Source organism: Choloepus didactylus, chromosome 3 (assembly GCF_015220235.1).
Source record: "Choloepus didactylus isolate mChoDid1 chromosome 3, mChoDid1.pri, whole genome shotgun sequence".
In the NCBI taxonomy this organism is placed as follows: Eukaryota; Metazoa; Chordata; class Mammalia; order Pilosa; family Megalonychidae; genus Choloepus; species Choloepus didactylus.
This window is the reverse complement of record NC_051309.1, coordinates 28,838,902-28,910,990: the sequence shown is the minus strand read 5'-3', so window position 1 is coordinate 28,910,990 and position 72,089 is coordinate 28,838,902. Positions and strand designations below refer to the sequence as shown.

The 72,089-nt window shown below is 35.9% G+C and overlaps 1 pseudogene; it reads right to left on the bottom strand.

Annotated features, from left to right (window-relative positions):
• Positions 1–16,502: 16,502 nt before the first annotated feature.
• LOC119530229 lies at positions 16,503–58,788 on the bottom strand (annotated as a pseudogene).
• Between the last annotated feature and the right edge of the window lie 13,301 nt (positions 58,789–72,089).

The following is a 72,089-nucleotide window of genomic DNA, read 5'->3' as shown; positions in this document are numbered from 1 at the left end:
ACAGCAATCTGCTGAGGGCAAGAAGGGAGGCTCAACCCAGCCTCAACTGCAGAATTAATTGACAAATTAATTAACTAACTTTGGGAGCTGGGATGCTAAAGAAGGTCTGGGCTCCGAGAAGTGGGGGCACGTAAAAGCGGGCACCCATTCCTAGACTCCAAAAAAGCCATTTTTTTTCCCCTGCATTTTGTCCCTCCTGGCTTCTCACTGATCCCTTATCTTTTTGCATTTCAATAGCCCCGCAGCAGGGGTGGAACTGAAGTGGTTGGAGAGTAATTATCAGACAATAGCCCAAAGCATATCTTTAAATGCTCTATTCTGACACTGACAAAACTTCCAGGCTGGGGAAAGACTTTTAAAAGAGACTCTTTTTTTTTTTTTCCTTCTTTCTTTTTCTTGAATTCTTTTCTATTTTTTTTTTTTTTAAATCTAAAAGTAATATATGTGGTTATTTTCTGTCGGAAGGCCCAGGTTGTGGGACTAGGCTGGGCTTGGGGGAGACAGAGTGCCCACAGTGTCTTTGACTTCCGTGTTCACTACTCAAGGCCTCCACCCTCGTCTTTAATTGGTAACTCAGGCTGACCAAGGAATCTACCTGGAGAGGCCCCAAAGAGGAGAGGGGAGAAGGGAATAGTGCCCCTGAGAGACAACTGGAGTTCTGAGGATTGGGAGAGTGGAGGGAGGTCCAGCTCAACTGGCAGTCCTCCTTCTGGGAATTCAGACCCCAGGGGATGGAATTCAGATTCCGGCTTCAGTCGGCCATGCCCCTGACAGGATCGGAGTCACCAGGAGAACTAAAGTCTCCACACCTCCTTACACTGGGGGGGAGCTGCGGGCTGGCCAGCGCCACCTGCTGGACAGGAGAGGAAAAGCACCAATTCTAAAGGCCTCATAGGAGGGTCTCATTTTCAGGAAAACTCCATACCCTCCCAATGAGACCTGGGCCTCACTAGACTGGGAAAATCTGACTAGGGTCGACCATATCTGAGGAGACCCACTCACAAAAAGGTTACATAGAGGCAGAGCAAGAAACAGAAAAAACAAGAGGGGAAAAATTCTGATCAACTAAATAGAACCTAAGTTAGAGGTCTAGAATAAGTTGAACTGAATAACAGAGGCCAGAGAACAAAGCCAACCAACATGAAAACCACTAGGTTAAAGACAGAAAACAAGCTCCAAAATAAACTAATCAAGAAAATCAGATGCCTAAACAACTTAAGATAACAAGCCATACCAGGAAACACGAAAACATGGACCAGCCAAAGGAACAAACTAATAGCTCAGCTGAGACACAGGAGTGGAGGCAACTAATGCTAAATAAATTTGATGAAATGAAGGAAGATATAGCAAAAGAGCTGAAGGATATAAAGAAGACACTGGCTGACCATAAAGAAGAAACCATAAACTTAAATAAACAAATGGCAGAACTCATGGGAATGAAGGCCACAATGGAGGAGATGAAAAACACAATGGAGGGACACAACAGTAGATTTGAACAGGCAGAAGAAAGGATCAGTGAACTGGAAGACAGGTCATTCGAATTCATACACACAAAAGAACAGATGGTGAAAAAAATGGAAAAATATGAGCAGGGTCTTAGGGAGCTGAGTAACAACATGAAACGCACAAATATACGTGTTTTGGGTATCCCAGAAGGAGAAGAGAGGGGAAAAGGGGCAGAAAGAGTAATAGAAGACATATTCACTGAAAATTTCCCAACTCTTATAAAAGACAGAAAATTAGAGATTCAAGAAGTACAACGTACCCCAAATAGAATAGATCCCAATAGACCTACTCCAAGACACTTACTGGTCAGACTGTCCAATGTCAAAGACAAAGAGAGGATTCTGAAAGCAGCAAGAGAAAAGCAATCCATCACATACAAGGGAAGGTCAATAAGACTATGTACAGATTTCTCTGCAGAAACCATGGAGTCAAGAAGACGGTGGCATGATATATTTAAGATACTGAAAGAGAAAAACTGCCAACCAAGAATTCTATATCCAGCAAAACTTTCCTTCAAAAATGAGGGACAGAGTAAAACATTTTCAGACATACAGACACTGAGAGAGTTTGTGAATAAGAGACCAGCACTACAAGAAATACTAAAGGGAGTGCTACAGGCTGATAGGAAAAGACAGGAGAGAGAGAGCTGGAGAAGGGTGCAGAAATGAAGATTATCAGGAAAGGTAAAGAGAGAGGAAAAAATAAGATATGACATATAAATTCCAAAAAACAAAATGGTAGTAGAAAGTACTGCCCTTACAGTAATAACACTAAATGTAAATGGATTAAACTCCCCAATAAAAAGACACAGACTGGCAGAACCCATCTATATGCTGTCTACAAGAAACTCACTTTAGACACAAGGACAAACATAGACTGAAAGTGAAAGGTTGGAAAAAGATATTTCATGCAAACAACAACCAGAAAAAAGCAGGAATAGCTATATTAATATCAGACAAATTAGACTTCAAAAGCAAAACAATTAAAAGAGACAAAGAAGGGCACTATATATTAATAAAAGGGTCAATTAATCAAGAAAACATAGCAGTCATAAACATTTATGCACCAAGTCAGAATGCCCCAAAATTCATGAGGCAAACACTGCAATCACTGAAAGGAGAAAGAGATACCTCTACAATAATAGTTGGAGGCTTCAATACACCACTCTCATCAATGGATAGAACATCTAGACAGAGGATCACTGAAGAAACAGAGATGTTGAATTGTATGATAAATGAACTAGACTTGACAGACATCTATAGAACACTACATCCAACAACAGCAGGATACACTTTTTTCTCAAGTGCTCATGGAACATTCTCTAGGATAGACCACATGTTGGGTCACAAAGCAAGTCTCAACAAATTTAAAAATATTGATATTATACAAAACACTTTCTCAGACCACAATGGAATGAAGTTGGAAATAAATAAAAGACAGAAGGTCATAAAATTCACAAACATATGGAGGCTAAACAACACCCTCTTAGAAAACCAGTGGGTAAAGGAAGAAATTACAAGAGAAATTAGTAAATACCTTGAGGCAAATGACAATGAAAACACAACTTATCAAAACTTATGGGATGCAGCAAAGGCGGTGCTGAGAGGGAAATTCATTGCCCTAAATGCCTATATTAAAAGAGAAGAGAGAACAAAAATTGAAGAGTTAACTGCGCACCTGGAGGAATTAGAGAATGAACAGCAAACAAACCCCAAAGCAAGCAGAAGGGAAGAAATAACAAAGATTAGAGCAGAAATAAATGCAATTGAGAACAGGAAAACAATAGAGAGAATCAACAAAACCAGAAGTTGGTTCTTTGAGAAAATCAATAAAATCGATGTACCACTGGCTAGGCTAACAAAAAAAAAGAGAGAGCAGATGCAAATAAATGCAATCAGAAATGGGAAAGGAAATATAACTACCGACCCTGCAGAAATTAAGGAGATAATGAGAAGATACTATGAGCAACTATATGCTAATAAACTAGACAACTTAGATGAAATGGGCAACTTCCTAGAAAAGCATAAACAACCAACATTAACTCAAGAAGAAATAGATGACCTCAACAAACCAATCACAAGTAAAGAGATTGAGTCAGTCATCAAAAAGCTACCAAAAAGGAAAAGCCCAGGACCAGTTGGTTTCAGATGTGAATTCTACCAAGAATTTAAGAATGAATTAGTACCAATCCTGCTCAATCTCTTCAAAAAAATTGAAGAAGAGGGAAAGCTACCTAACTCTTTCTATGAAGCCATCATCACCCTAATACCAAAACCAGGCAAAGACACTACAAAAAAAGAAAATTATAGACCAATTTCTTTAATGAATATAGATGCAAAAATCCTCAACAAAATACTTGCAAATCTAATCCAGCAGCACATTAAAATAATTATACACCACGACCAGGTGGGATTTATTCCAGGTATGCGAGGCTAGTTCAAAACAAGAAAATCAATTAATGTAATAAACCACATCAATAAATCAAAGCAGAAGAACCACATGATCATCTCGATTGATGCAGAAAAGGCATTTGACAAAATTCAACATCCTTTCCTGATGAAAACACTTCAAAGGATAGGAATAGAAGGGAACTTTTTCAATATGATAAAGGCAATATATGAAAAACCCACAGCTAACATCACACTCAATGGGGAGAGACTGAAAGCTTTTCCTCTAAGATCAGGAACAAGACAGGAATGCCCACTATCACCATTGTTATTCAACATTGTGCTGGAAGTTCTAGCTAGAGCAATTAGGCAAGAAAAAGACATAAAAGGCATCCAAATTGGAGAGGAAGAAGTAAAACTTTCACTATTTGCAGATGACATGAGTCTACATGTAGGAAATCCAGAAAAATCTACAGCAAAGCTACTAGAACTAGTCAATGAATACAGCAAAGTAGCAGGCTACAAGATCAACATGCAAAAATCTGTAGTGTTCCTATACACAAGTAATGTGCAACAAGAGGAGGAAATCAGGAAAAAAATCCCATTTACAATAGCAACCAACAGAATCAAGTATTTAGGAATAAACTTAACCAAGGACACAGAAGACCTTTGCATAGAAAACTATAAGAAACTGCTAAAAGAAATTGAACAAGACCTGAAAAAATGGAAGAACATACCATGTTCATGGATTGGAAGACTAAATATAGTTAAGATGGCAATTTTACCTAAACTGATTTACAGATTCAATGCAATACCAATTCAAATCCCAACAACTTACTTTACAGAAATAGAAAAACCAATAACTAAATTTATTTGGAAGGGTAAGGTGCCCCGAATAGCCAAAAATGTCTTGAGAAAGAGGAATGAAGTGGGAGGTCTCACACTACCTGACTTTGAAGCATATTACAAAGCTACAGTGTTCAAAACAGCATGGTACTGGCATAAGGACAGATATACTGATCAATGGAATCGAATTGAGTGTTCAGAAGTAGACCCTTACATCTATGGACAACTGATCTTTGATAAGGCAGTGAAGCTGAAGCAACTGGGAAAGAGCAGCCTGTTCAATAAATGGTGTTTGGAGAACTGGATATCCATTTCCAAAAGAATGAAAGAGGATGTCCATCTCACACCTTTTACCAAAATTAACTCAAAGTGGATCAAAGACCTAAACATTAGCACCAAGACCATAAAACTCTTAGAAGAAAATGTAGGGCAATATCTTAAAGATCTTGTGAAAGGAGGTGGTTTCTTAGACCTCACACCCAAGGCACGAGCAACCAAAGAATAAATAGACAAATGGGATCTCCTCAAAATTAAACACTTTTGTACATCAAAGGACTTTGTCAGAAAAGTAAAACGGCAACCTACACAATGGGAGATGATATTTGGAAACCACGTATCAGATAAGGGTTTAATATCCCGAATATATAAAGGAATCCTGCATCTCAACAACAGAAAGACAAACAATCCAATTAAAAAATGGGCAAAAGACATGAACAGACATTTTTCTGAAGAGGAAATACAAATGGCTCAAAAGCATATGAAAAAATGCTCAACTTCACTGGCTATTAAGGAAATGCAAATCAAAACCACAATGAGATATCATCTCACACCTACCAGAATGGCCATTATCCAAAAAACAGAAAATGACAAGTTCTGGAGAGGATGTGGAGAAAGAGACACACTTATTCATTGTTGGTGGGAATGTAGAATGGTGCAACCACTCTGGAAGACAGTATGGAGGTTCCTCAGGAAGCTAAATATAGATTTGCCATATGACCCAGCTATTCCATTGCTGGGTATATACTCAGAGGAACTGAAACTTAAGACACAAACAGACATTTGTAAACCAATGTTTATTGCAGCATTATTCACAATTGCCAAGAGATGGAAACAGCCCAAATGTCCATCAAAGGACGAGTGGATAAACAAACTGTGGTATATACACATGATGGAATATTATGCAGCTGTAAGACAGAACAAAGACATGGATCATGTAATAATGTGGATGAACCTTGAGGACATTCTGTTGAGTGAAGTTAGCCAGAAACAAAAGGACAGATTCTTTATGGTCTCACTAATATGAACAGACATTAATGAACAAACTTTGAGAGTTAAAAGCTGACAACACAGGTGACCAGGAGATAGAAAGAGGGCAGAGATCAGCCATTTGATGCTGAAGGACTACAGAATGTTTAGGATTGATTGCATAGATCCAGAAATAGATAGCATAATACTGTGTGATGGTAGCATGGTATTGTAAGTACACTGAACAAAGATGTCTGTGAGTAAAGCTGAAAGAGGTGGGATAGGAGAATGTATGACACCAGAGGTAAAGATAGATGATAAAGACTGGGACTGTATAACGTGGCAAAAACTGGAGTGGCCAATGACTGTTACTAAATATACAAATATAAAAATGTTTTTGCATGTGGGAAAGCAAATGAATGTCAACCATGTAGAAATTTGAACAAGGGATAGTATTCAGGAAAAAACATAATCAAAGCAAACTGGAGTCTATGGTCAACAGTAACATTGTAATATACCTCCATTAAATGTAACAAAGGCAATATGCCAATGCTAAATGTATATGAGAGGGGGATATAGGGGAGTCATATGGGATTCTTGGTAGTGGTGTTATTTGCTGTCCTTAGTAGTATATTGTATTGTATGATATGTTATTTTTCTTTTTATCGTTTTTTCTTATTGCTAAAAAAAAAACAAAACAATTTTTCTTGTAGTAATCAGTATGTTCAAGTGCTGATTGTGGTGATAAATGTACAACTTTATGATGATACCATGAGCAAATGATTGTACACTGTGGATAAATGTATGGTATGTGAATATAACTCTATAAAATTGTAGGAAAATATATATATAGGAGTAAAAGTGTTGGAGAAAACATGGCGAGAGGGATGATGCCTCACCAATATGGACTAACTACAATGTGTAAACTCAGAATTGAATCTTAGAACATAGCCTAACGTGGACACAATAATTGTAATAGTCCCTAGATTGTAAGCTCTTACAGCAGTTAACTCTATCCCTGAATTGTAAGTCCTATCTCTAAACTTTGAGATGCTGATCCCCTAGCGTATAACCTGATTGGTCTCTGGAACATTGCATATCTCTGAGACACCTGAAACTCAGAGCTAGAGCTCAGCAGATATGAATATCAGTATTAGTGCATACAGCCACTGTCAAAAAAAAAAAAAAAAAAAGCTGAAAAAGAGACCAGACTTCAATTAGTGATATGAATGAAGCAGGTCTGGTTAAGAGCAGAACAAGCCAGGCCAAAGGATAAAGGTTGAAACTGATTGTGTTTTAAAACTTCAACTTTCATAAGAGACCAAGGGAATAGATATCTATTTGGTACAGGATCTAAATTTTCTAAAAGGTACAACTCTACAGTCGATTTGTTCAAACACCACAATTGCATGGAACTTTGAATAGGAAGTGAGATACGGTAGGTTAGTATAGGCTAGAGTGAAATAGTGACACATCCTAGAGTAATTTGGGCAGATAATAAAAAATATATTTACAGCCTCCCCCTCCCCAGCCCCAAGGATCTGGGGGAACGTGCGGATGTGTTGGACATCCTCACCTGGACTGATGCTGATGTTGTCACAAACATTGGGACTGGCGGTTTGATGTGCTGAGCCCTTGAGCATGGGACTTGCCCTTATGAAGCTCATTAACACAAAGGAGAGTCTAAACTTGTATGTAATGGTGCCTAAAAGTCTCCCCCTGAGTACCTCTTTGTTGCTCAGATGTGGCCCTCTCTCTCTCTAACTGAGCCATCTCGACAGGTGAACTCGCTGCCCTCCCCGCTATGTGGAACCCAACTCCCAGGGATGTAAATCTCCCTGGCAACACAGAGTATGACTCCTGGGGATGAATGTGGACCCAGCATCGTGGGACTGAGAGTATCTTCTTGACCAAAAGGGGGATGCAAAATGAGATGAAATAGTTTCAGTGGCTGAGAGATTCCAAATGGAGTCGAGAGGTCACTCTGGTGGACATTCTTATGCACTATATAGATAACACCTCTTAGGCTTTAATGTATTGGAATAGCTAGAAGTAAATACCTGAAACTACCAAACTCCAACCCAGCAGTCTGGACTCCTGAAGACAATTATATAATAATGTAGATTACAAGGGGTGACAGTGTGATTGTGAAGACCTTGTGGATCACACCCCCTTTATCTAGTGGATGGATGAGTGGAGGAAGAGGGATAAAAACTAAAGGACAAATGGGGTGGGATGGGGGGATGATTTGGGTGTTCTTTTTTCACTTTTATTTTTTATTCTTGTTCTGGTTCTTTCTGATGTAAGGAAAATGTTCAGAGATAGATTGTGGTGATGAATGCATAACTATGTTATCATACTGTGGACAGTGGATTGTATATCATGCATGATTGTATGGTGTGTGAATGTATTTCAATAAAACTGAATTTAATAATAAAAAAAAATGCAGCATTCATCAACATAAAAGGAAAAAAAAAAAACAGCAAAAAATGCCCATTTTCCAAACTGAATAGACATGCTAAGAAAAAGAAAAATGAAACCAAAAATTAAGGAAAAAAAAAAATGCTGACTGACTCACAAGTGACATATAATATGGAATTAGAAAACAAAGATATTATAAGAGCTTTAATAGCTATGTTCAGGTATTTGAAAAAAAGGCAATATGAGTAGTGAAATGAAGTATATATACAAGAAAAAAAATATTTTTTCTAGAGCTGTGAAATTCAATGTTTAAAAATTTAGAAAAAATGCAAGATAAGATAACAGCAGATTAGATACTGCAGTAATAAACAATGAATTTGAGGGCATAAATGGTAACTATCCAAACTGAATTATATATATATAATTTTATATGTATATGTATGACCAACAAAAAAGAACAGTGCTTTAGTGATCTGAGAATCATAATCAAGAGTTCCACATACATGTAATTTGAGTCAGAAGGGAGAATGTACTAAAAATGTATTAAAAAATAATGGCAAAAATTTCAAAATTTGATGAAAGCTCTAAACTCACAGTCCAAGAGATTTGAAGAATCCAAGGTAGGAAAAACATAAAGAAATCCACAGCAAAATACATTATAGACAAATTTCAGAAAGTATATGTGCTGGCTTGAAACTGTTATGTACCCCAGAAGAGTGATGATCTTTTAACCCAATCTTGTTGGCTGGAATCTTTTGATTGATTGTTTCCATGAAGATGTGACTCACCCAACTGTGGGTAAGATCTTTGATTAAATTTTTTCTATGGAAAGGTGAACTGTGCCCATTCAGGTGGGTCTTGATTAGTTCACTGGATTCTTTAAGAGACCTCAAGAGCCAACACAGATGCTGATGCTTGGAGATGCAGACAGAAGGACGTTTGGACATGTTTAAGCTAAGAGATGAAGCCCAGAGTTTGTCCTGGAGAAGCTAAGAAAGGACTTCTAGATGCTTAGAGAGAAACACCCCTGAAGAACGAAGCAGAGAGCTGAAAGAAGCTAAGAGAGACAGAAGGCCAGAGACATTTTGGCAAAAGCCATTTTGAAATGCAACCTGGGAGCAACAGACCAGCAGATGCCAGCCATGTGCCTTCCCAGCTGACAGAGGTGTTCCGGACACCATTGGTCATTCTTCACTGAAAGTATCCTCTTGTTGATGCCTTAGTTTGAACACTTTTATAGCCTTAGAACTGCCAATTTGTAACCTAATAAATCCCCTTTATAAAAGCCAATCCATTTCTGGTGTTTTGCATAACAGCAGCTTTAGGAAACTGGAATAGCATAGAAAAAAGGAAAACTTTTTAAAATGACCAGAGAACAATGATAGATTACGTGAAGACAAAAACAGATAAGAAGGGTTGTAGGCTTCTTATCAGTAACTATGCATGCCAGAATTGGTAATTGCTGTAACAAGTATACAAAATATATAGAAAATTTGAATAGCACCATCAACCAATTTAATTTCACTTATCTTTACAGAACATTGCATCCAAAAACTGAAGAAAGTATTTTTCTGTTTTTTTCAAGTGAATGTAAAACATTGACCAAGGTAAACCATAATTGGGACATTAAAACATATTCCTATAAAATAAGAAGCACAACAGAATTATTAGATATCAGTAACACTAAGGAATTTGGAAAATCCTCCAATATTTGAAAATTTAAAAATACATTTCTGAATAACCCAGGGGTAAAAGAAGACTCCACAACTGAAAATAGAAAATATTTTGACTGAATGAAAATATAAATGAAAATAACAACACAATATCAAAATTTGTGGAATGTAGCTAAAGTACTACATAGAGGTAACTTTATAGTTTTAAATGCTTTCATTAGAACAGGCATTTAAAATCAATGATCTAAGTTTCCAGTTTAAGAAATTATAAAAAAATTAAGCCTAACATGTGGAACAAATGAAGTATAAAACAAAAGTGGAAGTTAATGAAATAGGAAATAAATAACAGAAATAAATGAAATCAAATTATGGTTCATAAAATAAGTAAAATTAAAAACTAGTTAAACTGACGCAGATGAAAAGAGAAATTCACACACTACCAAAATGAGAATGATAAAGGCACTTACCTCCAGATAACACAGATATTAAAAGGTTAAAAAGTGACATTATCAGTTTATCTAATACATTCAGCAAAGTACATAAAATGTAAAAATTTGCTGAAAAATAAAAATTACCAAAACTGATTCAAAAATAAAGATTAAATCTGAATAGCTCTATATGTATAAAGACATTTAATTTCTCTATTCAAAACCTTCCCACAAAACAACTGATGCCCAAATAGGCTCACTGGTGAATTCGATCAAATTGTTAATGGAGAAATACTACTACTACTGTATTAAAAAGAGATCACTCTCCAATTCATTTTATGAGGCCAGAATTACTTAGATCATACTCTGGTTGTCATCCCTACCTCTGCTCTTTTATAATTCATTTAGGAATGGCTTCTGATCATTTTACTTCTTAAATACAAACTTAGCCACCATAAATAGACAAAATATATGACTACTCCATATGTCTTTTTGTGTGGTAGTTTCCAAGCACTTTCTTATTGATATTTGCAAGATATCTCCATATGCATTGATTTCCCTTTTATTTCTTCTTCATATTAAAGATAGGGCATTATATTCAGGTTTTGGAACATATGTGTGCACATATGCTTTATGTGATGCATATTTCAGATAAGTAAAAAGAAGTTTTATATACATATATAACAGTGGGATGTTTGTGTGATAAGTTTATGAACCACTGTTGTATATAATTATATCTGAATTATATCTGACTCTCCTTTTTGGATCATTTATTTCCTCAAATCAATGAAAAGTTCCTAAATGTGTAATGTTGCTTTTGTCAAAGTTAGTTTAGAACTGGTATTCCTTTTGTCAGGAACACAGCTTATTATTATCTTTCTCTTTCTCCTTCTTTATGTTACTTGAACCCACTTTTCATTTATAATTCAATTTACTCTTCCAAGCACTCATATTTCACCTCAACTGAAAGGCGGACAAAGATGTTCTCTATATCTATATTCTATATCTATATCAATAATATATTCTTATTGCTCCCATGCATATATCAACTTTGATGTTTGGTACACTGTGCTGAAATTATTGACTGATATTGCCCCCTAAAGGATAATCTCTTTTGAATTAGAGAAACATTACTTTCTCTTTGCACCTCTACTACTTACCACATGATCACCACAAAATAATTGAACATTGTTCAATTGAATGTGTTGTCTTTTCCTTTTTCTTCTTTTCTCAATTATTTATATATTTATATATTTGTATCACTGCTCTGCAATAGATCACTCCTATTCCCCCACTGGAGTTTTTAGTTACTCTGTAAATTTTAGTTTATAATTCGGAAAATGTCATTGTAAATTCCTTTAGTTCTCAAAATTTTTCTTTTTTCTTCCAAGCAATTTCACTTAGCTGTTCATTTTCTCTGTAAAATGTTTCAGATTGACTCAGTACCAATGTGAGCCATCAAATTGCTCATTATTTAAGACTTAGTTCTTTCACTGAAGTGGAAGTATTATATTAAACGACTCTAAAATAATGACTCCTTTAGTCATGATCTACTGTGCAGCAAGGTAAAATTCACTGACTTTTTAGAAGCTAAACAAGAAATGATGGCATATGAAAAGAATCTTCTGTGGCTTTTATTTTTAGGAATCAGACTGTTTTTTGTAAAAGGAGGTTTACTTGGTTACACAGTTACAGTCTTAAGGCCATGAAGTATCCATGGTAATGCATCAACAATCAGGTACCTTCACTAGAGGATGGCCAGTGGTGTCCAGAAAACCTCTGTTAGCTGGGAAGGCATGTGGCTGGCGTCTGCTCCGGAGTTCTGGTTTCAAAACGGCTTTCTCCAGGACATTCCTCTCTAGGCTGCAGTTCCTTAAAAATGTCACTCTTAGTTGCTCCTGGGGTATTTGTCCTCTCTTAGCTTCTCTGGAGCAAGAGTCTGCTCTCAACAGCCATCTTCAAACTCTCTCATCTGCAGCTTCTCTCTCAGCTTCTGTGCATTCTTCAAAGTGTTCCTCTTGTCTGTTGCAAGCTTGCTCCTTCTGTCTGAGCTTATATAGTGCTCCAGTAATTTAATTCAGACCCACCCTGAATGGGTGGTGCAACAACTCCATGGAAATTATCCAACCAAAGATCTTGTCCACAGTTGGTTGAATCACATCTCCATGAAAACACACAAAGGATTCCAGAATCTAATTAACACTAATATGTCTGCCCACACAAGATTGCATCAAAGATAATGACATTTTGGGGAACATCGAACTGGCACATTCCACCCCCTGCACCCCAAAATGACATTATCTTTCCATATGCAAATTACATTCATCCCACAACAATGTCACAGAAACTTAAATCATTTCAGTAACGATAGGTAAGTACAAGATCCCATCAAAATCAGTTATAGGCATGGTTAGTCCTAAGGCATAATTCTCCCCTTTAGCTGTGGATCTGTGAACTTAGAACAAGTTATGTGCTTCCAATATACAAAGGAGGGACAGTCATAGGAGAAACATTACCATTGCCATAAAGAGAAACAGTAAGGAAAACGGGGTTAACAGGACCAAAACAGTTCCTGAAACCTGCAGGACAAACATCAAACTGTCACAATCAGTTTTGGTAGAATTGATATCTTAATGACATTTAGTTTTCCTGTCCATGAGCATGGAATATTTTCCACCTATTTAGGTCCTTTTAAATTTCTTTTAGTTAAGTTTTGCAATTTTCTGGGTAGAGGCCTTTTACATCCCTTGTTTAAGTATATTCCTAGGTGCTTTATTTTTTTTTAGTTGCTATTGTGAATGGAATATTTTTTTTTTTTTTTGATTGCCTCTTCAGTTAGGTCATTTCTAATGTATAGAATGTTACTGACTTATGTGCATTAATCTTATATCCCACCACTCTGCTATATTTGTTTATTAGCTCAAGTAGCTTTGTAGTCAAATTCTCAGGATTTTCCAAATAAGAGATCATATCATCTGCAAATAATGACAGTTTTACTTCTTCTTTTCCAATTTGGATACCTTTTATTTCTTTCTCGTGGTGAATTGCTCTGGCTAGCACTTCTAGCACAATGTGAATAACAGAGGTGACAGTGGGCATCCTTGTCTCATTCACAGTCTTAGTGGGAAGGTTTTCAGACTCTCACCGTTGAGTATTATGCTGGCTGTGGGTTTTTCATATACGCCTTTTATCATATTGAGCAACATTCCCTCAATTCCTATCTTTTGAAATGTTTTTATCGAAAAAGGATGTTGAATTTTGTCAAATGTTTTTTCAGAGCCTATCAAGATGGTCATTTGGTTTTTCCCTTTCAATTTGTTAATATGTTGTATTACATTAATTGATTTTCTTATGTTGAAACACCCTTGCGTGACAGGAATGAACCCCTCTTGGTATTGGTGTATAATTCTTTTAAATTGCCTTTGGATTCAAGTTGCAAGTATTTTGTTTAGGATTTTTGCATCTATATTCATTACAGAGATTGGCTTATAATTTTCCTTTTTTATGGTATCTTTATCTGGTTTTGGTATCAGAGTGATATTAGCTTCATAAAATAAATTAGGTATTTTTCTTTTTCCTTCAATTTTTTGAAAGAGTTTAAGCAAGAATGTTGTCAATTCCTTTTTGAAAATTTGGTAAAATTCCCCTGTGAAGCCATCTGGTCCTGGGCTTCTATTTGCAGGTAGATTTTTTTTTTTTAATAAATTATGAAATTATTTATATTTCACCTTTTAAAAGCCAGAACATAACAAATTTCACTTTCTGCAAAGTCTTCTTATTACAAGTACATGAAGTACACTTAATACAAGAAAATAAGTTAAGTTCTCTGTACCATGCTGGACATAGTCTAATCAGTTCCCTCATATGAAGGTTTTGTGAAATCGCCCGCCAAACTTCTACAAAGATAATTTCAACTCAAGGAGTTTTGAGTGAACTTTTTCCAGCAATTACAGTGAAGAAGCTGACCTTAATATTTGGGTTCTCCAAGCAACAGCACATTAGAAAAAATTATAGCCCCAAACAGGCCCACTCTTCACTGATGACTGGGCACCCACTGCTCTTTACTGGCCAGCAGGAGACAGCCCACAGCAGCAGTGCATGGGCCCAAAGCACTGCTGCACTTGCAACCTCAGCCACTGACCAGAAAAAATTCCATATTCAACAATGTTGGACCTGGAAAAAACAGAACTAATTCTCAAGTAACTTCTGGTTTATTAGCGATTCTGCTCCTACAGTTAGGCTGACAGCTTTTTAGCCTTATATTTATTAATATTTGTAAAATATCTTTAACTTTAAGTAAGTTTCTAGGAGACCTCTTTTGTTAATAATTGCTCATCAGGAGATGTGTTCTGCCTTTAGAACAGTCTGTCTTATGTGAGACAACCAGAGATTTCCTATAACTTCTGTTTGCATTTAGAAAGCAGGTTTCAAACCCAGTTCCAGGTTGGTATCGGGTTCATAAAGAAACTGTTTGCAACAGAAAACAATGCTAAATTTAATCTAAGTTACCAAATAGAAGACAGAAGATCCAGCATCCACTGGAGTCTCCAAGTTTCTTCCTTCTTATTCATTTGAGGACTCCTTTTTATAATTCAAGGACAAGAATGTAAGCAAGCACCAAATAAAGAGGTGTAATGGACAGTAAAAAGTACCTCACCAGCTTGAGAATCAGAGCCATAAAGTTATGGCCCTCCCACCGCTTAGCTGAACCTTTTCCCTACTTATGGATATATGAGTTTTTAATTTCCTAACCTAGAAACACCTACTTTCACTAAAAATATATGGTTATACCTTATCCCAAAAAGGTACCATGCAGGCATTTAAGATGAAGCCAGTTAATTTCAAGGGTGTGCAGGGGTAGTAGTAAAATATCACTAATCAAAACTTCCAGCAACAGACCATGCTAAACCCAGAACATTCACCCCAACAAACTTCTGAAGTGCTCTGTAGATTGGGAGCTGCTGCCAATGACCAACCGGCAAGAAGTACCATGGCACACCAGGAGCTTCATCATATATCAATGCACCACTGCCAAAGCTCACACATCTCAGAGACTAGAGAAGGAGACACATGTCTCATTTGTGCTATTCATGACCCAGAAAAGATCCCAGCTGAACTTGAGAGATGAACACTGGATGGGAGGAAAAAGTACAGGACAAGAACAGATGGAGAAGCTGGATTCTCTTCCAGAAGTAGCTCTAGGTAGCAGCTGAGGACCAAAAAGACTAGACCATGTGACAAGCAAGGTTAACAGTAGGGGAAGACAGCTGTGCTGGTTTGGATGTATTATGCCCCCCAAAATGCCATGTTCTTTAATGCAATCTTGTGGGGACAGATGTATTAGTGTTAATTAGATTGGAATCTTTGGGTTAAGTTGTTTCCATGGAGATGTGACCCACCCAAATGTGGGTAATACCTTTGATTAGATTATTTCCATGGAGGTGTGGCCCCACCCATTCAGTGTGGGTCTTGATTAGTTTACTAGAGCCCTATAAGAGCTTAGACAGAAGGAGCTCACTGCTGCAGCTTAGAGAGACATTTAGAAGATGGCCATTGAAAGCTGATGCTGACATTTTGGAGAATGGCATTTTGAAACACAACCTGGGAGCAAGCAGACACCAGCCACATGCCTTCTGAACTAACAGAGGTTTTCCAGATGCCAATTGCATTTCTCCAGTAAAGGCACACTCATGTTTGTGCCTTAATTTGGACACTTTTATGGCTGTAGAACTATAAATTTGTAACTTAAATCCCCTTTATAAAAGCCAATCTATTTCTGATATTTTGCATTATGGCAGCATTAACAAACCAAAACAACAGCTTTGGCAAGATCCCAAAGAAAAATGAGGGCTCTGATCTGGGGACCTTATTCCTCTATCCTTAATGCCATGGCTCAATCCCACTTCTGTTGTATATTTAAAGTATGTGAGTCAAATGTTTCATGCTTAACATGTAATGGAAGCTCTGGAACATGAGACTGACAGCAGAAACTCAGCTCACTGATCAATGATGGAGTGCTGCAGCACCTGATTCATCATATCCTCTTCATCCACATAGTAATCCACAAAAGTGTTGTAAGAAAATAGGTGCCAGTGCTGAATGTGCTCTATGAAGTTGGTGATATAGTAGTTGGGGTCTCCCCAGAGCATCGAGATATATATGGGACAAACCAAATTTGGTATCAGTGCTATGGGATAACTTGCAGTGTGCCACAAGTCCTCCTGGATCAATATTCTTCTTGGGACAATAAGGGCAAGGCAAGGTAAAATGATTTGGGATATTCCTTGGCTGAAGCGAAGCAACCTTCATGGTGGCCTTCATACCTCCTATGATGTAATTCTGGTATTTGGAACAGATAGCCACATGGGCTCAGATCATGGATAGAAAAAAAATTTTATTGCAGCCATGGCAAGAAGTCTCTGTGCTCTCAGTATGCTGCTTGAGCTCCACAGCTTGGATGCCAAGTGCCAGAGCACTGCAACACACCCCGCAGACAGGTTCCTTTGGCTTCAGGCATTCCTGCAGGCATGCAGAGCAAAATGTGTCCACAGAGCTCCTGCTTTGGCTTCTTGTACACCTCCAAGCTCACAGGGCATGTGAAGTGACACGGGGTCATCCTCTGCAGTGCTGTGGCCCTGCCAGCTGCACACCACCCTTACAGTCCTGCTGCTGTGCCTCTGTCTTGCCACAGGTAGATTTTTGATGACTGATTGGATCTTTTTGCTTGTGATTGGTATGTTGAGGTCTTCTGTTTCTTCTTGGGTCAGTTTAGGGTGTTCATATGTTTCCAGGAAATTGGCTGTTTCCTCAAAATTGTCTACTTTGTTGGCATACAGTTTTTCATAGTATTCTCTTATGATTTTCTTTTTATATTTCTTCGGGATCCATAGTAATTATCCCCTTTTCATTACTGATTCTGTTTATTTGGGTCTTCTCCCTTTTTGAATTTGTCAGTCTAGCTAAGGCTCTGTCACTCTTGTTGATCTTATCAAAGAATCAACTTTTAGTTTTATTTATTCTGTCTTCTTTTTTGTTTGTTTTTGTCTGTTTTTGTTGTTGTTGTTGCTTTTCTCCAGCTCATTTATTTCTGCTTTAATCTTTGTTATTTATTTTATTTATTTCTTTGCTTTAGGGCTAGTTTGCTGATCATTCTCTAGTCTCTTCAGTTGTTCAGTTAGGTCTTTGGTTTTAGCTCTTTCTTGCTTTTTGATATATGCATTTGGATCAATAAATTTCCCTCTCAGCACTACCTTTGCTGCATCCCACAGGTTTTGATATGTTATGTTCTCATTTTCATTCATCTCTAGATATTTACCTATTTCTCTTGCAATTTCTTCTTTGACCCACTGGTTGTTTAGGAATGTGTTGTTTAACCTCCATATATTTGTGAAAGATCTGGTTCTTTGGTGGTTACTGATTTCTAGTTGCTTTCCTTTATGGTCAGAGAATATGCTTTGAATAATTTCAATATTTTTAACATGTATTAAGACATGTTTTGTGCCCCAGCAAATGATCTATCCTGAAGAATGTTCCATGGGCACTACAGAAGAATATATATCGTGGTACTTTGGGATGTAACAATCTATATATGTCTGTTAAGTCTAATTCATTTATCAATTTCCTTATTGTGTTCTCAATTTCCTTATTGTGTTCCCCCGAACAATAATAATAATAGAAGACAGTAGTGTATTGAAATCTCCCATTATTATTGTAGGCATGTCTATTGCTTCCTTCAGTTTAGCCAATGTTTGTTTCATGTTTTTTTAGAGCTCTTTGTTTGGGTGCATAAACATTTATGATTGTTATTTCTTCTTGGTGAATTGTCCCTTTTATTAATATATAGTGTCCTTCCTTGTCTGTTATGACATCTTTGCATTTAGGGTCTATTTTTTCTGATATTAGTGTAGCTACCCCAGCTTTCTTTTGGTTGCAGCTTCCATAGAATATTTTTTTCCCATCCTTTCACTTTCAGTCTCTTTGTGTCACAGAGTCTAAGATGAGTCTTTTGTAAACAGCATATTGTGGGTCATACTTTTTAATCCATTCTACAAGTCTATATATTTTAATTAGAGAGTTTAATCCATTCACATTCAAAGTTATTACTGTGAAGTAATATTATTACTTAAACTAGCCAACATATCCTTTGTTTTTTAGTTGTTAGATCTATTTTTCCTCTCTCTCTCTTTTTTCCTTTAAGTTACCCTTACTAATACCCTTATAAATATTCTTCAGTTCTGTGCCCTCCTCCAGATCTCTCTGTCCTTTCTTTTTTTCTCAGCTGTTAGAGCTCCCTTTAGTATTTCTTGCAAGGCAGGTCTCTTGTTAACAAATTCTCTCAGAATTTGTTTGTGTGTAAAAATTCTAAATGCTCTAATTTTGAAAGAGAGCTTTGCTGGATAAAGAATTCCTGACTGGCAATTTTTCTCTTTCAGAATCTTAAATATGTCATACCACTGGCTTCTTGCCTATATGGTGCACTCTGAGTAGTCAGTACTTAGTCTTATGTTTCCCTTGTATGTGATGAACAATTTTTCTCTTGCTGCTTTCAGAACTTCCTCCTTCTCTTTAACATTTGACAATCTATTAACTATACATCTCAGAGTGGATTTATTTGGATTTATTCTTTTTGGAGTTCATTGGACATCTTTGATTTGCATATTTATGTCATTTAGAGGGTTGGGACATTTTCACCAACTATGTCTTAAAAGCACTCTTCCTAGCCCTATTAACTTCTCTCCTTCTTCTGGTACAACAATGATTCTTATATTTGTTTGCTTCATGTTGTCCATCATTTCCCTGAGATCCATTTCAATTTTTTTTCATTTGTTCTTTTGTGCATTTGCATTCGATTTCCCTGTCTTCTAGTTCACCTAAATTTTCTTCTGTCATTTCAAATTTGCTATTGTGTGTCTCTAGTAAATTTTTAATTTAATTCACAGTGTCTGTTACTTCCATAAGGTACTGTTATTTTTTAATTTACTTTTTCATATTCTTCTTTATGCTCTTCTAGATTCTTCTTGATTCATAAACATATTTTTATTTATAAATATATTTATATTTCTATATGTATTCATATATATATATGATTTTCTCTTATATGTAATGACTGAGATGTGAAATACATTCTCTGTGATCACACTTTGTGCTCTCCCTTGATGCCTATTTTCAATTAGGATTGACAGAATTTTGTGTGAATATGTGTCATATCAAGGCTTTGCTCTTGGAGGAAGCAAGCACACAGACCATAGCTCTGTATTTAATGATATCTATTAGAGGACACTGGAGGCCACCAAACATCTCCAATCTCCCCTTCCAGCAGTCAATATCTTCAAATGTTTCTCTTTATCTCCCTACCAGAATTCATCTACATATTGTTCTCATTCTAAATTGTCAATGTATTGGTGACCCAACATAATTGTAAATATTTGCTCATGTCACTATTTTTCCTTTTCTTAATGCCCTTCCATAGCTACATCCTGCATGAAGCCTTCCTCTTGTATTAGATCTTATGAGCAGTCCTTTCTCTGTAGCAACCTCTCATAAGTTTATGGGACATAGCCATATGCTACGTGGTTCCACTTTTCATTTTGCATCTGATCAATGTCAACATGTAGACTCTTGATAATAATAATAATTAAACTCCCATTCACTGAGCCTCTGGCATATAATAAAAACTCTATAAATACCATATGATGGCTGAATATATACTAAGTACATTATTTTGCTTAATTCAAGAAGGATTAAATTATTTCCAGTTTAAAGATGAGGAAACAGGATCTCAGAGAGTTTAAATAACTTGTCCCAAATCACACAGATGGTCAGCAATTTTGTGGATATTAAAACCAAAATTATTTAATTTCAAAGCCTGTTTTTTTTCTAGGTTTCTTACTGTACTTTCTCAAATGTACAGAGAATGCTTTATACTTCTTTAAGTACTCACAGGTTGGCATAGCAATCCATGCACAGTGAATGTTCAACTAACTAATGATATAAATTTTGAATATGCGTTCACTGATATTTTGTTTATTCCACTGGAAAAAATAAAGTTTCATTGTGTCCAATATCTTACTTCTCCAACCTGGATATTTAAAAGAGCAGAATGTTGTACTAGGAAAAGTGAATAACTGTATAAGCATATCCAATAATTTTACCTTTGCATATATATTCCAAGGAACTAACCCTAATTAAGAAAAAGTGTTGTGTAAGGAAACAGAAATGCTCATCTTATAAATATTGAATTATAAATTTGTGAAATATCCCTTTCAATATAATATTTTGCAAGCATCAAAATGTCATTTACAAAGTGGATGAAACAGCATGAAAAACCAATAATTCTTTTGTCCTTAACACTGAGTGAATATGTTTTGAAGATTCATAAATATAGTAAGATAAAATCTGAGGTCTTCCAAGTCTGTCACCAATTTCCAACACAAATTTATTGTCATATGCCCCAGCACCATTCAGGTTTGCACCTCAAATTTTGTATTCATCAACCAGCAAGGACTCAACCCTATGCCTTCTCTAGTTTAGGCTATGTGCATCAGCAACAATAAGCTTCTTACTCTACAAATTAAAAACTAAATGTTAGTCCTCACCTTGGTAATAGCATTTATTTGGCAGTGTTATATATTACCTCATTGATTCCTCTCAGTGACTGTGCAAGGTATGTATCTGTGAAACAGAAAATTTCATTCTCCTTCTAGGGCCACAGGAAAACTAGATTTCTAAGCTGCTCTTGAAACAATGTGATTGAGTTGTGACCAGTGAAATATAGTGGCAAATATCTACATGACTGTGTGGCTTGGCCATAAAACAATTTCCACAGTCCTCTGTGCTCTCTTGCCTATACCCATGGAAGCTGGAAGCAAAGGACTCCAAGAAGTGCAGACACAAAAAGGAAGAAGAATCCCTGATTCTATCACTTAAAAGAGAGCTACCTCAAATTGCTGTCCTATGAAGGATAGCTTCATCAAATTTTGTGTGAAATGAAATATTCATCCAAGGTATTGAGATATTCATCATATCATGATCTGGCCTTCCATAACCAATGCATTATCATTACCTGAATGCTTCACATTGGGTGTAGAAAGGTGAAGAATGTGTGCAAGTTCATATAGACAGAAATGTTAAAGCTAAGGTCACTCTAACTTGTATCTATTTCATTATTTCTTTATAATAATCAATACTACACTTTAGTTTAGTTTGGCTGTCATACAGGCAATCAGGGTATTTACCTGAAGAATTATCCTTCATGCAATTGCTTCTTGGGACTCTCCTTACAAAACTATCAAACCATGATGAGATATTTGTCATACAGTTCTGGCAAACTAAGACACAGGATATACGACTCTGCTCTTGTCTCCACTCCAACTACCCTTGCCCCACTCCAAGTTGAGAATTATGGCTTTAGAGAAATTGGTGTGGCATATTTCTTGGTTTATATTCACATGGAATAGCAAGATCACTGTTATCAGGACACTCAAAAGATTTTCTTTCACTTTTAATGGGATTGGTGATGAGTTTTTAGATACACCATCAAAAGCATGAGAAATAGCTTATTCTATTGTTGGAAGAGAAAATATGCATGGTGAGCCTGGGACACCTTAAAGTGCTGGAAAATATGGAAGTGCTAAAACAAAACAAAACAAAAAATCAAAAACCATGCCAATGAGGGCATGTCAAAGGGTGCCAAGAGCTGCGGTCGCGGTTACTGCTTCTAGGGGGAGGGGCGGCCGGTAGCTGAGCCCTCAGCTCTCGGGGCTGCTTAAAGGGTACCGGCGGCGGGGGCTCTTTCCCGGAGGCGAGGGCGAGGCGGAGGACTTGGCCGGGTCCTCGGCGAGAGGCGTGCAAGGTATGGAGGGCGGCGATAAGGACAAGACACTCTTCATCCAGTAGGAGTATGCGCCAAAGAGATTTATTCAGGGGTGATTACAGGTTATATAGGCTGGTAAGAAGGGCAGGGCTGGAAAGGAGGTGAAGCAGCCTTAAATGGCAATACTGAAGGGATAGGGGCTAGGATTGGTTCTGAGAGAACGCCGGAGCCGTTGCAGCGGGGCGGGGGTTGTTTTGGCCACGGGCATGCGCGCTGGCAGTGGCAGGAGTGGCCTTGGCACCAGGGAGTGAGTGGGTAAGATAAGGAAGTGGGGAAAGGGCAGTTGGGAGAAAGGCGGTTTCCTCCGGCAAGCCTCCCCTGCCAGTGGCATTTTGGGTGAGGAAAAGGGAGCTGCCTTGACCTCGCTCCCCAGGCTCGGGGGGGCTGCAGAGGGCACTCACGCCCGTACCTACTACCCTCCCCAGGGGGTGATATCAAGTCCCCTGGCCCAGGCCTGGTAAGTCGAGGTACAAGCTCAGTCACCCGCAAAGAGCCAACTGAAAGAATACTCAATGGTCAATGCTAGAACAATGAAAGCACCAAAACAAAGAAGTATTAGATTATAACCTGGAGTATAAAACTGATATCTGTGAGAACATACTGATATAAATAAATAATTGAATAACTAAATAAATGGGGAAGAAGAAAAAAATCTACTATGCAGAAGAATTCCAAACAAACCTATATAGATCCACCACACTAAGGAAGGAGGGGACATAACTCCCCATCCCTAAGTGTGGACTATGCATAGTAGCTTCCTTCCAAAAAGTAAAGCATGGAAAGTGGAAGGGAGTAAGAGTAACTTTACATTGGAGGAACCTGACAAACACCACTTTAGCCAGGCAATTAAAATCAATACCAACAATCTTAAATTATGTTGATAGTGTACACCATTGAAATGATATGATGAAAATGGCATTTTACCTCTGTGATCTCCTTACCTTTACCCATAAAGGTAGTCTAATCATGAGCAAAAAAAAGACAAATTTGAATAGACAGCATCTTACAATATACTAACCAATATTTCTCAAAATTGTTAAGGATATCAAAACTAGTAAAAGTCTTGCCATGGCCAAGAGTAGCCTAAAGAGATATAACAACTAAATGCAGTCTGCTTTCTCAGAACGGATCTGGAATGGAAAAAAGACTTTAGGTAAAAACCAAGTAAAATTGAATGAACTATTGACTTTTGCTAATAATAATGTCACTCCTAATATAAGATGTTAATAATATGAGAAACTGTGTTGGGGGAGCATATGAGGATTCTACTATTGTCTAAATTTTTCTGTAAATCTAAAATTGTTCTAAAAATAGTCTATAATAAAAATAAATAATGTATCAATGAAAATTGTAGGAAGGATTTTTATTTTGTTATAAAATTGTTTAGTTAACATTGTCAGTGTTACTGTATAAGTTCTTTAATTTATTGGGGAGCAAAATTAGAGTTTTAAAATTTGTGTATTTTGCATATCAGTATTCCTTATGCAGATTTCCTTGTATATTTAATTTTAATGTGTTTCAGATTTGTAACATTGTATGATTCATATACCATTTTATTAAGACATATGTACACATGTCCACTGTGTCCTTCCAAACATAAATAAAGCATGATAAAGACTATTCTTTAAAATATACTTGTATTTGTACCTCAGATATTATTTTGAGACTTTGAGCCCCCCTTTTTTTTTTCTATTGTGAATATGCTTCACATGAATAAGCTCTAATTTAAAAAAGAAAAGAAGATGCTTATAGTTTGCTATATATTTTTACAGAATATAATCTGTAAGGACAAACACTAGTAAATGTTTAAAATAATGGAAAAGTCTGGCATGAGTCCCTTTGTATTTTATCTTACTCTCACCCTTAAAACCACAGGTTACAAAGGTCATCATTGTAGTATCAAGTAAAATCCTGAAGGAAAAAATGACTTTTAGATCATTCCAAGGCCAAACTGCAACTGAGCAACTTACTAACAAGCAGGAAATATGGGTCAAGGTTAAGGAAACATGGAGAATGTCTCAACCAAAGTCTTATTAGAAAACAGTGCTGAGAAAGTGACAAGCATAAAGCAAGAGCAACAAGATGATCGTAAGCAAAGCCAGATTCACCAAATAAATCCACAAAAGGTCTTTTTACCACTCTGGATTTCTGAGAGTATTCCTTACATGAAGATTTCAAAGGATTTAAACATTTTTTAAAAACTCTGGTTAAGTCACATGCAGAGTATTGCCACAATTTCCTCATGTGACCAATTGCGTTGATTGTAAGCTCTTTGAGGGTTAGGCTCACCCACTCCCCAACACACTTAATCCTTGTTGTCTTAGCTTTGCATCAGCAGCAGCTTTATCTCTTTTTGCTGATCCTCTTTTTGTCCTGCTCTTTTCTGGACACTAAGGGACCAAAATTCTCAGGGGTAAGCTATAGACTGTGGAAGGGGACTTTTTTTTTTAAGTTCACTAAATAGAAATTCTGTACAAATGAAGCATTAACTTCCCATTTCCTACCCCAACCCAGCCCCTGGCAACCTAGATTCTAGATTTTAACTTTATGAGTTTGCTTATTCTAATTATTTCATATCAACAAGGTCATAGAATATTTGTTCTTTTGTGTCTGGTTATTTCACTCAACACGATGTCTTCAAGGTTTGTCCATGTTGTCACATGAACCAGAACTTTATTCCTTTTTAATGCTGACTAATATTCCATTGTATGTATATACCAAATTTTGTTTATCTACCCATTGGTTGATGGACACTTGGGTTGCCTCTATCTTTTGGCAATTGAGAAGAATGCTACTAGGAACACTGGCGTGCCAATATCTGTTTGAGTCCCTGCTTTCTTTTCTTTTACCTAGTGGAGGGATTGCTGGGTCATATTGTAATTCTATACTTAGCTTTCTGAGGAACTGCCAAACTGCCTTCCACAGTGGTTGCAAGGGGGGCCTTTTTTGTGTGGAACCTGGCATGAGCACTCCCCCTGAAGAGCCAAGAGTCATGGAGACAGGAAGTACAGAAACCTCCAGTGGGTCATTGGAATGTGGAATGGTAAGGGGGGCTATTCCTGAGTCCAACCCCTGGTTTCGGAACCTATGTCTTCCACTTGAGGACTGTGATGGTTAGATTCATGTGTCAACTTGACCAGCTGATGGTGTCCAGTTGTCTGGTCAGGCAAACACTGGCCTAACCATTACTGCAAGGACATTTCATGGCTGGTTAATAAACCAGAAGGCTGGTTTATTAAATTATCAGTCAATTGATTGCATCTGTGGCTGATTGCATCTACGATCAACTAAGGGATTGTCTTCTGCAATGAGAGAATCTAATCAGTTGGATTTAATACAATCTGTTGAAGACTTTTAAAGGAGAAGAGAGAACTTTCATTCTTCTCTTCAGCCAGCCAACCTCTCCTGGCGAGTTATTCAAAAACCTTCATAGGAGTTGCCAGCTCATAGTCTGCCCTACAGAATTTATTTGTAAAATCCTGCCCTATGGAATTTGGACATGTGCATTCCCACAGTTGCATGAGACATCTTTATAAAATCTCATATTTACAGATATCTGCTGTTGGTTCTGTTTTCCTAGAGAACCCTGAGTAATACAGGGACTGAACACCATTTAGAGTTTTCTAAATTAATGTGTATACTGCATCTTATTCAGAATTTTGTCTCTCTCTAAGCTGGTGCTTGCCTTTAGCAAGCCATCCCAACATCCCAACACTTCTTGATAGTGCAGTATGTGATACAACTGGAGGATTCTAATGTATGGACCCACTCCCATACTGCCTTCACATGTGGCTGGATGCTATATATCAATATCGGCAACTTGTAATATAAATTTTCTTCCAGCAATCCCAGGATAAAATCCATGGGGCAATTAAAATGTTAGGCCTTGGGGACATCAGTCATCAGTCAGAAGACATCTCCAAACCCAGATATTGTGGAATGACTGATTCCTGGGAAAAGGAGAGGGGTGTCTTCATGAGGCTAGGAGCTGGGATGAAATGTTGTTAGTTAGGTACCAGTGTTTGATTGGAAGATGATTGCCTTCATAATGCTATTTGCTACAACATGAATAATATTGTGACATTAGGGGCAAAAAGTACTAAATGTCAGTTGCTAACATTTTAAGAAGGTGATACTGCCTTAAAATGATAATGAATTCCCATTTTCTGAAGAAAAAATGTAATAATCTGAACTCATGAATTAGCTGCATTTCCCAGTTTCCTTATCACCGTTATCATAGAACAGATTCACTTTTGCCTGCAAGAGAGGTTTTCTTTTTTGCTCTTAGAACAGCAAACTCACACTGACCAGACTGTAAAAAAGCATAAAAAGTTTAAATATGATACCACAAATATCTATTAAATAACTAAACTATATGTAGTGGAGTCCATTTAGGTCATTAAAGCAAATTGGTCAGGTCATTTAAAAGCCATTGATGGTTTCAGTTCAATGAGAAAAATCAGAGCAGGCAGGTCCTTTTGTTTTTTTGTTTTTTTTTTTCCTAGATGGTTTGTATAGACCAAAAACCATTTTGCACATAGAATTAACAAAATAAAATATAATCCACTCATAATTTTGCATAAAATTACTGAATTTTCAGTAATTACATTTACAACTTATATTGCAATATTCTTATCAATATCTGTTATTCTTTACACTGATATGATTGTCAAGGGACAAAATTTCTCTCCTTTAGAAGCTATACGTGTAATTTTAATGGAGAAGCCAGAGGCGAATTTGAAAGAGGATTTTTTTTTTTTAATCTTCTCATTGCAGTGTGAACTGCCAAGTCTTAGGGGATAGATCTATGTTAACCAAACTTGAGGTTAGTAGTAACGTAAAACACTCATAATGGTGCTTATGAGAAGAATATAGAATATATTCTAGACTATCCCCAAGAATACGAACACAGAGAATTTGTAACCTTTTCTTTCAATGTATTTAATTAGTTACCTGCACAATTTTCTGAACTTTTCAATTTGCAAGAAAACTCTAATTGTATATTTCAGAGTTTAACAGTCTCAAGTTAATCATCATGAAAATTGTTAAAGGTAAGTATAACTATAGGTGTTTTCATGGCTATGGTTAATTTTGTTGTTAGTAATGTAAAATGATTCTCAACTCTATACAAAACTTTGTGTGTGTGTGTGTGTGTGTGTGTGTGTGTGTGTGTGTCTTAATTGCTATCTCTCCCTTCTTGGAAATTATCAGGTCAGAAAAAAATTCTTATTTCCGTTATGTTTTTTAAAAAAATGTTTGTAAATGGAAGTTATGTGGCAATGATATGCACAAACACAAATATAAAAATTACTGTAAAGCTATGCAGTTAGTTACAGATTTTTAAATTTTCAAAGCATTTTTCATTATATCAGAATAACCATATATAATAGATTATTACCATCATTATTTTATCATTGATAAAGCCTTCCCAGAGAGGGAAAATTACAACAAACTTCCCAACTAATATTTTATAAAGCAAAATGTAGTACTAGTTTTCTAGCTTCAAAATCCACAACATATTATCCTGCAAAATAAATGAAAAAATATATGAATAATCATCTTTACTGTCTGTACCATAACACCATATTTTTAGGGCTTTTTGCATGTATTCATTTGTTTGTTCATTTATGCATTTGTTTTGGTGGAAGAAAGTTAGGGAGAAGCATAGTCAATTTTACAACAAATTTACTGAAAGTTGTTAATGCTGGATGCTACATTAGAAGAGGCTATTAAATCTTTGAGGTCTGAAAATCTTGGCATGCAAGTTATGTTTAAAGAAATTGAATGAGGTTGGCTTAGAGAAGACTAGGGTGGATATTGCAACTGCAGATAGTTGATAGACTGTCAAAGCAAAGAGTTATTATACTTCTCCTCAAGGAAGCAAAACTTGATCAAATAGGTAGAAATTACCTAGTAGGCTGTGTCTCCAAATGAGAGACTCTCATAATTAGAAAAACTGACACTGGAGTTGTCTTCCCCAAGAGGAATTCTACAACAGAAAATTTTTCTAGCTAAAACTACATGACTCTCTGGTAGAGACTTTGTTAAAACAAAACAAAACAAAAAAAGATTCCTGTAGTAACTGGAAAATTAGATTTGGGAGCTACTATAGGTTTTCCCACTGAAATTGTTAGAATCACAGAATTTTAGGGTTGAGAAAAGCCTTGGATAATTCACTTGGGCTCCTCTCATTTAAAGATGACAAACTAGGATGACAGAAGTTAATTCACCTGTTTAATATCATGAAGCAGAATCATCATTGGCATAATAATAAATAAATGAACTGAAAAAAAGATACAGATTTCTGAAATAATTTAATAAACAATCCAATGATTGCATGGTTACTCTTTGATAGTCTTCCAGAAAACAAGCCTTTTTACTGCAGTAGTTTCTGTCAATGCTATGTTGTTTTTACTGATAAACTGATGCAACTAAGAAGCAATTGCCTCAATTTATACTATCTCCTTGGCAAAGATTTATTTTATATTTGCTATGGCTCATTTAGTTGAATCTGTAACACTCACCACACCTAATAGTTAAGAGTAGGGCTGCCAGTATGACTTAAAATCTAATAAACACAGAAGACATAACGGCGACCATGCAGAGACCAACTCATCAGTTCTTGAAGATTCCTTGGTAGAAAATACCCATGGGATGTAGCTATGAAGAGGACATAAATATATTCATTCATCCATCCTGTCACTAATTAATTTGCTTATCAAATATTTATTGGCCTCCTACTATGTGCCAGACAAGATATTTTTTCTTCCTATTTTTGCATATTTATATTAATTTAGTGAGATTTAGGTCTTTTCTTGATCTCTAATCAGCATTTATTTCAAAGGCAAGATAAGGAGAAACACATTTTCCCTACTCTTAAATTTCAGAGGGAAACCCCAACAAAACAGTAAATTTTTGATAGTCCTAATCTACCTTCTAAATATTTTCATACCAGTCATGTTAGCAGCAGTTTCCAATGTCTCAGCATAGTCTGGGTGTTTCAGTTTCACCATATGTATTTATAGAGGCATAAAATAGTAAAAAGCATACGATTTAAAATGAGGGGAAAATTAATAAATCAACATTTACTAAGCCTTCATTCCATTTGAAATCCTGTACTGGACAATACCATACACAATTTTACATTTATTTCTCACTACAACAAGAGATAGTATTGATATACCTATTTTACAGATAAGAAAGCTGATGCTTAGACAGATTATATGACTGGCACATATGGAATCCAGCAATGTCTTCTAAATACAAGTCCATTTTTTTTCCGATTAAATAAATCAAGCACTGGTAAAAAAAAAAATAAGAAAATTATAATGATATTGAGAAGAAAATACATTTGAATAATTAAAACCTGGTACATCTTACGTAATCTCATACAAATAGAAACAGGTAAAAATTAAAGAAGAAATTTTATCCTCATACACAGGCATGAAAAATGAAGTTTAAAGAGATTATCTCATGATACAATGGCCAAACCTAATTTCCAACCTAGGTAATCATGACATCTAAGTCAGGGACCATTAACTGTTATTCTGTGCTTCATGCTTTTCTCAGGGATTCTGGCTTTTCTGGTTCTGGCTTTGGCAAAGACTGAAGGTTCCCTGGACCTATAGCCATACTATATGTTCTTCCTCAGTGACAGCACCTTCCATTTTTAGCCCAGAAGGGCTACCTGGAATAATACTACCTTTTCCAGTCTCCCTTGGAGCTAGGTATGACCTTGTAAATAAGCTTTTACCAGAGAGATATAAGTGGAATTGCTTTGTGGCCTTTTCTGACTAATCTCTAAAGGGTTTGCATATACCCCGTGTCTGTTTCTTCTTTGTATCTTTCTCTCTCCATGTTGGTACCTGGAATGCAGATGACACTCTACCAACCATCTTAGACCACAAGACAAGAGTCATGCTGTAAGGATGTGGTGGTTTGGAGCTTTATGTACCCCAGAAAGTCATGCTCTTTAATCTTTTCTTGTGGGTGTAAATCTATTGCAAGTAGCCCAGGGTGGGTCTAAATCCTCTTACTGGAGTCCTTTATAAGAAAATGAAATTCTGACAAAGAGAGAGACAGCACAGAAGCAAGAAGCTGATGTCAACAGAACTCAGAAGAGAAGGGAAAGACTAATAGAAACTATGTGACAGAGGAGTCCAGGATCACTGGCAGCTGGTCTTCAGGAAGAAGCTTCATCTGAAAGATACCTTGATTTGGACATTTTCACAGCCTCAAAACTTCAAGCTTATAAGCTAATAAATTCCCGTTGTTAAAAGCCAACCCATTTCATGGCATATTGTTTTCAGCAGCCTAGCAAACTAAAGCAAAGGATGATTGAGCAGAAAGGAGAAAACGGCTTAAGACTTGGAAAAAAATTGTAGTACTGTCAAAGCAATCCTGGACTGCCTATCTGTGCTGTATTTTACAAGAGAGAATTTGGTGTGTTCAAACCATTGTTATTTTTTTCCTTTACTCACATGACACTGAACTTATTTTAAATCACAATGCTATTACAAACTGGTGAATACATAAATAACCCCGAGTTTGCAGCCATTTCAAGTCAATGGACACTTGCCAAAGAACCACTGGGTGATCAACTATGTGGTAAACACTATGGGAAACAGAGAAAACCATAAGCTCATTGTAGGAATGAACAATTCTTTGAGTGAAAAATAATTAATATTTAAAATATAACACTATTGAAGAAAACCAATGATAATGAAGTCCTCATGAACAAAGCCAGTGAAAATCATGGAAACTAACTCTTTGAAAACTCCTCTTTTAAATAAATTGCGTGAACATTGACTATTAGTGATTAAAACATCGTTAATAAATTAGAAAATTTTGTCAGGAGAGCTATCATCTATAATGTGCTACAATAATTAAGGTAAAGAGTTGAGGAGTAGGGTTTAATTTTTATAGGTTGCTAATAAAGAAAATTATTCAGAAGAATGCTTCTCATTAATTTGGGACAAGTTTACATTGACTTCCTCTCAATGAGATTTAGGAGCAAATAAGTAGCTAGAAAATTCCTTGATTTCATTTACATCAGGGAATTCTGAACATAAATGGGTGTTGCTATGGAGAAACACTAAAGTCAAAATAATGTCATTTAAAATTAAGATACATCTATCATGTTGCTGACTACCTGACCTCAATATGTGTGTATACTTATATATACATTTATTTATATAACATTTGTTATATATTCTATGTTGTGTAATATGTATTACAGGTTGTGATACGTATGTGTGTGAATGTGCATATAAAATACATATATGAATAAGTGAGCCAAATATTTTTAGAAATGAGAAATAATGAGTGAGTAAATTACTTCTTAATATTTCCCAACTGTGTGGAGGTATAACATACAGGATATGTTCATGCTTTCATGTCCAGTCATTCAACTTATGCTTATGGCATTTTGACAAGCTGCTATGTGTCAGAGATTGTTATTGATCACCAAATATGCATGTGTCATAAGCTTCTCAGCCTGTAGTTAGGTTGAAACCACATGACTACGTCTGGAAAATAGGGTTTAGATGAAAGTGATGTATGCCACTTCCATAAAAAGCCCTAAAAATTCTCACATGCACCTCTAGCTCTTTCTTCTCTTGGTGGTGACCATAGGGCCATATGTACAGATGGCAGGGAGCCAAGATGGAGAGCCAACCATCTTGCAACAGACTGAGATGTGAGCCAGAAGAAAACCATTGTTATGTTAATTCATTAAGACTTCAGTATTCATTTACTTCAGTAACAAAAGCTAGTTTGCTGTCAAATACTAAAATTGGTCCTTGAAATGTGGGGCTGTCTGAAATACTAAAATATGTAATGTTGACTTAATGGTCAGGCTCTGGATAGTGAGGAAACTGATACTGGTGCCAGGGAAAAGCTCATCTGTGGTAAGCTGTGGATAAATATTTGGAAAACTCATTGCTTGTCCTAAATTGGAGATCAACCATTTTCTCTCTGAGATAGCAGATCTAGGAAAAAAAATGTGAGAAAACAAACTATTGTAATGTGTTTTGGATACTCTTGGCAAGATATTGAAGAAAACATATAAGATTAGGAAATTATTGAGTGCAAACAGAATTAAAAGAAAACAGATTATTAAACACAGATATTCAAGGCCTTGATGCAAGCAGAACTCACAAACAATGCTAGAAGAAGTATAAATTGGGCAACCACCTTTGGAAAATACCTGGCAATAATTTCTAAATGTGAACATTTATATATCTATGACTCTGTATTTCCATTCCGAGATACTTACCCAACAGAAATACGTATATATGCTCACCAAAATATATGTAAAAGAATGTTCCTAGAAGCCCTTTTCCATAATAGCCAAAAACTAGCAACTACCCAAATGTCCATCAAACATCGAAATAGAATGGATAAATACATTGGAATATTCACAAAATGGAACACTGTAAAGTAATGAACCAATTACTATATGCAAAAAGATCGTTGAATTTCAAAAACATAAATTGAACCAAAAAATCCTGACACACAAGAATACATAGAGTTGAATTCCATTGGAACAAAGTTCAAAATTCATCAACACTGATCTATGGTGTTATAAGTGAGCATAGTGACTACCCTTAGGGATGGGGGTGGAGGTGGGATAATGCCCAGAAGAAGGTATGAGGAGGGTTGTTTAGGAAGCTGGTAATGTTCTATTCCTTGATGTGGCTGCTGGTTACACAGGAATGTTCAATTTGCAAAAATGTATTGATCTGTTATTTATGATCTGTGTGGTTTTCTTCATGTTTATCATAATTCAATTAAAATTTAAAATCAAAATAGACAGATATATGATTGATTAGATAGATTAATCAATAGATAAAAAGAAAGAAATATATATAGGTAATTCAGAAGTTTTCAAATTTGGAAAATCTTACTGCTTCTAGAAATAATATTAAGACACAGTTGAGTAAAAATGCCCAGGAAATTCTTTCATTTGGATAAAGTGAAGCAGGACAAAAATGAGATTATAGATGTGACCTTCACATTTAAACCAGATAGCCTAAGGGAAGCCACCATTATTTTTGGAGAGATGTTTGTGCCAGTAAAGCAAACAAAATAATGGAGACTTAAGTATGTCTTGGGATTTTGGTTACAATTACTGATACATGGAATTCATTAAAGATAAGTATATAAGAAGCTTACTACGCTATCAAGGTAAACATGTTGCAAAAAGAAACCATAACAATGAGCAAACCTAGAAACCAGGTCTTAGTTTCTAAATACAATTCTCCATCAAAAAGAATGAGGGTTCTTTGGAAAAATGGCTAATTTCAAGTCTGGGGCAGCAAGAATACAGCATAAGCATGAAACATCCTCCACCGTAAATTTCCACTCCCAATCTACATGTGGTCAAAAAAATAGTAACAAAGAAAGAATTTGAAGATAATAGCCAAGTACTGCTGAAAATAAACAAACAAAAAAAAGGAAAAACAAAAACAAAAGTTCCAGAGAAAATGAGCAGACTCATTCTCATTTGTTTCCCATGATTTCATTTCCAAATGGGAGGGTTTATTATGGTTATCATGAGCCTTCTCCATGAGGATATATTGGTTCTGTATATTGGGGTTAGAAAAAGAGAGATATTGTGTCCTTCTTTTAGTTGGTAGGTCATTGGGTTAAGGGGTAATTCATTTTCACAAATTGAACATGCCATTGGAGAGGAATATGAATCACCCAGATGGCCTCAATAGACACAGTGACTGTGTAGAAAGAAGAGAATATGGATATATATATAGCAAAGGAAAGGCTGTAACACTGTAACAGATACCTATAACAGATACTGCTAGTTCAAATATTTGTGTACTCTGGTATTTCCCAGCCTCCTTTCACTTAGCTTGAGACCATGTGACTATATTTTGACCAATAGAGGGTAAAAGTGATGTAGACTACTTCTACACAAAATACCCCACACCATCCTCCATCTCTCTCCTTTCCTGCTGTGGTTAAGAGAGGTCACGTGCTCTAGATGGCCTCACTACAAGATGGGAACAGCCCAGATCTTTGGGTCACTGCTCAGAGGACAGCCAAGAGAAGTCACTCACAACCAGCACCGGGACATGATGTAAATGAAAATTTAATATATTTTTTATGTTAAGTCACTGAGAATGTGAAGTTTGTGTGGCAGTTCACATTAATTTCTGTGTTATAAGGTTAGTTATTGTGGCAACCCATGGCCTGGGCAAAACAGGCCCGCAGATCTTTGGTGCACAGTGGTCTGCATGACCTAGGCAACTGAATGTTTAACCTATTATCTTTCTAAGCCAGGAAAGAAAAAAAAGGGTAAATTGACCTTAAAATGTAACTTTATGCAAGCAGGCAGGAAGTGAGAGGCTCTTAGTCTCACAAAAAGAGCAAAATGTAATTGTTCAAGTGTTATTCTAGTCCTTCCTGCACCACCCCCCAGGTCATAATGACCTATTCCTGCATCTATGCTCCCCCCACTCTTAGGAAGGCCCTTGTCTTAAACCCTTATAAAAGGCTTTCAGCCCTTTTTGCATTGCTCGGCTATCTTCCCTGTGAACGCAATGCCTGCCTGGCCTGAGAGAGCCGTCATGATCTCTCCATGACTTCTCACCCTGTAGGTAAGCCCTTACAGTAAGCCCTGAATAAAAGTTCATGTGTCAGAAAATGCTCATTGTCTTCTTTGGCCTTTGGACTGGCATGGCCCTCTTGGGCTGTGACAGTCATATAAACCCTGCTCCCAAAGATATCTTATCTATTGGGAAAGACAAAATACGCACAATGGTGCTTTATGGATGGCCAAAAGTTATTTGGTATCTCTATTATTAAGAGGTAAAATCTAGTTCCAGTCACTCTGAATATGGGCCAGTCTTCCTGATTTGCCTCAACAATAGAACGTGGAAGAAATGGCTTTTGATGCTAGGTCACTAGAAAGCTTCTGGTTCTACTTGGGCCTTTTGGAACCCACATCCTTGGAGCCCTGAGCTGCTACTTAAGAATGACAGCTTCCCTGAGGCTACCATGCTATCAGGAAGCCTAACCTAGCCATGTGGAGAGGCGGTGTGCAGAGAGATGGAGAAAAATATGCTTTGCTAGTCCCTGGAATCTCTAGTTCCTATGCTTTTGCTAAATCTTAGCCTAGTTACCAGATATCATAATGAGAGACAAGACATCGCTTCTCTGCACTAAAATTCCTGTCTCACAAAATCATGAGACATAAAATGATTGATGTCTAAGACACCCCACATTGGGATAGTCATTAGACAGCAATAGATGACTGGAAAATATGCATTAAAATATGAATATAAATATTAATTTTGTATAAATCTATGTATATGTGTGTTTATGTGTGTTAGACACAAGTACACACAAGATAGAAAGAAAAATGGACTATAGGTAGAATATAAGAAAATTTCATAAAAATACAAATGCAGTGCTCAAAAAGAATACAAAGAAAGAAGAAATTACTTTCAGTGGTAGAACTGCTACAGGAGAAATCTTGCTAGACTGTAATCACCATGTGAACAAAGGCTGAGTCCATGTGATCCATCACTCTATCCATATGCCTAGTACATATGCCCATCACAAGACAGGTGCTTACAATGTTAGTTAAATTAATAGACAGAATAAATAATCAAATATTATTTTATTTTAGAAGATTCTTGAAGGAAAGGCTGGATTTTCTCACATGATGAGTAATGGTAGTGAACAGGAGTAGAAAATTCTAGGCCAGTGATACGACATGATTATCACAAAGCAGAGAGGGAAATATATATGGAGACTCCAAAGAGAAAAAGGAGGAATCTGAGTTGATTACACACCAGGGTGTAAGAATAGTGAGAAAGAATACAGAAAGATCCACTGTGGTTTGAAAGCAGACCCAAATAGTTTATATTTCATTTGGCAATCATCGAGATCCTACAGTTGCTTTTTTGGTAAAATGCTATATCATGATAAGAATTGTTCAGTAGGAAGGTAGCAGAGGAATCTTGGAATCTGAGACAGAATTGGTACATCATTTTTATTCACTGTAAGTTGAGAAATAAGTTTTAAGCAGCAACGTGAGGAATTTCTGTTATAAACGAGAAAGGTGATTAGCAACTGGAACGAATTGTTGGGGAGATATTCACTGTCATCTTCCTTCAGTAACGTAGAAATAAGAGAGATTTGATAACATCTCTTGTCCTTTGCAAATATACAGCTCTGGAGTGTAGTGATAATTCTGAGAGAAATAGTTAACATGGATACATTTTTACTTATTATGCACATAGTTAAAATATCAGAGAAATGTGTGGACATTCCCTCAGGACATCACACGCCTTGGTAAAAATGGCAGTATAGTACCTGAATATCACTTTTCTTCTTTCAGGTAATGTGGGCATTTCTGCAGCAACAACAATAAATTGAGAGCTTTATTTATCTCTGAGTATGCTGCAGATTTCAACAGTAGGACGGTGACTTTCTCTGCTGTCACCTTGGCTGCTCTGTAGGCTATATTAAGCCACATATGTAATGAGGAGTGGAGCAATAATTAAATCACTGGAGTGTCACTTTTCTCTCAGCATCATTGCTTCTGTGAACAGACCAGCAAGAAAAGTCAGTTTTGAGGCTGCAGGTAGCTTAATTATTGTTTTTCCCTTCTGAGATTGTTATTTAGAGCATCCAAGACTATCATTTACCCGCTTCATATTTTTCTTAATAAATGAAATATACTTCCAAGAAATTTTAGGGTCTAAGACTAGAGAATGTACAAACTGAACTAGCATAGTTCTCTGAGTTTTAAAATGGCATTGGTGACTGGCAACTTGTTTTTCCTCAACAGACATACTATCTGTTGATGAAGAAAAAGAGGGTGGTGATTTTAGATTAAATATGGGAATCTTATTTTGTTTTAACTACTTTAATATGATTGTGTTCTTTTTAAAAACTAGATTCTGGAAAATGTATACAAAAGCCATAATGACAATTGCAGGATATCTTATAAAAACAAAAAAACAAAAACAAAAACGGAAAGGTGCAGAGTGTAACAAATATCCCAGTGTGATTGTTTATATTTTAAATGAATATCACAATTTCAGGCTAAGTCATCTTCACATAGTAAAGGCCTCTAGGAAAATGTATAGAATTAAACATCCTCAGTTATTAAACTAACACACACACATATCCACACACAGAAATATATAAGCATATTCTGAGGGGAAAAATAATACGTGCCAGCAAAGAATATATAACTAATGGATCATTAATAGGGAATAGTTAAAAGGATTAACTTTTTTTTACTTTTTGTTCTAAATCAGTTACTTGGTTGCTGTTTTCTTTTTTATAGTCTTGCTTTGGAATCTGTATTTTAGAGTGACTGCACTTGACAGTCTGTAGCACACAAATGAGCTGTAGTACAAAAACTCCTACATGCATAATCTATTTTTATGGCCATAGCTGTTTCCTTACAAAGATATGCAATATCCACATGGCCCCAGACACAAATACCTGCACATATATAATACATGAAAAATAAGATAAATTATCTTCTCTTTTCACTTTTTTTTTTTTTTTTACAGCTCCAGGAGTTTGACCTCTTACTTCATTTATCTTTTCCTCCATTCCTCTTTTGCTTTGCTGTGTTGTCATGTTTTTCCTTTTTAGTAGAAGGAAAAAGAATATTCCACAGCTGTCCTAGAGGCACTTTTCATTCTTGTTTTTTTTGAAAAATCTTTTCTTTCCTGCAGTGACAGCAGCACTTATTATTCTTTCCCTCCCCTTAATCTCAGTGGTTCTCTTTCTCTTCCGATCTTCCCATTGGAAACCTGTAGGTGGTAAAAATTATTTCTTTCTTCCAGGTGTCTGTGCTCCATTGGGAATTAGCAAAAGTGCTTGGTTTTATGCTGATCTCCCCTGTGCAAAAAGCAAAAACACATCAGCAAAACCAAGTTTGCTCTGAAGAGCCTATATGTGTTGAAGCATCTTTCAAATTCTAGGTCAGCAGTGAAGCGTAAAGAAAGCTTTCTTTATAAAGAAACCTCATGTTCTGTCTAATTATTCTGAGTTCCAAGAAGGAGCTGCTGTCAACCTTCTTGGTTAAAGTAATTAGGTTTAATGAGGTTCATTCCTGCAGTTGTATCTGGGTTTCTAATGTTTTTCAAGCCTGCAGCAACTGCCCAGGTGGTTGTCGCTTTTGAATAATGTCCATTTGGTAAAAGCTGGGCACAGGGGAAAGCCTTACATATTCTGAGAGTTTCCCTGATTCTGATTATAGTGACAGTCCTCACATTCCAGGGTTAATGGAGCCTTAGTGGACTTATTTTTTCCTTGCTAAATTTCAAAAAAGACTGTAACTTATTTTTTATTGATGTTTGTAACAAGAGAAAAGTGGAGTGCATGCTACTGTGAGGACCATAAAGAGAGAGGAGCAAAGACTCTTTGAGAGCAGAAATTGGTTTGAGCCCCAGCTCTGGCACAAATCTGTTAAATTATTCATGTGTTTTCAAATTGCTTCCTTATCTGTGAAATGGGAAAACTAACAATATTTCTGTCTTGAGATTTTTATACAGGTTAAATGTTGTAATACATGCAAAATACTTGTAATTTTGGCACATTGTAAATGCTCAATATATACTAGTTGTCATTATAATCTTTCTCATAATCTTCATCATGTACAGAATCTTTAGAGTATTAAAATATATATTAAAAAACCACTGGGGTCACCTTATCACATGTTGAAATTTAATTTTTGATAAAATTGAAAACCTGCAGAGATAAATGATTAATAAAGATAACACAATTAGTTGGGAAAAAAGTTAGAAGCGAATCTCAGAGCTCCAATTTACTTCTCTGATAATCTTTTTGGAGAATTTTAATAAAAGATTGGTATCCCATGTACAATATTGAGTTTCAATCAATTGATTGGTAAATATGTGTTATTAAATTGAGTCACCCAGAAAAAAAAAAAAATGACTACTAAACATGTCACTAATCATTTTGTTGCAATAAGTTCATTAATTAATAGGAAAGCTAAAGATGGTCCAAATTCACAGAGCAAAGTAATCAAGTAGCCAATTCAGTCAAGTTTGACTATGAACTTTGCACTCTATTTTTGTTCTTAACACATAAATCAGCATGTTAATAATACTTTTTTTTTAAACTTTTACTTTGATGATCATCAGTTAAACACATGGAAATGACTGGTGAATTGCTAATTGGTAATCCATTGATTCCTAAATAACCAGTTGGTTAAAACACCTCATTAATTTACTTCTAATTTATTATTGTGTGTGTGTAATGTCTGTGTGCAAAAGGAAACATGACCTCTCTTTTCTGACATGAGTGTGTATCTATATAAGTTTTTCATAGTCTTCTAAAAATAACAAGTATTTTATCTGACGTATCTGGAGAATGCCATTGCTAGTTGAGGCCTGGTTATATATAATCAGTGTATATTTTCTCTTTGACAGCGAGCTTACGAAACAAATATTTAGGAGTAAATACCAAATGCTAATATGCTCTAAATTGTTCTTTTCCAGAGGGTGAATAGGTAGATAAGTCAATAGACTTCAGTACCATCATACTGGCAGACTGTACAGAGCCAATTTGCAGATAACCCTTAAGTCAGACATACATTTCTTTTAATATTTTTAAAGTATATAAACAAACATAACATATTGATGACTTCATGGGTATTATTGCTTAAGAAAAGGTTAGTTATGACCTTGATCATATTTCAATTAAAAATAAAATAATTAGGCATTTCTTTATCTGTTCATCATCCCAATTGCCTTCCTTTCAGCATGTAGTTCTATATCTCAGGCTTTGCTTTGGCTCCTATGCAAGAAATGCCCCATTTCCTATCAAAATCAACCCTACCTACTGTATCCCATTCAATTTAACTATCTAAAGGCCCCACTTCTGAAGTTTTTCTACTCTTTCATCATTTTCCCTATCTATAAGCTCTTCCAATCCCAATACACAGTTTGCTGCTCATTATCTTGGAAGAAATGCCTTTAATACAGTGTTGCCTGAACTAGCAAATAAAAATGGAGCAAAAAGTATAGGATATACTTATTCAAAAAAAGAATCTTTATTTGAAATTCAAATTCAACTCGGTATTGTATATTTTATCTGGCAACCTTATTTACTCACGTTCTCAGTGAAACATCTTTTATTGCTGTCTCTACTCCTTTACCTCACATTTTCTCTGCATACCTCTCCAAACAGACTTCATTCTAAGACAATCAAAAATATCAATGTGGCCAAACCCAATTGTCACTGTTCTGTTCAAATTTAATTGACCTCTGTGCAGCATTCAATACATGGTGCCACATTCTCCTTGAAATGTTTTCTTGTTTGAACATTGTGGCACTATACTCTTCAGTTTTTTGTTTGTATTGCCCATTTTATTGGCTGTGGTTTTCCAGTTTCCTTTGCAGTTACCTTTTTGCTGCTTAGCCTCCATTTTGGAGAATAACAAGATACAAGATAAGACATTCTACTGTCATCCTTTATCTTTTCAATCAATAAAGTTTCTTCAATGAATCATCAGTCTAGTGGTACTATATATCATCTAGATGCCAATGACTCAAAGCTGAATTTCAAGCCTTATGTGTTGCTTGTAATCCACAGTCTAACATACTCATCCATTTACTTGATACATCAACATGGGTGTTTGAAATTTAAAACTAACACCAAGAAGAACTTTTGATTCACCTTCCTCCACTCCAAATGCTTCTTTTCTTCTCTTTCCTAGATCACTAAAAGACACAAAATCTCACCAAGTTGTTCAAACAAAATACATAGAAAAATCCTGGATTTCTTCGTTTCCTTATCTCAAATCAAATTTATCAGAAAATATCTAAGGACTTGAAATCAAAAACTTATCCTGTTTTGGTCCATTCCATCTTCACTTCTAAAACCCTAGTCCAAGCTATGATATCTCATTGCATTTCCATTCTAATGGCACTCCTTTTTATAGCGTAATGGTTAAGAGAAGAGCCAAAAATTAAATGTAATTAAATTAATGTCCTTTTTTTTATTTGAAGGTTTTGCTAAAAATTAGAAAATGTAAAATTATGCAAACCATGTTTTATATTTCAAATCAATGTGGAATTTATTTTCAAGGTTTAGATGTCCTTATTTGGAAACGTACTTAGTCATTTACATTTCTCAAATACCTTTTAAATTTTAAGTTATGAGTAAATACCAAAGTATAAGATGGCATCATCCTGGGCTCAAGTAGTTTATAAATTAACTAACAGATATAAAATTTCATTTAAATTAAATAAATATCTATAAGCAGTAATTCTGCAAAAATATATATATATATATAAAGGGAAGTAAAAATAAGTCAAGTTGAGATCTAACAAAAGGACTCAGAGCTGAATGCCCAATACTGAGTGTATAACTTGGAATAGGAGTCATTACATAGTCGGGCCAAATCATAATGTAGACACAAACTGGGTTCTGGAAAGAGGGTCATTATTTGTTTTCTATTTCTTTTCTAATTATAAGAAGCCCCAATAAAACATTCAGATAGTGTCTCCATTTTTACAGTATATGTAAAACTATTTTTAAAATCATGGGTCTTCACAGGTACAAAACCAGGGTTAACTGGGAGTAACTAAGTTCACAACAGGTATGAGGTAGCATTTATTGAATGTTTACAATGTGCTATGTAGACAACCTGCTAAGTAGTTTTACATGGATCACCTTTCTGAATCCTTATAATATTTTCAGACAGGAACAATTGTTAACATCTTTTTAAAGATAAGAAAAGTGAAATTCAGAAAAGATAAGCAACTTGCTAAAGCTCACACAGACACGAGGTGGTGGAGTCAGGATTTGAACCTAGGTAGCCCAACTCTTGGGCTTTGTAACCATAACACTTTAAAGGGTTGCTTTACAGTATAAGCACAGATATATTACAGCAAAGTGAAAATAACATACAAACTTTTTCTCATGTCAAGTCTGTATCTCTAGTGTGGCTTTAGGCAATGTTCCCAAACTATGTTCCCTTGAGAGTTTAATAAGTGTTTCATGCAAAAAGTTCCTGTGTTCAAATACATTTTTATTGTATCCTACCAATTTGCTGCTCTTGGGTTCTCATATTACATTTTTCAAGTTTTGAAAAGTTCTTTTTAAAAGTTATTAAATAAATAAAAATGATTAATATTCTTGAGACAGCAATATTAACCAGCAGAGTTTTTTCTTTTAAAATGTTAATACAGAATTAGAAACAGGCTCAAAAGAATAGGGATGGCATTCCAAAATAAATCAATGCAGAGGAAGCCATAATTTCCTTTTAGGTATTAAGAACAATACTTATAATGAAATAATAATAATAATAATAATGATAACTAAAATACTGTGATTACTTAACCTGGCTAATTCAGAGTTCTAAGACCTTGCTTCTCAATTTGTTCTTGGACCAGTAGCATCATTATTACCAGGAAGCCTGATAGAAATGCATGCTATCAGGCTTCACCCAGACCTATGGAATCTGAATCTGCATTTTAACTGGAGAGTCAGGCAATTTGTATGCTCATTAATAATTGAGAAGCACTGGCTAAAAGTTGATATTTCTTAGATTTAGAATAAATAGAATCACCTGGAGAGTTGGTTGAAAATGCATGTTCTTTGGTCCAACCTCCAGAAGATTCTAATTGGTTATTTCTAGGACAGATTCCTGCAAGTTTCATTGTCAACAAGTGGCCCAGATGATTCCAAAGCCGGCAATGACCAGAATTCACTGGCAGTGAATTTGGCAGTCAGTAGGTTTAGTTCTTCATTAATTTTGGGAAGTGGGAAGGGAGACAGATTCCAGTGTTTGAAATCACTAGGTTTTCAACTTACTTGGATTGCCATCATCTTTAGAAAGGAGTTACTCAGTTTCATTATTCCAAGTTGCCCATGAGCTCTTGGTGATCTATTTGCCAATGACTCTTGCACTGGTTTGAATCTTTTATATACCCCATAAAAGACTATGCTCTTTTATTCCACTCCTATGGAGGCAGACCTGTTGCAGGTGGGATCTTTGATTAGATTATTTCCATGGAGGTGTGATCTCATCATTCAAGGTAGGTCTTAATTAGTTTACTGGTGTCTTCTCTGAAAGGATAAAGGGCAGAGACATTTGAAAGAGAGGAGAGAGATACTTAGACAGAAGCCCAGAGACATTTTGGAGAAAGCCATTTTGAAACCAGAGCCTGGGAGAGAAGGACCAGCAGACATTGTCATGTGCCTTCCCATGTGACAGAGGAACCCCAGATTCCATTGGCCTTTCTTCAGTGAAGGTATTCTCTTGTTGATGCCTAGTTTGGACACTTTTATGCCCTTAGAACTATAAATTTGTAACCTTAATAAACTCCCTTTATAAAAGCCAATCCATTTCTGTGTATTTTGCAGTTTGGTAGCTTTAGTAAACCAGAACTCCCAAATTCTACTTAGAATGATTAGCCAAGCCTTAGATTCCTACATCTAACCAAGTGCGAAGCAACTCCCATTGGTTGGTTGATAAGCCCACAAGCTCATAGTGTTCACTGCACTTCCTGGGTCCTTTCAAGAAAGCATTCTCTGTTATACACTGAAATCTGGGAGCCATCACATATACCTTTCCTCCCCTTCCCTGCACACAGTTCTCACCACAAGCACTGTTTCCTGCTGGTTTGACTTCCTATATCTCAAGTTCATTTCCTTCTTCCATTTCTACTTTAATTGTTTTAGCTTAGACCCCAACATTTCTCCACTGGATAGCTTTGAAATTCTTCTGAGTCTCCCTAACCGCAATCCTATCATCCTTAATTCATCCTCCCTAAAATAGCCAGTGAGCTAAATATTCAAATTTAACTGTCACTTTTTTTCATATAAAATCACTTTAAACTCATCATTGTCCTCAAGATAAAGTTGAAACTTCTTAATAGGGCACACCCAGCCTCTATGAGCTCCCATTAGCAATTCTTTTTACCACTCAAAGCTGCCCACTTTCTCAACCAGCAGCACCAAAAGCTTGTGGGTTTTGTATACACAAGGTTAGGTTATTTGTTGTTTAGTCAGTGCCTGTTCTCATTCACTTTCCAACCTTAAAATTCCACCCTCGCACCTTTGCTTTGTTTTGTTTTGCTTTGTTTTGTTTTGCTTTGTTTTGTTTTGTTTTTTTTCTCTAAGAATCATACTTAGGTTTCAGCTCCCCAGAAATCTTCCCTAATTTGGCTGCCTCTCACTACAGTAGATTTTGTTGACCCCTTCTTTGAGCTTTTAAACCAATGTCTAATAAAACAGCCAAACACATACACTCTAGGTTGGATCTACGTTCTGCTACTTATAAGCTGAGCTGTGTGATGATCCACTATGATGTAATTACTCATTCTAGCTATGTGACTTCTAACAATTTAATCAATCATCTCTTTGCTTAGGTTTCTTCTCATGGAAAGTTGAGATAATTGTGTCTATTGCATAAATTTATAGTAAGGAATCAGTGATATAATGAACATAAAGTACAGTAGACTCTTTCACTGGCCCTAAGTACACAATAAATGAAAACTGGTAAACGTGTGGCATTATCATCTCATCCTTATCAATTTATTTGAATTGTCTGTTTGGGTTCTTTATCTCTAGATATCTTTTATGCTGAGAAACAGCCCCTTCTCCCTGCCCCACCTTTCCATTTTTCTTGCCCCACCCCCAGACTCATGTACATTTCCCACCAGATTTGCACATAGTAAATGCTCAATAAATGTATGTTTAATAGAAATGAATGAGAATGTCCCCAAACCTCAAAAAGCCAAAACTACTAGTGCTGACAGTCAGAAGATTTCAAGAGATTAATCATGGATTTTAAATAAAATTTAACCCTAATGATGATTGAATGAAACAATTAAGTTGATACTATGATGATGGTAATTTCAAAGTTCATTATTCATGGCCATACAAATTGCAATCATATGAGGTCTATTAATTTACCTGATATTCATATTAGCCCAAAAAAGGTAGAAAATTATCACCTTTTGGATAAATGACAAAACTGAAGCTCAGATTGGCTAAGGGACTTTTCCAAAACAAAGTAAATAACAGAGCTAGAAATTTAACTTGACTTCTGAATCACAGGCTCTTGCTATTATGCCAGATTGCAACTACTACACTAACCACACCATTGCTAGTTAAATATATCCTGCTTTTTACTTTCTATAATTTTGGTATATTTGATATGCAACTTGGAAAATTGGCATTGGAGAAATATCTGTATATTACAAGTTCTGTAATAGAAATTCAATTCAATTATTAAATGTCATGTATTTGTGAGTGTGTACACTCCTACCTCAAATAGCAAAAACACAATATGGGAAAAACTGCCAATTTCTGCTTTACACATCCAAAAGAAAACCTGCACTTTGAATATTAAGCAACTTTTCAATGCCATGAACCATCCTAATGCCAATAAATATTTCCACAATCCCCAGAATATTAGTTTAATCCCTAACAGAAGTGTCAATTCAGGATTATTCTCTTTTCTCATCTCATTCCCCACCCATCCAGACCCATGTACATTCTCTACATGTAAACATCAGACAATAAAACAAAATAAAAATTAATCTTAGTTTTGCCTGAAAAGTTTGAAGTTCATCCAGTCTTCCCAATTTTTATCAGTGATTGAGTTAAAAAGGTATGAAAGACAGAGAATTCCTTATAATTTTAAAGCAGGTTCCCTACCAGGTCAGTCATAGTTTGATATTACATCTTGAACATGTACCACTTTATCTTTGGACAAGTTGCTTTCATAATTCTCACTCTTCTGAGGATCACAGGAACCCAGCAGCTGATTCACACATTAGATCCCCCAGAGAAGCTCTTAGCACAACCTCATTATCCTGCTTGGAAAAAGAAAACTTCACTAGGAAAATTCCACAAGACCAAAAATCTCCTTATCTTGTAGATCTATGACATTTTAGAGAAAGCTCAGAGGATAATCCCAGAAACATTGCAAGACATATACAAAGCAATGATTAGAATCAGAAACAAAGATAAGCTCTCCCACTGATGAGGTTATGGTCCTGCAGTCAGACAAGTATTTTCAGAAAAATTTTTCCATATGTTAACCAGAACTGACTCAATAAGGTAGAGTTATGACTTTCAATCCAAATATCCCCATAAATCTTCAATTATGTCTACTCACAAAGTTGTTTAATTTGTGATGGAGGAAGACAGTGTCACTTGCTGTTACATATGTAGGAAGCCAAATTTAGGGCCGGTGATATATTTAAAACTTTTGGAGGCTTTTCATCTTAAGGATCAGTTAGCTCTTTTCCTGAAGGTTTTGAAACTCATTCAGTCTTTGATATAAAGTGGCATTTTCAGCTGTGGATTCTTGTATTATCCATTTATTTAAAATTTTTTAAAATGTTTAAACGTTGAAAGTTTTAGAATTCTTCCTCCTGAAAAGACATTGCATACTTAGAAGGAAACTGTAATCATAGCTTTACATGATTTGTCAGTGACAGTATGGGGACTGATAAATTAATGCATGAAGTTTAGAAGACAAATTTGTAGCTTCTGTGTATTTAATCACAATGCACCCATGCTAATAATGTCTTCAATTTGTGTCTGTTTTTAGTTGTTTTGTGGGTATACCGCTAACCTCCAAACTTTAGACCTATATGATAAGTTGTATGCTATGAGATATATACCCTTTATTGAGTGTGTTATTATATTACAACCAAATTTATTAAAATACAGTAGCCTCACAACTCCCAAAACATCCTTGCATATTCAACCAGCTTTTCCAATAATTCTATTTCATATCAATTTTTTAGCTAAGTTGCCAACACTTTATTATAACAAATAAAATATATCAATAATTTTATCCATGTTGCTCATGAATTATGGAAGGAAGATTTTAATGTTTTAGTAAACACAAAATGCATTAGTATGTTGGTGCAAAGTCAGATATAAAATAAGGGCTATTAATATAATATGGATTTCATTATATCATTCTGTCTTTCTGTCACTGTAATGACTCTCATTATGCAAAGAGAAATGGCACTAATTATTTGTTTCTCTAAATAATTTTGAGGTGACAGGTTACAGTTTCTTCTTGAAAATTTTTTATACAAAAATACCTTTTAAACTTTTGTTGTCTTTGAAAATAAGCAATAATCCCATTATATCTATTTTTTGCAACATAATATTTTAAGATATGATTAAAAGAAAATTTTTTTTTCTATTTATCATCTATGATTTCCTGTGGCAGTTGATAATATATACATCTACATGTAAATTCATTTCTTGAAATATGGTATAACTTTCTTGCAGAATTCATAAATTATCACCCTTGGAATTGCAGATTTTTTAAAATGTATGTAAAAATTGCCTCCTGTTTTGTCTTTGTGAGGATGTATTTAACTATCATATGACCATTCCAGTGGTCATAACAAATTGATTAAACACAGGGGAAAATTGGAATCCAGAATGGAAGCTTATTGGGTTTGTTTCTGTTCTTGTATGTGAATGCTATGATTTAGGATGTAACTATCAGGTGACTTATAGTAATGGCATAACAATTTTGTTTTGCAACCAGGCTGATGAATCTCGGGCTAGACAGAGCAAACACCTGATGAGGACAAAGAGAGTTCAGTCTTATTCTCAAATTACCCACTGACCTCTTTGTTGGAACTGTCTACGGGATGAATAGAGTTTCCTATCTAATGTATATTCCATTGCCACAGAGATCTACACTGCTTTGTAATTGGTCATGCAGACATAGTTATAATGAACAATACACTGGAAGTTTATAAATTATTGTCAGGAAACTGAAATTTCTTAGTAGCAACTGATGGAGCACAATGAAATCCAGAAATTGATATGCTGCTTCTTTAATAATGCATAGGACTTTGGACATGGGTCTTGAAATTAAACTAAAAATATAGACTTCATTTGGCTATGAATAATGTTCAGTTTAACCACAGATTATGTTTTTTGGATATAGTGAACATATTTTTTAAATCACCTTATAGTTGTTTGAATCTATTACTCTAGTTTACACAAAAGCTTTGCTGATTTTACAGAAGTGTTTTACTTTTAATTTATAGGTAGGATAACTACTGGAAAAGAACTTTTCTTAACCATTTCTAAGATCTTTACAATATTTCTATTAGTAGAAAAAAGCAAGAATTATCTGCCTTATTTTGTAGATGAGAAAAGAAATGCTTAGAAAGATCCTGTTAACTGTCTCAATTTTTTGAAGTTTTGGTTCCAGACAAAAGATGAGACACCAGGTCTCTTTACTGAGATATCCCTGTACTCCACACTAAACCAACGGTTTAGACTATTTTACTTAATTTTATTTTTACCATCATGAGAGTCATGGTCCCATTTCCCACTAGATAAGCCCAATGTGTCCTTACAATTCCTCACTCTGAACCTCACATGGCTATGGAAAGGCCATGTGACCCAGGCTTAGCTAATAAGGTGCTTTTGCCCAGAACTCTGAATTGTGAGTGAGTGATGTAAAGACAAATGGAGAATTTTGAGTTTGTTCATTGTGGTGGCATCAGCAGTACCTAGGGGGAACATGGTTGGAGATGCCAGCAATATATCCTAGCCAGAGTACCCCTGCAAATGATGCTGTCCATATTCCCTGCTGCCTTTTATAGATCCCATGTATTTTCTGAATTGGGTGCTCCAGAATTCCCAATAAATTTATGAGTTAGATCATAAAACTAATAACTTATACATCAGTTTAAGTTAACTGGAATAGATTTTTTGTAAGGCAGTAGGATATCGACTAGTGCTACAAGAGTGCAAAGTTCACCACTTCAGGAATTTTAAGAACAGGATGATTGGGTTACAGTTCTGAAATTTCTATTTATTATCTGTGTGAAATCTCAGCAACTCATACATATTCCCTTGGTATTTCTACCATAACATGAACATTTAGTTAATGAACTTCAAGGTACCTCTCACATCTAATGCGCTATAATTTTATTGCTTCTTTTACAGATGGTGAGCCAGAAAAAATATGGCATAGAAGTGGTAGGAATGGATTGAGCCTTACAGAACACTTAGCCCAACTCATAAATCAGCTTAGTCTTTTACTAGATTAAGGTGTTCTTCCCTCACTCAACTGTCTATGCAAGTTTAGAATAAATGCACTCTTTTTTTAATGCAATTTTATTGAGATATAGTCACACACCAGATAGTCATCCAAAGTGAACAATCAATGATTCACAGTATCATCATATAGTTGTGCATTCATCACCACAATTTTTGAACATTTTCATTACTCCAAAAAATTATTCCAAATAACAATAAAAAATTCTAAATAACAATAAAAATTAAAATTAAAAAGAACAACCAAAACATCTCATACTCCTTAACCCCTTCTATTAGTTATTTATTCTTTGTCTTTGTTTTCTTACTCATCTGTCCATACACTGAATAAAGGAAGTGTCAGTTGCAAGGTTTTCACAATTATACAATCACATGTTAAGAGCTGTATAATTATACAGTTCAACAGCTTCAGATATTTCCTTCTATCTATTCTAATACACTAAAAGCTACAAAGGGATATTTATATAATAAGAATAACCTCCAGAATGACCGCTCTACTCCATTTGAAATCTTTCAGCCATGGAACTCTATTTTGTTTCATTTCTTTTCCTCATTTTGGTCCAAGAAAGTTTTCAGCTCATCCCTGGGAATCATGTCCCACATTGTCAGGGAGAATTTCACCTCTGGGAGTCATGTTCCATGTAGGGAGGGAGGGCAGTGAGTTCATTTGCCAAGTTGGCTTAGACAGAGAGGTCACATCTGAGCAACAAAAGAGATTCTCTGCAGGTGACTCTTAGGCATAATTATAAGTAGGCTTATCTTCTCCTTTGCAGGAATGAGTTTCTAAGTGCAAGCCCTGAGATTGAGGGGTTGGCCTATTAAATTGGTAGTCCCCAATGCTTGCAAGAATATCAGGAATTTCCAGGTGTGAAAGATTAATATTTCCACATTTTTCCTTCCTCCATCAAAGGGGCTGTGCAAATATATTTTTTATTCTCTGCTCAAATTACTCTGGGATGTATCAGAGAATCACACTAACTTGTACAAACCAGTAAGATCTCCCTCCCTATATGAGGTTCCATGTAATTATGGTGTTCAAATAAGCTGACCACACAAGTTAAATTAGATGGTGTGGTAGAGAAAATATAAATTTTGCATGAAATAAACATTTCTTACTTTGGTCTCATGCAGAAATTGAAGTTTTAAAACACCATCAATATCATCCTTCACCCTTTAGTCTGGTCTGCCTTAGTCTTAACCAGTTCAGGTTCATTTGTATCTCTAATTGGAGTCTGATCCCTTTTTCAGTTATTTTAACAGTTGCTGTGTGGGATAATCCTGACTTTCATAGCTGCAGAACTCTAGCTCTAAAACTCAGGTGTCACACAGATACCTGAAGTGCCAGGGAATGACCAGGTTGTGCACCAAGAGTCCAGCATCTCAGAATTTAGAAATAACCATAGCAACTCAGGAATAGATGAGGCTTATGTAAGAGCTTACAATCTGGTAACCTTTGCAATAAGCATTCCCCTGATAATTTATGCTCTCAAATTCAATTTGCAGAGTTTGCACATTATATTTAGACCATATTGGTGAGGCATTATATTATTAGTCTTTTTTTCTGGTTTATTTCACTCAACATACTGTCCTCAAGGTTCTTTAATCTACTTGCATGCCTCATCATTCCTTCTTGCAGCCACTCAACATTCCATTGTATGCATGCACCACAGTACACCGTTCAATGCACCCTTGGAACACCCCCAACCATTGCAAATTGCAAATACTGCTGCCATAAACACCAATGTGCAAATGTCCACTCATGTTCCTGTTTTCAGTTCTTCCAAATATACACCTAATAACAGGATTGCAGGATTATATTGCAACCCTATACTTGGCCTCCTCTGGAAACACCACACTGCCTTCCAGAGGGGCTATACCATTCTACTTCCCTACCAACAGTAAATAGGTACATCCCTCACTCCACAATTTCTCCAAACTTTGTAACTTTATGATTATTTTTTAAACACTTTTAGTCACATACCATACAATCAATCCTAAGTAAACAATCAATGGTTCCTAGTGTAATCACACATAGTTATGTATTCACCACCACAATCTATATGAGGACATTTCTATTTATTCTGCAAAAGAAATGAGGAAAAAAATGAAGTATAAATAAAAAATAAAAACTAAAATGAAATAAAAAGAAAAAACAGCAATAATAACACCAAGAATCCCATACACCTCCCTTATATCCCACTATTATTGACATTTTGCTTTGGTATATTGTCTTTGTTACATTTTATGGAAGGATATTACAGTGATGCTGTTAACTATAGCCTCTAATTTGCATTGATTGTTTTTTTCCATATACCATCCCATTTTTAACACCGTGCAATTTTGACATTCATTTATTCTCCTTCATGTAAAAACATTCTTATATTTGTACATTTAATCACCATCATTGTCCACTCTGGGTTTCACTAAGTTATATCATCCCAGTACTTTTCTTCTATCTTTCCTTCTGGTGTCACACATGCCCCTAGCCTTCCTCTTCCAACCCTACTCACACTCAGCTTTCTGCAGTGTACTTACAATATTGTGCTACTGGCTACCATTTTGTATTTTTAGTTTTGCTTTCTCTTTTTACCCTTATTGATAGTATTCATTTCTACACTCTTCTCTAAACCTCTCTCTCCTCTCTTTTCTTATCTTCCTGTAGTTCTCCTTATAGTATTTCTTGTAAGACAGGTGTCTTGTTCACAAACTCTCTCAGTGTTTGTACGTATGAAAATATTTTAAACCATCTTTCATGTTGAAGGGCAGTGTTGCCAGATATAAAATTCTTGCTTGACATTTTTCTCCTTCAGATTCTTAAAGATATCATAGAACTGCCTTCTTGCCACCACAATTTCTGCTGAGAAATCCACTCATAGTCTTACCGAGTTGTATGTGATGGTTTGCTTTTCTCTTGCTGCTTTATTAATTCTCTCTTTCTTTGACATTAAACAATCTGATGTAAGTGTCTTGCAGTAGGTCTATTTGTATCCATTCTGTTTGGGGTACACTGCATTTCTTGAATCAGTAATTCTATGTCTTTCATAAGAGATGGGAAGTTTTCAATGATTATTTCCTCCACTATTCATTCTGCACCTTTTCTTCTCCTTCTGGGACACCCATGACAGGTATATTGATACACTTCATATTGTCTGTCAATTTCCTGAGAACCGACTCATATTTTTCCACACTTTTCCCTAACTGCTCTTTCGTATGTAGGATTTTAGATGTTCTGTCTTCCAGTTCCTAATCCTTTCTTCTGCCTCTTGAAATCTGCTATTGTAAGTCTCCATTGTGTTTTCCATCTCTTCTATTGAGCCTTGCTTTCCCCAAATTTCTGCTAATTGTTTTTTCAAACTTTTGAGTTATGACTTATGTTTGCCCAATGTCTTCTTTATATTGTTCATCACCTTTGCCATGTCTTCCTTTAACTAACTGATTTGGTTTTTGAGTTGATTTAGTATGTTTGTTTGAACATCTTCAATTAGTTGTTTCAACTCTTGTGTCTCATTTGAAGTGTTAGTTTGTTCCCTGGACTGGGTCATATCTTGGCTTTCCCTAGTGTGACTCATAATTTTTTGTTGGTGTCTAGGGATCTGGTTTCCTTGATTAGTTTATTATAGAGGTTGTTTTCACTCTTTAACTTAGGGCTTTCTTATTGGTTGGCTTTGTTTTATATCTGTTCTTTGGCATTCAGTTCAGCTTATTCCAGACATTTAGCATAGCTTCTGTTTAAGTGATCAGAATTTTTCAGCTCTTATTATTCTAGTTCTTGCCCTGCATATATGGAACTTTTACTTTTGAAGATGCTCAACCCAGATATGACTGACCCTAAACAGATTTTCCCAGACCATACAAACCTAGGTCTCAGGAAAAGGATGAAACCAGCAGGTTCCCAGACTTTTCTGTGAGTCCTCTAGACTCTGTTCTATTCCTATCCTGCCCATCAGGTGGTGATTGTCAGCACAGAGCTCTCCCCACCGGTGTACAGAGGTGCAGTGCCTTTAATTCTCAGCTGACCGTGTCTCTGCCAGGGTCATGGTTTAGACCAGGGTCAGTCAGAAGTCAGGCTTAAGCTTTTTCTGTTTTTGTTGTTTTGTTCCAGCCCCTGGAATTTGAATTGTCTGAAGGAGGGATGCCACTTGAGCTGGGCCCTAGCCCCCACTTTTCTTGAGCAAGATATACCCTTTAGGGAATTATCTCTTTCACTTTACTCCTTACTTTGCCTCTCAGACTTATCTTAACTCTATCATTGCCTGGGTCAGCACTGAAAATTGAAAAGTCCTGAGGCTTTCTCTACTGAAATATGTAGAATAGTTTTAAAAAATAGAGGAAAAGAAAAGAAAATCCTATTTCAGAGCCAATCCTCAGCACCCCAGTTTCACCAGTCAAGACTTGTAGATGGTACCTGGGTTTATGTGCCCCTTTTCTTTGCACACCTCTTTTCCAGTATTCTGTGCTCACTTGACTCCAAATGCCTTTATTTTTATTTATTTATGTATTTATTTATTTATTTATTTATTTATTATTTCTTCCTTCAGCCCCACCTCTTCTCTACCTAGAGAGACATCAGGGTTACTTTCCTGTTGCTCCAGGTTTATCTGTGGGCTTCACTTGTATTCAGTAGTCCAATCATAGTTAAAACCATGACTGGAGCTTGGTTGAGCTACATTCCCTTTCTCCTAGTAGAGACTGCTTCTTTTTCCCACAGGGAAGTGTTCCAACTCAGCCTGCAATGCCAATGGGGGAGGGGTGCCACCCTCTGCCATTTGGGGGCTTTACTTACAGTTATTGTCTGTGGTCTAAGCCCTTTCATCCATTTTACACTGGTGTATGATGCAGTCTGGTCACAGATGTCCCCCAAAGAGTTGTTCCAGACTATTTACTTGTTCCTGGCTGTTTACTAGCTACTCTAGACGACTAACTAAATTCCACACATCCTTATGCTGCCATCTTGCCCCACCTCCAGGATAAATGCACTCTTGAGAGGAATTATACAGATAGAGACTAGTTATATTCTATATACCAGGTCAAAAATTCAAATAAGATCTACAGAGGTTTAGTATTCAATTTAGAAGGCATAATCCTTTAAAATAATTGTAATTATATGTTTAAGAGAATAAAAGAAAGATAGAAATTTTACCAAATAATTGGAATATTTTAAAAATTAAATAAATATATGTAATATCTAAAAGGAAAACAAAAGTCTGCAATTGAAAATAACTCAATAGATGTGTTTAACTACAGATTTGATGTGGCAGAAGAAAGGGCTAATAACCTGGAAATTGGTCAGAAGAAAACATATAGGCTAAAGAATGGAGAAATAAAAGAGTGGAAAATGTAACAAACAGAGACAAAATAAAAACCCAAAAGTACATTCTTATAGAGTCTCAGAAATGAAAGCTGAGAGAGGAAAGGGGAGAAGTAATAGAGGAGAATTTCTCAAAATTGACAGGAAATAACATGAAAAAGGTTTAAGAAGTACTGCAAACCCCAAGAAGGATAAACACAAAGAAAACGGTACCTAAGTGCATCATAGTAAAATGGTTGATGGCCTGTGCTGGTTTGAAAACATTGTGGAACCCAGAAGAGCCAAGAACTTTTAACCCAATCTTGTTGGGTGGAAACTTTTGATTGAACGTTTCCATGGAGATGTGACACAGCCAACTGTGTGTGAGACCTTTGACTAGATCATTTCCATGGAGGTGTGACCCCACCCATTCTGGGTAGGTCTTAATTAGATCACTGGAGTTCTTTATGAGAGCTCATGGAGAGAAGGAGCACAGAGAAGTTGAGAGAGACATTTTGGAGAGATGTTAAGATATCTTATCCAAAGTTTGCTCTTGGGAGAAGCTAAGAGCCGACAAAGACCTAGATGCTTGGAGATTCAGACAGAAGGATGTTTGGAAATCCTGAGCTAAGAGTTGAAACCCAGAATTTGCCCCAGAGAAGCTAAGGGAGGACTTCCAGATGCTTAGAGATAAATTCCCCAGGAGAACCAAGCATAAAGTTGAGAGAAGCTAAGAGAGACAGAATCCCAGAGACATTTTGGAGAAAGCCACTTTGAAACACAACCCAGGAGAAAAGGAAGAGCAGATGCCAGCTATGTGCCTCTTCAGATGACAGAGATGTTCTGGATGCCATTGGTCTTTCCTCAGTGAAGGCATCCTCAAGTTGATATCTTAGTTTGGACATTTTTATGGCATTAGCACTATAAATTTGTAACTTAATAAATCCCCATTATAAAAGGCAACCAAAGAGGATCTAAGATGGTGTCAAAGAGAGGAGTGGAAGCTAGGTATTTCCCCTGGAACAGCTAATAAATAACCAGGAAGAACTAGAAAATAATCCAGAATAACTGCAGGGGGACAAATGTGACCATCCACTCATCATATACCAACCTGAATTGGGAGGAATATCCAAGATTGCAGCATAAAATCTGTAAGTAAAAACTGTGGATGCAAGCCAGGAGCCCCCTCCCCCCACATGCTGAGCTGCAAAGCCTGGTGTGCTAGAGAGAAGCTCTCTTCCAACAAGCAAATATAGCTCAGCTGTGCTCCAACTGGGGTTTTAATTAACAAGAATGGACTGCTATGAGCTACAAATCCCCAACAAGCAGACAGAGGCTTTGGGTGACTATTGACCTTGGAGGGCCAGAGGTGGCCACCGACTGGTCCTGAAGGGGGCTTTCTGTTCCTCTTTTGGTGTAGTGGAGAAAGCCTCAGCCATTTTCAGTTCCCAGCACTCTGACCCAGACAAGGGTGGAGATAGCACAGGCAAAGTCTCTTCAAATTCTGATGATGTCTCCCCAGGGGGTTATCTTCCCTAAGAGGAAAGGGGTGGACCCAGCTCTACTACCTGTCTTCCATTCAGAATCAGATCCCACAGCCTGGGGGAAAACAGTCATGGGCCACACCTCCTTACACCAACTTGGAGTTACAGGCTGACAGGCACCACATGCTGGGCAGAAAAGCACAGTGACCTGAGGCATCACAGGGTATACCAATTTTCTAAGACACACCCCCAGGGAATCCAGATACTGAATATTTCTTCCTTCTGGGACCTGAGCCTATTCTGGTCTGGGAAAACCTGATTGGGGTAACCAAGGAAACCATGCCTAGACAACAGAAAACTACAACCTACACTAAGAAAAATGAAGTTTTGGTCCAGTCAAAGGAACAAACTTACACTTCAACTGAGGTACAGGAATTGAAGAAACTAATAATAAGTCAATTCAAAACATTTAGGGAAGGGAGAACAAATGAATGTCAACCGTGCAGACTGTTGAAAAAGGGATGGTATTTGGGAAAAAAAAAAACACAATCAAAGCAAACTGGAGTCTATGGTCAACAGTAACATTGTAATATGCTTCCATAAAAAAAAGAAAAAAAAGTTTAGGGAAGATATGGTGAAAGAGATGAACCATATAATGAAAACACTGGGTGTACATAAAGTAGAAAGTGAAAGTTCGAAAAACCAATTGGCAGAATCTATGGAAATGAAAGGCACAACACAAGAGATGAAAGACACAATGGAAACATACAACAGCAGATCTCAAGAGGAAGAATAAAACACTCAGGAACTGGAGAACAAGGCACCTGAAAGTCTACACACAAAAGAACAGACAGAGAAAAGAATGGAAAAATATGAGCAATGTCTCCAGGAACTAAGGACAAAATGAAAAGCAAGAGTGTACATGTCATTGGTGTTCCAGAAGAAGAAAAGGGAAAAGGGACAGAAGCAATAATAGAGGAAATAATCAATGAAAATTTCCCATCTCTTATGAAAGACATAAAATTACAGATCCAAGAAACTCAGTTACCCCAAACATAATAGATCTGAATAGGTCTATGCCCAGACACTTAATAATCAGATTTCCAAATGTCAAAGATAAAAAGAGAATACTGAAAGCATACAAAGGAAGTTTGATAAGACTATATGCAGATTTCTCAATAGAAACCATGGAGGCAAGTAGGAAGTGGGTGATAAATTTAAGATACAGAAAGAGAAAAATCACCAACCAAGAATCCTATGTCCAGCAAAACTATCCTTCAAATATGAGGAAGAGCTTAAAATATTCTCTGACAAATAGACAATGACAGAATTTGTGGACAAGATATCTGCTCTACAGGAAACACTAAAGGAAGCACTGCAGACAGAAAAGAAAAGACAGGAGTGAGAGGTTTGGAAAACAATTTTGGGAGATAGTAGCTCAGCAATATGAGTGCACTGAACAACGATGACTGTGAGTATGGTTGAAAGAGGAAGGTTGGACCATGTGGGACACCAGAACAAAAGACAAAGGATAAAGACTGGGACTATAACTCAGGGAAACCTACGGTGCTCAACGATTATAATAAAAGGTACAAATATGTTTTGTTTGTTTTTTTTTCAAAAAAAGCCAATCCATTTCTGGTATTTTGCATAATGGCAGCATTAGCAAACTAGAACACAGCCCAAGATATAATGAAGACACACACACAGGCACACAAGCTCACACACACACACACACAATACCTTTCCTTCAAAAAAGAAACCGATTCTACAATGAAATGAAGAAGATAATGTCACAACATTTAAAGTGATGTAAATAAATGCACATTGAATTAAAAGTAATGAAAATGTCTGTAAAACATAAGCTAAAATTTGTGAATAAATAAAACCATGACTACAATAACAAAAGGGCAGGAAAAACATAAATGGATTTAAGTGTTGTAAGCTCCTTGAAAGTGGTGAAAACACTAATTTCTACTAGAATGAAATATGCCGAGGATACTTGCTACAATTTCTACAGTATGCTCTATGAAAAGAATTATATACTGTAAGCCTAACAAGTTAATTGAGAGGTATAATGAAATAAAAACAACAAAATATCTCTATTAATTCAAGACAAGAAAAGAAAGAAGAGAATGCATATGGGACATAATGCATATGAGACCAATAGAAAATGAAAAAAAAGATGATAGATCAATACCCAGTATATCAGTGATGACATCAAAAGTATGTGGACTAACAACTACAACCAAGAGAAAAGATTGTCATGTGTGATTGGGAAAAAAAAAAAATTTATATATATATATATATGTGTGTGTGTGTGTGTGTATGTGTGTGTGTGTAGATATATATATATATGTGTGTGGATTACCCTTATGATGAAAGGGAAAGGTTAAAAGTAAAGACATTTAAAAAAAAAGAATATAAAAATTTTGTAGTTGGAATCAAGTTTACTCAAATGTCAATACCATTACTATGTTGTTTTGCTGCTCCTGAGAGATCCCAATCTGGGCTAGTACTAAATTTTTGGGAACAAGGGTTGGGAACTCATCTCGCATTTCCCATAGATGGGAAGGAATGTCTCTACTTCACCCCTAGAAGGGTCAATTAGGAAGGAAACTTGCAGCCTCCTACAACCCGTAACTCTTCATCTATCTGATTGAACAAAATGCAAGACCTCATATTGCTCATGCCCATTTGTTTTTCTCTTGCCCTCACAGGGACTTAATTGGTATCCAGTTCTGCCAAAGACAGTGGGGGTGAAGAGTGGGATGAGCAGTGATTAGAAAGTCTATTTGCCCACTGATGCAACTCTCATTCTTTAGTCTTCTTTACTTCTAATGGAATTTATTCACTGATCTCTATCAATTTGATTCTTGGGACTTATTTATCATTTGGTCCAAAACTCTGCATTGACTTAAGAAAAGACCCAATTATTAATCCTCAATCTCCAATGATAAGGAGGTGTGAAAGTTACCGGGGAAAATATCTCCATTTTTTATTTTTATTTCAGCTCCCCAAACACATGCATATACATGTACTAAAACATGTACGCACCTTCATACAAATGAAATAAGATTAAATGACTATCAAGAGCAACTTTGTGAAAAGTTGAGTGAAAGTAAATTGCAGAAGGGCATCTTAAACAGCATGTATCAACTCTGGTTGGGTCTGTTTCCCTGCATTCCCATGTTGTCCTATGCAAGATTATCCTATGGAGGATTTTAGGTGCTGATTGCATGTCTTAATGTTAAGAATTTGTGGAGGCACAACTGCCAATTGGTTATCTGCCAGCAATTTGTTTTCAACAATGCATATTAGTATGGATGAAAAAAATATGACTTTTGTTTCAAAACACAGGAGAGGAGGGGCTTTCTTACTTTACCTGCCTACTCAAATAATGTACAATTGAATGAGAGCATGGAAAATAATTTCTAAGAAGTTTCCTGACCTTTGGAAAATAGGCAAAGTTTTCTCTTTTTTGGAAATAAATTATTCCTAATGGAAACCATTTATAGTTTTATTAGTATAACACTTCTAATATTCTTTCTCCTAGTTTCTTCATATTTTAAATTACTGATATTTGCAGTGCTCAGTGTCTCTTCAAACTTTCTCTCTACTTCATTATAATTGGTCTTTCTTTCTAGTGTTACAATGTAAATATATATATATATTCTTATTATAACTTATCACTCACATTTAATGATATCACCTTTTTACTTTTAGTTATCTCAACTTAATGATATGCAATTGTTTGATATTCCCTTTTGCAAAGATGTGTCACAATTCTGATTTAGAGCTATTTTGAACTAGCTTTCATCATTTAGCATTAAAATGATCTAAGCCTTCAGGTATCTTGCTGTATTTTCCTTTATTATTTACTCTTACTCCCACATTAATGTCATTTGTTGAAGTTTCTGCTGCTCTTCTAGACTCCTGTTCTTTGTTTTAAAATTCTCAAGTCAACCTTCATTTTCTTTAGTACTCCCACACCCTAAGTATTGTTTTATATCTTATCTGAAAAACTTTAATTAAAAATAATTTTACTACCTGCTTAAAATTATAGAAGTATGTTTTATACAATATGAGCTGAATATGACCTTGGAGAAAAGTCCATTTTAAACCACTTATATCCAAGATATTTTCTTTATAAATGAGAAAATTGAATCCCAGAGAAGTGAAGCTATTTGCCCAGTCACACAAACCTTAGTGTCAACATCATGATTAGAATTTGGGTCTTCTGGGTACCAAGCTACCATCATTTCCATTAAATCGTACTGATGCATATAATAGACTGGCAGTTGAGACCTCACAAGAATCATCTTAGCAGTTTATCTACCAATTGACCAAAGTCGTTATAGTATATAAATATATATATATATATACACACACACATATATATATACATATATATATCTATGAATTAACTTGCATCTTATTTTGTAATTATTCCTTTCCTTATCAGAGGTAATTAAACAAAATATTTCAGGTTTTATTTTTATGAATAAGGATATTGCAGGTAATGGAGATATTGATAAATTATGATAACACTGACCCTTTAACAGAGGAATGAGGCTGAATTTTTACTGATTCTAGTAAGTAAACAGAAAGTTTGATAGCTACAAAAAAAAAAAAAAGGATTTATTGTTCTTCTAAATACAAAACACAAGGAAAATTGCAGTCAATGGAATTTTACATATTCATTGATTCAATGTTATTTTTATGTCTTAAGTTCTTAGCACATGATTGCATATCTCTAGCAGATCACCATATTGAATAAGCTCTTAACTCTGAACAATGAAGAAAATAAGATGTATTGGAATAACAAAGAATTCAGAGATTTTGTGCTTAAATACACCATTTAAAAATGAAGAATGAGGAGACATGGGGGGAGTTTAACAGCTTGCTCAAAGCCAATGCCAGTGCAGAACTTTTTCCAATATATCAAGTTTAATTAGTGTACCACTGATGATGAAAGCCCAGTTTTATCCTTACTCTTTTTCAGCTTCCAAGAGCAAACTCGTCAAACCCATTATCTACAATTAAGGTAATTTTTTAAAATATATTTGATCCCAAAAGGAGAGTTCATGCTTTACATCAGGGTGTCAATATATAAGGAAAGAATATTCAATGAGAGCAATATACAAGAAAATCAAAGGAGAGGCAAGGCTTTTGTCTAAGGATCTAGAGAAATAAGACTCGCTGCCAAAAGAGGAATACTGAGCTTGTCATATAGATTTTTACTAGTCACAATGTGGCCCTAGGACCAACAATACTGTCATCACAGAGGTGTTGAAATGTAGATTCTTAGACCCCACCCCAGGAATTCTGATTCAAAAATTTCAATTTCTACAAGATTTCCAGTTGTTTTGTAGGTAAAATAAAGTTCAAGAAGTACTAACCCATGTCACCTCCTGAGAGAATGACTCACTGGTGAGTAAGAAAAACAAAGTTCTCTGAGACATACCTCATTTCAACACCAAATTAACATTTTGTCCTAATCATTTGCCTGCACAATTAAAATTTCATTTTATGTTCCTAAGTAAATTGAAAAGATTTAGGGAATGAGGGCTTTTATGGATTGAATTGTATCCCCTAAAAAGACATGTTCAAATCTTAACCCCATATCCTGTGGATGTGAACCCATTTCTAAGTAAGATCTTTAATGATATTTTTAATTAAAGAGAAGCAAAACTGAATTGGGGTGGGGTGCTTAATCCAATAGGACTGGAGTCTTTATAAACAGAGTAAATTTGGCCACACTAGGAGGAGACAAATAAGAGAGATGGCCATTTGATGGAGACAGCTATTGACATGGATTGCCTGCAAACCACAGCCAGAATGCTGCAGACCTCAAAGAAAGCATGACTCTACTGACACCTTTATTTTGGACTAATAACCTCTAAAATTGAGAAAATAAATTCCTGTTGTTTCAGCCAACTAGTCCGGGGTACTTTGTTACAGCAGCCGTGGAAAACTAAATCAAGGGCCACGCAAAAGAAATCCCATTGTAAAGGATTTTATCATATTTTTGTGTCTTCCCACTAGAGTAGTCCTTAACCAGGTCTACATATCCAACCATTTATTTATTCAACACATCTTTATTTATCCTCCACCATGTGCTGTTCTAACATATCAGAGCAGAACAGAAAAAAAAATCTCTGCCCTCTAGGGCTTACATTCTGTTAGGACCAGCCAGGCAATAACAATATAAAGAAGTAAAATATATAGTTTATTAAGTAGTGATAAGTGTTAGGAAGAAAAAGCAGGTTGGAGAACAGGAAGAACATGGGAATGGTTGACCCTCTTAGATATTGTAGATAAGGAAGTCCTCACTGACAAGTTAACATTTGAGTAAATACATGAAGACAGTATTTTTAAAAGCTTTTTAAGCAAAGAGATCAGAAACTGACAAGGAAATGAGGAAGAAATGGGGGCAAGGATCATTTAGGGTCCTCTATGTCATTTTCAGGACCTTGATTTTACTCTCAGAGACACAGGAAACAATTGGAAGTTTCTGCGTAGAAGAGTGACATGATTTGACTTACATTTTAACTGGATCATTTTGGATGTTTTTTAAAGAATAAAAGAGAGCAGTGGTTCCTGAATTTTAGTATGCATCATAATAATCATGGGGATTGGGATTGAGGGAGACTGTTGAAATGCAGATCATCAGTCCCCAGGCCCAGAGTTTCTGATTCATTAAGTCTGGGGTGAGCCAGATAATTTTCATTTCTCTCAAGTTCCCAGGAAATGCTGATGCTACCCTTCCAGGAATCACATTTTGAGAACAGAAAAGTTAACAGAGATAATAACAAAAACAGGAAGATGAATTGGAAAAATATCACAATAATACAGTCAAGAGATGACATAAGTATCTCTTGGGGAAGCTTTTTTAAAAGCATGGATTTCTTAGTGCCAACCACACAACCTTTACTGTCTCTGACCTTGGACCTAACTATCAATAATTTTTATAAAGCTTTACAGGTGATTTTCTATAGAATCAACATAATATGGCTGTTAGGCATGAGGGCTCTGGAATTAAATTTTATGTGCCCAAATTCTGGCTCTGCTCCCTTTGTGACTTTATGCAAATTCCTTAATGTCTCTGCTTATCTATAAAATAACAACAGTAGTAATAATGATATCAACCTCATAGAATGTATGATGATTAAAGGAATTAATGCCTGTAAATGCTTAGCATAATGCCTGGCATTTAGTAAACTCATAATAATACTGAATTATCCATGGCATCATCATATTTGGATTGGATTTCTTGCTTTAATTGTATCTTTAATTCATTTGATTATTTATTCACTTCATCATAAACATGCATTGATCTCCTACCATGTCCCAGATAATATTCTAGACTGTAAAACATTTAACCTTATCTTGAATGCTTTCATAAGCCTAATGGGAAACAGAGACTAAAAAACAAACAAACAAAAACACCAAAAAAACCAACTAATGTGTAATAAACATTAAGAAAAATAGAGCCATGGCTTAATTTTTAAATAGTTTTGTTCAGGTATCTAACCAAGAATCAGAGATCAGCAAAAGTTTCTTGGACAAAGTAGCATTTTGGTTTAATTCTGAAGAGTGAATTGGACTTTAACAGACAAACAGAAAGATGTATTTGCCAGACTAGAAGAGAGGACACTTTTTCTATAAAGGACCAAACAGTAAATATTTTCAGCTTTCTGGGCCCTAGTATCATTGTTGCAATTACTGAACTCTGCAATCGTAGTTCTAAAGCAGCCATAGACTACATGTAATAAATGGGTGTCGCTATGGTCCAATAAAACTTTATGTACAAAAGCAGGTGATCAGTCACATTTGGCCCAGAGCCTGTAATGGCTGTAGTTTGCTGACCTACATCTAGACTATATATATATGTATGTATGTATGTATGTATGGCACAAAGACATGACAGGACATCGAATATCCTGGATATACTAGAAGAGTGAAATTACAACACCGAAAATACATTTTACTTACCACACAATGAGCACATGCCTGGGATGAACATAAGATGGGAGACTTGAATCTGCTTTAATTTGATCAGTTTCAGTTCCAATATGCCTGTCAGAATGTGAGCATCTTGCTTTAGGATTAATAAAGGAAGGAAAAAATGAATGCATTTTAAGGTAGAGAAAGATTAGTGAAGATAGTGAGATATATCTGGTCTATCAGATGAGTCTTTGTGAAAACTGGAATGCTGGAAATCTGAATAAAAGAAGAGATGATATAGAAGGATACATACATAGTAGTTCAGATGATATCCTCTATATCATGGTGATGATCTGTACTGGATCTTAAAATTGATCAACCAGAGTTGGAAATGGGGAGGCAGGCCAGAGGAGTTCTTCTCTACTGTTTTTAAGAGAGATTAATGGTTTACTTCCTTTCTAAATATTAATATTGTGAAAGTAACAACATTAAAATATGTATAAAACAATTTAATAATTGCAAAATATTCCATAATGCTACCAACTTGAATACAGTGGAGGTGAATTATATAATAAGACTGTTTAACTTGAAAGGTAATTTGAATTATTGTCTTCTTGTCTGTAATGTATGCATTTAGTTTTGAGACATTTTAGAGTAATGAGCCTCTTATGTCTGCCAGACATTGTAATAGCATTGACTTGGGATTTTTAAGCAGCTCTGTCACATTACACCATAATACACTAGGCCAGGATGCCAGTAAAGTTTGTAAAATAACGAGATTCCTATAGTTCATTCATGAAAAACTTTCAAATACTTCCTACTCTACTCCTTATTCCTGGGTCCTTCTTCTATCCTTTGTTGTTTTATTCTCTGGCATTGCCTAGACTAATAAATGTAAGCCAAACAATTTTATTTAGAAAAAATAAGAAAGCTTATTATTTATGTAGTTTTTGTATAGTTTTGTTTTGAAAATACTATAATTTTTATTTGTAGTAATCAGTTATATGGTTTATTGATATGTGGTTATATATCATTTTCTTGCCTGTATGAGTCAGTGGTGATCTGAATATTATTAATAATTGTGAACATTAATAATAGTGAACTTTTACAACAGTGAATATTAGTAATAGTAAGTTCTCTGACAGTTTAAGCTCTTAGATTTTAAAAGTACCTCAAATTCAACGTTTCTGCAACCAAAACCATAAGATACCCAACCAAGTCCTCCTTCTGTGTACATGACCCATGGGTAGTACCCTCAAGACCCCAGTTGCACCCAGAACCTACAAGCAATCCTTGTCACCTTCCTTGTTTCAATACACAAACTTACCAAATCAGACAAATTTACTTTCTCTATTTCTTTTACATCTCTCCATACTTCTCCATCTCCCTCAATGCCTTTCAGTTTCCAACTACTATCACCTCTTGTTTACATTTTGCAATAGCTTTATTCTAAAACATTTACAATGAAAATTAAGTGAAAGTTGGCACCCTTATCTCCCTGTTTCCATGGGACTTTAATTTAGATGTCTGGCTCCGGCTCCTAATTATCTTCTTGTCATAAAGACATGAGTTTTATTATTCCTTTGATGGAGACAATTAGCAAACACAAAGACTACCTCGATTGCCAGGTGAATTTAAGATCAACTATGGGTGATAAATGGTGCCAAGTCCTCTCATTCGAGGGCAAGTTATCTTGCAACTTGAGAGCATGTATGTATTGGGCTGTAACTGCTTAGCAACATAAAAAGGGTGAGCTCTTTCTGTCTTTGCAATCTTTTTAGCGGATGCTTCATTGATGCATCACAGTTTAGGTTAATGCTTAATGAATAATAAAATTGTTTTTCTTTCTTTTCTACCTTTGTGGAGAGATTTTTGGGGGTTAGGAGAAGATTTTGTTTTTAGTTATATTTCTTAACAATTTGATGATGAGGATGTGGTTGTCTGACAGTTCTGAATTGAGTGCACTAGCTGAAGATGGATGGCCACCCAACAATGAGGTCAGAAGCCCTGGATAATAAAATGTCTCCCTGTAGTTCTCCCCTTTTGGGATGCTAGCTGGACAAACCACTTTCTCCAAGTTTAAGATTGTATTACCAAATAAGTATGGGTTAATGGGCTCTAAAATCACCATATGGTTGGAAAATATGGGAAGCCAGAAATGTCAACTGAATTTCTCTTAAAGAGCAAATACTTCTCACTTATATTTGAAATGGGTATATGAGAATCTAGTCTTGTGGTTGCCTGAGGATGGTTCTTTTGATTTGGATATTAACGTATTTGCTGGAGTTCTTAGGTCTAATCCCAAGCAAATGATGAATATAATTGTAAGAGGAACTAAAAAGAAAAAAAAAAAATTGAATAACCAGAAGTAAAGATTGAGAAAAGTGGGAGAGGAAAATGCGAGAATTAAAGGCATTATCTTTCACAGAACCTCCTCATTCATTTCCTCCTTCTCCTCCATTCTCTACTTCCCTGTACCCTCTACTTCCTCTTCCTCCCTGCCTCAAGCCTCAACACATCCTCATATCCATCTCCTAAATAATACAATTAACACATTGCTTTATTTGATTTTCACATGTTATTCTTCCTTTATCCATTCATTGATCCATGTACTTTATGATGCCTTTCAAAATAAGTGGTGGATATCAGTACACTTCATACATAAACACTGTGGCATGCACATCATTTTATATTTGCTTATAGTTTTTTGAGGTTAAAACCTATATATGTTGAAATGTCCAAATCTTAGTTATGCCACTCAATGAGTTTTGGCATAGATAGATAGATAGATAGATAGACAGATAGATAAATAGATGATAGATAGATAATAACCACAACCCCTATGAAAACATAGAACATTATCATGACCACAGAAATTTGTCTCAAATCCCTTTCTGATCATCTCCATTGTCACCCTAAAGTCGCCTCAAAGGCAGCCTATGCTCTGATTTTTTTTTTTTTTTTTTTAATCATAGCTAAGTATTTTTAGCAACTAACTGGTTCTCTCTGGCATCTTCTCTGGCTTGACTTCAACACTATTCCCACCATGAATCTGGGTGTTGTTTTAAACATGACATTTTCCAGTAGTTACAAATTATTCTTTTATGATCATTTCCTTAATATGTGACATATCAAGCCCCTTATTGTGCATCTATTGTCTTCATAGCATCAACAACACCATTCTAGACACTCTATCCCAGATCTTTTCACAAATGAAGACAATAACAAGGCTTGAGAAGTTTACCTAGTTCTTGGTACCATGATCAGCTCTTATAAGAGGGCTAGGTCCCTCTCAGGGCCTGTTCTAGTTTGCTAATGCTGCAGAATGCAGAACACCAGAGATGGGTAGGCTTTTATAAAATGGGGGTTTATTTCACTACACAGTTACAGTCTTAAGGCCACAAAGCATCCAAGGTAACACCTCAGCAATCGGGTACTTTCACCGGAGGATGGCCAATGGCATCTGGAAAACCTCTGCTAGCTAGGAAGGCAGCTGGCATCTGCTCCAAAGCTCCGGCCTCAAAACGGCTTTCTCCCAGGACTTTCCTTTCTAGCAAGCTTGCTTCTCTTCAAAACATCACTCCCAGCTGCACTCTTTTTCCTCCCCCCGAGTCAGCTCATTTATATAGCTCCACAGATAAAGGCCCACCCTGAATGGGTGGGGCCACACCTCCATGGGAACATCTCATTACCCACAGCTGGGTGAGGCACATTCCAAGCAAATCCAACCGTCACCAAAACACCTGCCCCACACAAGACCACAAAGATAATGGCATTTGGGGGACACAATACACTCAAACCGGCACAGGGCCCTACTGTGATTGAAAATTATAGAATTTAGCCTTCTGTGGTAAATATGTAGATATGGAACAAATTTGGTTCCTAACTCCTAACACACCTTGAATAAGACTGTCAAGTTATCTGAGCTAAAGTGTACTGTTTGGAAAATTAGCATGCTTGGGCATGACACAGTCTCTGTTTGCCTGTTGAAGCATGAATTTGATTCAGATTTCCTCATAATTTGTTTTTTAGTTTATACTCTATAAGCTGAAAGTAAGCTCTAAATAGGCTCTGTGATCAAATTATGAAAGCAGGAAAAAGATAGCAACTATTATTAATATCCCTATTTTACAGATGCTGAAGAACTAAATTGTAGTCAGTTACTTCACCTGCCTAAGATTCCACAGCTAAGTTATGGAGTTTTGACTTAATAGGGCAGAATGGCATCTCAACATTATACAACTAAACAATATCCCTATATTTGTTCTAAAAGTTATACAATCAATTGTAATGCCATTGTACAAGGCACTCATATTTTTCACATGGTAATACAAGTTTATATATATATATATATACACACACACACATATATATATAAACAATTGTGTGCAATTTACTTGTTAGTAAAAAGTGAAAATAAAATTGAAAGTTAAGATATTTCCCACTCCAAATGTTACATTCAATTAATCTCTCAATGCCAAGCCCTTTAATGGAAAATCTGACATATTTTGTAGCCACAACAAAGAAGAACAAAGGCCATCCTTACAGAAGTAGAAAGGACTCTGTCATCTTTCCATAGGGGAAAATATAGGAAATGTTATTGATATGATTTGAATACATTTTCTAGGAAATGAATGAAATTAAATAAATGTTTGCTTAGACTTTAAATATAACAAAATAATATTTCTTATAACAAAACTTATAGAAGTCAAAAGTACCTCAAGGGGAGATAGGGCAAGATGGCAGCAGAGGGAGGCATGGAATTTAGTTAGTCTTCTAGAACAACTAGCATATAGCCAGGAACAACTAATAAATAGTCTTGAACAACAGTTGGGGGAAATCTGTGACTGGACAAACATCATATGCCAGACTGGAATGGGTGGAACAGGTGAGATCACAGCATAAGAACTGTAAGTAAATCTCCCCAAACTATGGAGATAGCACCCCTCTGTGACTGGCACAGCAGGCTGAGTAAGAAGACTTCCTTGGGGAAAAAGAAGCAGTCTATTAGGAGGAAGAGAAGGTAGCTCAACCAAGTTCCAATTGCAATTTTAATTAACAAATTTGGACTACTGCATACAAGCTATGAGCACAGATAAACCCAGAGCAAACAGGAAATGAACCTGGAAGTTCCTTCCATCAAAGAGAAGGTAGGGCTGACAGAAAAAAAAAAATACATAAATAACAATAGAGTCTTTTGGAAATGGCTGAGCTCAAAATACTGAAAAAAGTGTTGTGTCCCAAGAAAAGGGGCACATAGAACTGGGCACCAACTCCAGTTCTTGAATGGTAACTGGGGGACTGGAACGGCTCTGAAAAAAGGATTTCTTTTTTTTTTTTTCTTTTGTCTTTTTCCTTCTCTCAGTCTAAGTAGCTCATTACACAAGGCGACAGACATTTTCAATTGTCAGTGCTGACCCAGGCAAGGATGGAATTAAGGTAGAGGGGTAAAGAAAGAAATCAAGTATAGGTGATAAATCACTAAAGGGCATATCTTCTCTAAGAAAAGGAGAAGGCAGGGCCCAGTTCAAGTAGCTGCCTTCCCTCAGAGAACTCAGACCCTAGGGCCTGGGGAAAAAAAAAAAAAGAAACATCTTAAGCTTGGCTTCTGATACTCTCAGTCCCAGGCAGGGACAGGGTCTACTGAGAATTAAAGGCAATGCACCTCTTTACACCAGTGGGGAGCTGTGGGCTGACAAGAGCCACCTTCTGGGCAGGATAGGAAAGCACAGCATCTAGAAGCCTCACAAGAAAGTCTGAAAACTTGTTGGATCTCATCCTCAAGGAAATCTGATACTAATTATACCCTCTTCCTGATACCTGGGCCCATCTGTTCTGGGAAAATCTAATTGGGATAATCAAGGAAACCAGATGCCTAGATAAGAAAAAAAATTATGAATCACACTAGATAAAAACAATATGGCCCAAAGGAACAAAGTTATACTTCAAATAAGATAGAAGAGTTGAAACAACTAATTAAAGATGTTCAAACAAATATGCTAAATCAATTCAAAAATCAAATCATTGAGTTGAGGGAAGATATGCAAAAGAGACAAAAGATATGAAGAAGATATTGGGCAGACATAAGAAGAACTTGAAAGTTTGAGTAAACAATTGACAGAACTTATGGGAATGAATGGCAATATACAAGAGATGAAAAACACACTGAAACATGCAACAACAGATTTGAAGAGGCAGAAGAAAGGATTCAGGAATGAGAGGACAAAACATCTGAAATCCTATCCAAAAAAAAAGTGCAAATATGGAAAAGAATGGAAAAATATGAGCAGAGTCTCAGGGAATTGAATGACATCATGAAGCACCTGAATTTACATGTCATGGTTGACCCAGAAGGAGAATAGAAGGGAAAAGTGACAGAAAGAAAACAGGATGAAATAATCACAGAAAATTTCCCATCTCTTATGAAAGACATGAAATTGCAGATCAAAGAAGTGCAGTATACCCCAAATGTAGTAGATCTGAATAGACCTATTCCAAGACACATAGTAATCAGATTATCAAATGTGAAAGACAAAGAGAGAATTCTGAAAGTAACAAAAGAAAAGCTATCTGTCACATTCAAAGGAAGCTTGATAATATTATTTGCAGATTTCCCAGTAGAAACCATGGAGGCAAGAAGGCAGTTAAGATACTGAAAGAGAAAAACTGCCAACCAAGAATTATATATCTAGCAAAACTGTCCTTCAGAAATGAGGGAGACTTTAAAATAGTTCCAGACAAGCAGACACTAACAGAGTTTGTGAACAAGAGAACTTCTCTACAAGAAACACTAAAGGGAACACTGTAGGCAGATAGGAAAAGACAGGAGAGAAAAGTTTAGAGAAAAGAGTATAAATGAAGAATATCAGTAAGAGTAGAGAGAGTGTGTGTGTGTGTGTGTGTGTGTGTGTAAGAAAGAGAGGAAAAAAGAGAGAGACAGAGAGAGAAAAAGAGAGAGAGAAAAAAATAAAAATAAGATATGACATATAAAATCTGAAAAAAAAAAGGTAGATAGTAGACATTACATTGAGTGAAATTAGCCAGAAATGAAAGGACAGATACTTTATGGATTCAATTATATGAACTGACATTGATAAGCAAAATTTGAGAGTTAAAATTGAGAACACAGTTTATCAGGAGATAGATGGAGGATTGATTGTATAGATCCAGAAATGAATAACATAATACTATGTGATGGTAACACAATATTGTAAGTACACTGAACAAAGATGAATGTGAGTATGGTTGAATGTGGAAGGCTAGGGACATGCATGACACCAGAGGGAGAGATAGAAGATAAAGACTGGGATTGCATAAATTAGCAAAACCTATAGTGGGCAATGATGTTGATTAAATGTACAAATATAAAAAAAATTTTTAAAAGAGGGAAAACATACAAATTTAAACATTGCGAGGTGTTGAAAATTGGATGGTATAGGGCAAAATTACAATCAATGCAAACTAGATTCTATAGTTAATGGTAACATTGTAATATGAGTTCATTAATTGTAACAGAGTCAGTATACCAAAGCTAAATGTCTATAATAGAGGAATATAAAGGAGTGACATGGGATTCTTGGTGGTGGCAGTGTTGTCTGACCTTTCATTGCATTTTATTTTATTTTATTTTTCTTCTATCTTTTATATTTTTCTTCTTCTTCTTTTCCCCTCTTCCTCTTTCTTTGCAGAAGAAATGGAAATGTCCTCATGTAGATTGTGGTAGTGAATGCATAATTATGTGATTATACTGGGAATCATTGATTGTTTACTTAGAATGGATTCTATGGTATGTGAATAAAACTGAAAATAAACAGAGGGATACATGTGCTGGAGAAAATGTGGAGATATGGATGTATATATACACTGTTGGTAGGGAAGTAGTGTGGGGCAGCCCATCTGTGTGGTGGCT